The 72,089-nt window shown below is 47.0% G+C and overlaps 3 protein-coding genes and 1 pseudogene across 3 annotated transcripts; 1 reads left to right on the plus strand and 3 right to left on the minus strand.

Annotated features, from left to right (window-relative positions):
• Nucleotides 1-8,472: 8,472 nt before the first annotated feature.
• On the minus strand, nucleotides 8,473-10,773 carry LOC142432565 (ubiquitin carboxyl-terminal hydrolase 29-like). Its single transcript, XM_075537792.1, has one exon. It carries the CDS (start codon nucleotides 10,771-10,773, stop codon nucleotides 8,473-8,475), a length of 2,301 nt encoding a protein of 766 aa, XP_075393907.1.
• A 19,743-nt stretch (nucleotides 10,774-30,516) lies between these two features.
• Nucleotides 30,517-31,301, minus strand: LOC142432566 (RNA transcription, translation and transport factor protein pseudogene; annotated as a pseudogene).
• An 11,608-nt stretch (nucleotides 31,302-42,909) lies between these two features.
• LOC142432567 (ubiquitin carboxyl-terminal hydrolase 29-like) lies at nucleotides 42,910-44,715 on the minus strand. The gene has a single exon (XM_075537793.1). It carries the CDS (start codon nucleotides 44,713-44,715, stop codon nucleotides 42,910-42,912), a length of 1,806 nt encoding a protein of 601 aa, XP_075393908.1.
• A 6,611-nt stretch (nucleotides 44,716-51,326) lies between these two features.
• Nucleotides 51,327-52,751, plus strand: LOC142432568 (ubiquitin carboxyl-terminal hydrolase 29-like). Its single transcript, XM_075537794.1, has one exon. The coding sequence runs from the start codon at nucleotides 51,327-51,329 to the stop codon at nucleotides 52,749-52,751; it is 1,425 nt and encodes a 474-aa protein (XP_075393909.1).
• The last annotated feature ends 19,338 nt before the right edge of the window (nucleotides 52,752-72,089 follow it).

A 72,089-nucleotide genomic window follows, 5' to 3' on the forward strand; every position in this document is an offset into this window, starting at 1 on the left:
GGAAGATTGAAAAACACACAACAAAAAAATCCCATAGATCCAGGAATGGGTTTTGGAGTCGCACTAAATCTTAGCTCCAACTTAAGAGCAGTTAGTTCTTCCATCATGGCCCCCCTGCTCGATGCTCTCCCTCAGGGAGGAAACACTGAAGATACGGGCGCTATCGCAAAACGTGGCGAAGAAATTAGACGGCGCCCAGCTATCAGAGAAAATAGTGTTTTGGGTCTCAGAGGCAGGAATGAGCTTGGCTTGGTGAATTCAAGCAAGGGGAGGAATCCCAGGGCATCTGGAGTTAGTGGTCACAGTGATCCAGAAGAAGGTGTAGTGGGGAAGTCAGAGAGCCTGACTGGGGCACGATCAGGTAAGTCTTAGTAGGCAGTCAATTTGATTTTCTTCCACCTGATGTGAAGCTCTGCTGGTTGTTCTTATAAGCTGTCTTTGAGTTGATTCTCATGCACATTAACCCTATAAGACAGACTTGTGCATATGGCTTTTCAGACTGTTATATATATATTTGCAGGGGGAAGTATGGGTGTGGTTTATATATTTATTGTGGTTATATTTTTCTGCTCAATTGACTATCTAATCATTATATAATATCCCTCTTTGTCTCTCATGCTAGTGTCTGCCTTTCGGTTTTTTGTTGTTTTTTTCCCCAAAAATCACTGTGGTCACTCCGGCTCATTTTTAGGGTAATTAGTTTGGTATATCATTTTTTTTCATTCTTTGACTTTTAGTTCATGCTTGTCTTTGGGTATAAGGTATGTCTCTTGTAGACAGCTTATTGACAGTCCTCTTTTCTAATCCCGCTACTCTTTGTCTCTTGCCTGGTGTCTCTAATCCGTTCACATTCTGTGTCATTGAAGATAGTTTTGTGTATTATGTATTTATTGTTGTCACTTTGTTATCCATCCTTCCTTCCTTCCTTGTCTTGTGCTGCTGATTCCTTTTCCCACGTAATTTTCTCGGCTGAGCTCATTTTTATTTGTGGTGCTTCTTACCATGTTCTTTGTTGCAGTGTTTTAGCAATTATTAGGCCTTTACGGTGTTGTGGTGGGGCTGCTAAGTGCAAGGTCAGTAGTTTAAAACCACCAGCCACCCCACAGGGAAAAGATGACGCTTTCTACTCTCTTAAGCAGTTACCCACAGGGGCAGCTCTACGCTGTCCTATGGGTTCGCTGTGTGTCACCATTGACTAGACAGAAGTAAGGGAGGGATCTTGTTTATTTATTTTAAAAAATCATTTTATTGGGGCTCTTACTGCTCTTATCACAATCCATCCATCCATCCATTGTACATAGGTTGCCATCATCAGTTTTCTTTCTACTTGAGCCCTTGGTATCAGCTCCTGGTTTTATTCCCTCCCTCCCACACCCTTTCTCCCTCATGAACCCTTGATAAATTATTACTTTCATATCTCACATTGTCCGCTGTTCCCATTCACCCACTTTTCTGTTGTTCATGCCCCTGAGGGGGTTATATGTCTATCGTTGTGTTGATCTCCCACAACCCCCACCCCACCCCACCCTACCACATTCCCCTTCCCCTCCTGATCCTGAGGGGTTGATTTGTCCTGGATATTCCCTGTGTTTCCAGCTCTTATCTGTACAAGTCTATATCTTCTGGTCTAGCCGGATTTGTAAGGTGGAATTGGGCTCATGATGGGACAGGGGGTGGGTGGGGGGAGGGAAGAAGCATTAGAGATCTAGAGGAAAGTTGTATGTTCAGTCAAATGCTATACTGCACCCTGACTGGCTCGTCTCTTCCTTGTGACCCTTCTATAAGGGATGTCCAACTGTCTACAAATGGGCTTTGGGTCTCCACTCTGCCCTCCCTCTCATTCACCTCAATTTAGTTTTTTGTTCTGGGTCTTTGGTGCCTGATCGCAGGTGCCACTGAAAACTCATGATCACACAGGCTGGGGCTCTGTAAAGAAAGCTGTCAGAGTCAGGGCACTCATCTTGAGAGAGAGCCCAGTCCTAACCACTAGACCTCCAGGGAGAGGGCACCCCTTATGAGATGGGGAGCCCTCTGATAGCAAGGAGCTCATGGGGTATGTGTCGGGATCTGCCCAGATGTAGATGTGGCTCTTGCCATTGGAGATGGTGTCTGGGGTCAGAAAACATGATCTGGACTCATTTTCCTTTCTTTTTTTTTGTTACCATTTTATTGGGGGTTCATACAGCTCTTATCACGGATGTCCATTGTGTCAAGCACATTTGTACCTAAGTTGCCATCATCATTTTCAAAACATTTTCTTTCTACTTGAGCCCTTGGTATCAGCTCCTCATATTTCCCCCCTCCCTCCCCTACCATTCCTCCATCATGAACACTTGATAATTTATAAATTATTATTTTTTCATGTCTTACACTGCCTCCCTTCACCCACTTTTCTATTGTTCATCCCCCTGGTAGGGGGTTATATGTAGATCAATGTGACTGTTTCCCCCTTTCTCCCTCACCTTCACATTCCCTTACCCTCCTGGAATGGCTTTTCTCGTGATTGGCTGGACTCATTTTCTTCTGGCTCAGAGGTCACCTGGTCAGGGTGCTTGTTTGCAAGAGGAATGCTTTCAGGCCCTGGGGGCAGTAGGGGTGTGGGGCAGGGTGTCTGGCTTTGGAAGGAATTCTAGCCTGGTCCATGGTGGCCAGGGAGCCAGCATTTCGTGTTCTTCTGGTTGACCGAGGTGGAGCTGAGGAGCCTCCAGATGTCAGCAGGCTCACAGGAGCCCTATCCACTGAGGCCTGGCCCTCACCTCAGGCAGAGCAGGGATGCATGTCTATGTGAAGGGTTTTATTTTGTTTGGGGGGAAAGGGGCTTCCTCACAAAGTGGCTGATTCAGAGTGCTGGCCAACTCTCTTGTGTGCAGAACAAGGGTAGGGTCCCCCTTGTGTTACCAACCACTGGTGTGGGCGCTTATGCTGTCAGGCCACTTCCCCAGTGAAAGACCCCTTCCAGATGATCCCAATGGCCTAGCTGTGTTAGGTCAGCTGGAGGTTCAGCCCCTCCAACTGTCTCCTCTCGGTCTGCTTTTGTTCGGTTTATTCTCCCAGTAGATGTAGAACAGTGTCTTTATGAGGCTACCTTATGGCGCCATCGAATCCATTCTTCATGCTGTGCCAACTTTGCCACTCGCTTTTCCCCAACCAGTTCCACCATCCGTGACAGAATCACTGTGTCTTAGTCTTGCAGGTTCAAGAGGCCAGTCTACAGGGGGACAGAAATCACGATGGAACACCTTCTTCTACAGGCAGTGACATCTTTGATGTACTGCTGAGAAAGGCAGAGACTTCTCAGACACCTCACACACAACATCGATTTGGGGGGGTGGGGTGTCCTTCAAGGGATAAAAGGATGGTCTCTCTTTGCACAGATCTTTAGGAGAGTTTCACTCACGGCCACGTCCTCTGTGGAAAGAAAATTCTGGACTCTACCCAGAGTTACTGAGACAATCAACCCTGGATGAAAACTCATACGCATTTAGGATGGGGAAAATATTTTAATCCTGATTCAGACACCTCGTTTCCAACACTTGTGCTGATAAGCATCCTTCGTACTAAGGTGGTGGTTTTTGATGAGTGCGTCTGTGTTCTCTTTTTCTGAACGTGCCACGCCATTATGGCTTGGTGTTATGGGATGGATTGTGTTGTGGATTGAATTGCGCCCCTGATGCAAATAAATGCCTCTTTGCCTGAGGCACGGTTCTCATATGACCTAACGCTCATTCCCTATTTTGTGATCTGATTCAATCAACCTGCTTTGACAAGCCTAACCTCTAAAATGTTATTGAGGCTGGGACTGGTGGCAGTTACGTTAACCAGGTAGGATACATTCTTCAGGTTTAGATTGCATTTTTAGTTCATTGCTTTTGAGATCTCAGAAAAGCCTGGCCTACAGATGTTGAAAGGAGACAGGGGCTGGGAATTCCCTCTGAACTGAAACACAGAGAAAACTTTGCCCCTGAGCTGCAACTCCGAGTTCACCACTACTCTGGAAAGGAAATGGGCTTTGAGCACTTCACATGCCCAGTACATATGCAGCTGTTAATGGTGGATCGATAGGGTGGCTAGAGTTGGTTCTGCTTCCCAGCTGTGCCAGATTATCATGAATGCTAGATGTGGTATGCCAAGGTGGGGCCTGGAGACTTCATATCTTAGAGCTTTGTTCTTGTTGTTGTGTTGTGTGTTATAGATTTGATTCTGACTCATGGCCATGCCTATAGGACAGGGGAGAGGAGTTCCCACCTAGTTTCCTGGTTTGTGATTATATATATATATATATATATATATATATATATATATATATATATATATATATATATACACACATACACACACATACATGAATCTATATATACACACACATATATATATACACATCTCTATATATCTATACACATCTCTCTCTATATATATATACATCTCTCTCTCTATATATACATATATATATCAATTCATCTCATTGAGGGGTTCCCTCGTTTTTGATGATCTTCAACTTTAGCAAACAGAAGACCATTGGCCTTTCCTGATGATGTGTCCAAAATAAGTGAGCTTCCCCATGGAAGAAGCACAGCAGCCTGTGTGATCCAAGGATTGTAAATAATATAATCCAAATCTAAAGGAGGGAATGGTATGAAAGCTTAAATTGTGAACCTCTGTTTGCATGGCCCACACATGGACTGAACCTCCTAATTGAGGGATGTGGATAGTCCCGTTACCAGTAAGTGCGCATTGTAAGTCGATTATAGCAGAATTGTTAGATCAAAATGTAACATAATTTGATCTCCTCTTTGACCCATTTTAAAGCTGTTTCCATTTTAAAAAAAGGTGAAGGGGAATTTATGGCGTCAGGTTGTGTATAGCCTTACTATGCAGAATGCATTAGGAAGTGGATTGTTGGAAGACGCAGTTAGGTTAAAATTTAACACACCATCAATGGATCTCTGTTATCCACTTAACTTTAGTCTAGTTTTTAATATTTACTGCTTTCTTTTCAATTAAGGTTTTGATCTGTTTTTACTTTGGCATTGTAGTTAGTTTTTGCTCTTTGAAGAATGTTTTTCTGTATAGGTAGCCCAGGATAGGTAGATCTATAGAGGCAGTAACTGGGTTCATGTTTCTTCTGGGGCATGGCACGTGGGAGGGAAATGGGGAGCTAATAAATATGCGTATAAAGACGAAGGAAATATTCGAACTCTGATGGTGCGTGATGATTGTCTGACTCTTCTTGACGTGCTTGGACTATTGAGCCGCATGCTCTGCAAATCGTATGAATCACATAACAATAAAATTGTTTGAAAAATAAGCAAGTTGGTGTGTTCCCATCCTTTCTCAGCAGGAGCCTCGCAGTCATGTTTCCTTCGAGCCTGATTTGTTTGCTTCTCTAGGAGTCCACGGTGCATTCAATTTTCTTCACTGACACCACGATTCAAATTTTCACTCTAAACACACGGGGTTTGCATTTTCTGTTTCTAGGAGAGGGAAAGGAAACTGCTCAGCGTCCCTGCGTACATTTTATTTTGTTTGCTGCTTATGGTTTTGTCTTCTCTAAAACGATCATTCCACTCTCTTTTTGTTTAAAAAGAATGTTGCTGCTGTTACTACGGCAGAAGCTAGCACTCTGCTTCACAGGTACGGTAGCAAAATGAACCCCAGAAACGCTCTACGTGAGAGCAGTGGGTCTCAGCGTTCTCAGCATGATGATTTTTCTGCACTTAAAGCTGAATAATACCAGTTTATTTCACCTGCTTTGGGATCATGAGCTATGCATCCAATGACATAAAGTAAGCACAATCTTCTGGGTTCCAAGCAGTGGTAGGATTAAGATAATTTAACAACCGGTTCGCTGCCCTAATGACAGTTTTAAGTCTTCAATGGCCAGAATACCAGGAGGTAGATTGTTATTTTATGCAGTTCACACTTAAAAAAGTACAATAAGAGAGATATACAAACTAGATTATGTTATAAAACTGAGTATTAAAATATTAATGAAAAGTTAAACAATACCTGGCAAAAAAGCAATGAAATAGTAATTTAAGATAGTCCCGTGTTGCCTCTTGATTCGTGTCCTCACCTTGCAATATTCTTCGCTTGTAATCGAGCACGGTCGCCTGTGTGATTTATCCGTAACCATCGTTTTACTTTAGGAGGAGGGTTCCATTCCAATTAGACGATAGTCAGGGGGTTTGAGATATTAGAGACAGGCAACTTCTCTTCTCTGAACCTACTACGTTCATCTCTGAAAAAGTCCCTTCCGCTTCTGCCGAACGGACATCAATTGTTGTAATAATATTTCTAGCGCTTTGAACACTTTCAGAAATTTCAAATGTCACTCATCATATCTCCTGGGAATTTGGGGGCGTAACACAAAGCTGAAACAAATGACAGCGTGCCATCCTCTGATTCTTTGGCATTTTTATGTTCTATGCTTGTTTACATGGGGCTAAAAATGTCATATTTCACCAAAAGTATTAGAAGCTTGATGAAATAAATAAATAACGATCACAAGAACAGTTCTGTCTGATTTTTGTATAGCTATGGACCGAATGAACATCACTGTGTAAATTTATGATTGAGATATTGAGCAGTTGTCCGTTCACCCACCTCGCCGAGAACGTTAGTTACCAGTTGCATTTTAACAACTCATTTGCCGACTCAGCGAAAATTTCACACCAACCCTGTGTGAACTGACTGGATTCCACCTGGCTGCAGGTCTTGCTCTCCAGAATGTCCATCTGTACATTCGTCTCCACGCCAACACAAGAAGCTTGTTTAGTATTTCTTATGTTCTAAAACCTGTGGTGATAAGATCTACAGCATCTTCACCAATTTAACAATTTCTACATGTCCACTTCAGTGACTCTGATGACACTTTTTTTTCCATTCTTATTGGGAATTAGGTAGTATTTCCAGACCACATCATCAGTTTTACAGACAGCAGTGAATACACATTGCCATTTCATGTATGCCACCATCAGTTGCTACGGTTAATTCTGACTCATGACAGCCCTGGGCTGTGCTCCACAGGTTGTCCCTGTTTCTTAGGATGTTTTCTTGTAAACACCAATATATTCACCAGCACAATAATATTGACGTCTACAATTCAATGAGACTCATTTTTCATGTCCTGCCATCATTATCTCTACCCTTTTGCAAGATAGCCCCCGTCATCTAGATGAATCCAGTGTCCCTCCCCTGACCCTCCCAAGTCTCTTTCTTTGGAGACCCAGTGCTGTGGTTGTTAACGAGTCGGGCTGCGAATGTCAAAGTCAGCGTTTGAAATCACGGGACACTCCATGAAAGATGCAGACGTCTGTTCCCATTATGGTTTTCAGACTTGGGTACCCACAGGGGCAGGTCTGCTTTGTCTGTAGGGTTCTGCTGAGTTGGGGTGAATTCAACGGCAGTGGGGTTTCTTCTTTCCCTTTTCTTACCTTATTTCGTCTTTGTGTGTGTGTGTGTGTGTGTATACATATATATCTCCATTGGTCTCTATAAACTTGCTTATTTCATAACTGAGTGTACACTATTATCTGTCCTTTAGCTTTCATAGAATGTAAACTGTAAAAGAAATGGTTGTTGGGAAGGGCATGCCCAGATCTTCCATCTTTGGTTACTTGGTGAGAAGTTTCATGTGTGCCACAGAGGGACCCTAACCCAGCAGCAAAATGGACCAAGATGCTGTACACGGGAGAACAGGGCCTCTCGCAGTGTAGGCTGCATCACCACGTCCATCACACTGCTCCCTCATGCCCAACTGTTTTTGCTTCACCAGGTTTGAAGTGGGAACCACCCATGAATGTGCGTTTCTAATGGGTTCCCCAGTGGGTTAGCTCCCTAGTGTTGCAAGGCTCGAAGCAGCCAAAGTGGGTAACATTCATGAACAGAACATTATTTTTCCATGTTGTGTGTGGGTAGAGATGTGAATTTGGCGTTCCATCTCAAGGGCAAGGTTTTATAAGCTCCCAAATGTCCTTGACCCCTTTCAGCAATGTGGTCCAGGCTTTCTTTGATCCTAAAAGCGTGTATTTAATAATAATCTAATTCTGTTACAATACTCGGTACTAGATTAATATAACTGACATCAACCCCCCTCCCCTTGGTCACATTATAGAGGGCAGGATGTACAACACAGATTAATAGCATGAAAACACGAAATGAGGGATAATTACATAATATGATAACCGTGCCTTAGTCAAATTGACATGCACATCGGAGGAACATGCTTGAATCCCTAAACCAATTCAAATTATTACACCAAGTAAGGATGAGCATTTCCAAACCTCTCCCTGAAGAGGGAAGAATGCTTGTTATGCAGAGTTTTGGAAAGCATTTTCCCAGACTGCATGTGCATGAGCAACGAGGCCCGTGGCCTCATTGTCTCCATATCTGTGGGCAGAGTTGAATTGTTTCTTCCCAAGAGAGTGGTTGTGAAGGCATCCTATGAGCCGCGGAAAAGGAGTTCATCGACAATTATTCTGTGTTCAGGGTCAGGGAGTTCCCTGCCTTGGTGACAAGCATGTCAAAGATGTCATTGTGCATGTAGAAGAAGATGTAGCCATCCTCACGCCTGTCCTCCTGCACACCGGCCTCTTGGAGCTGAGAGACCCGCAGATCATCGTACGTGAACCAGGCCTGCTTTGTAAAGTCATAGAGGTCACTGACATAGTGGCCTGACTGTGTGCAGCTCCCTAGATGGCTGACAGCACTGATGAGCCTGTAGGCATGCAGAGGCTGCCCCACGGCCCCATTCCCCTTGGCTTCCACTTGGGGCATCGCCGTCTCTAAGTTGTCCTTGTTTCCAGGGGTCTCCCCAGACGCCAATGTTCTGGAGGAGGTCGGGCTGTCCTCTTGCAGATGGAACCCTGTAGAGCTCATTGGTTTGTCCTCTGGGTGTTTGAAGGCGTCTGACTCCGTGAGGCTTTGGGGACCAGGCTGGTGACAGGCTTCCAAGTCTCCATGTCTTTGAGGAAACGCCTGCTCAATGTCCTCATAACCACTCATCCTATCACTGGGCTGGAGCTGCCCAGCCGCTCTTTCAGATCCTTTTGAGGACTCCATTTTCGTGTCTGTCTCCAAACCGTCTTGTGAACTGAGGGCTCCAGAGCTCCTGTCTTGAGAAACTTTCAGATTTTGAGTTTTTCCACTTGGGGCCTGGCTGTCCAAGGGGAGAGGCCCTGTGCAGTCTTCGTTGCAGTAAGATGATAAGATTAGATATTTGGGAATGCTAACCGACTGGTTATCCTTCACTAGCAAGTGGCATGCATCCAAAACGTAGCGTTTCAGGTGGACAATCAGGACCCTGGGGAGCCTGCTGACATTTTGGATCGCCACAGAAAGGTCATGCTCACACTTCCCACACTTGTACTCAAGTTCCTCAGCTCTGAAGAAGAAGTCCAGAGAATCTTGGAGAGACCCCGCTCCTGGGTGTTGATCTTGGGGCAGGCTGATGGAGAGGTAGTTGCTCAGTTCTGTCTTGCAAACCACCTCACCACAGGCTTTACAGAAGATGGAATGCTGCAGCTCCACCTCAAAGTTGGCCCTCACAGGACAAGCACAGTCTCTCGGGGCAGCCTGAGCAGCCAGCACCTGAGGCTCTGAGTGCGCACCAGCCGTCTCCCTGACTCCCTGGCCAGTGCTCTTCAGCTTTTCCATGTCTTCCGTCAGCTGGCTCAAACAGTGTCCTAGAAACTCCTGTGCATCATTCTGTGTGTTGCTGGAGTAGATGTCAGACACCAGAGAAAGGGCCCCTTTTATATTCGTCAGTAACTCTTTCTTGGTCTCCACATCACATACATCTTTGAACACAAGCAGCTGACGCAAGCACAGGATAAGGGTTCCGGCGGGAAACATCTCCCATGGGATTCCTTGGTGGATTAAATCCCCAGCAAACGATGGCACTGCAAACAACGACTGTAGAATGGCGTTCATGTAGCAGGTGTTCCCCATATTGGGGAAACCTTTCCCTGATTGCTCCGGGGGAGTCGCGTGAGGTAGCTGGGACTCATTCCATGGGGGCTCATTCTGGGCACCGCTGGGCTCGGACATGAATACCAAAGGGCTTTGTGCAGAGACCCTCTGGGTGTCATGAACATTGTCATGGGGATGAGGGCTTCCAGCAGAGGTGGTGTCAAATGAAGGTCTATGTTCGGATGTCATATTATCGACTCTATTTTCTAAGGTGCACAGCTTCTTCCTGTTGCTTGGCATGCATGTTAAGTCATCTCCCTCAAGTTTCTTGTGTCGGTCAGAGCCATCCTCTCTCACAAAGTCCTCACCCACTTCTAGGTTTGATGTCGCCATTTCTTTTAGTTCATCGCATGGGTTTTCTAATGGTCTTTTCTCACCAGGTCTTGGTGCCTTGGAGGGGAATGGGGGCATTTCCTCCAGGACTGAGGCTCCACTTGTGGGGTCTGGCTGACTGAAGGACTCGGGCCTTGGCTTGCCACGCGCGTTATGCCAGGGGACCGGGTTGCTTTTCTCCTGTGTTGTCTCCCTGCTAAGGACACCGCAATCATGGTCAGGGCTGGCGGTTGTTTTAGCTGCCTTTTGGCAGTGTTTGTCCAGAAACATCTTCAACTTCCCAGCATCTCTGCAGGATAATTCCTCCAGGTGAACGGAAAAATCATTTTGGAATGATAAACGGAGATTAATTCGTCCTGCTCTGGAGTAGCGATGCACCGTTATTGTAATATCACTTAGCTCGAAAACCCCTACACATGAATTCGAGTCGAAAACAATGACCAGTCTGCTTTCCTCCTCTCCTTCCACCATTTCAATGCAAGCTCCTCCCAGTTTAGTCATCCCCTTTCTTCGGCTCCATATTTGGATGACACAGCGTATGTCTGGAGGACTCATCGTTTTCTGAGGGAAAATATTCACGTTACCTTCAGAGAGCAGAGACATACTTTAGTCCAGAATGTATTATCAGTATCCCCTCCACCCGGCACTACTACAGCCATGTCCAAAGCCGAGATCACAGCAAATCCCGGTGAAGGTGGGAAGGGACTGCAGTGGTCACGTACAGGTTGGAGAGCTGTACTTGCTCAACAGTGTGAGGAAAGACATACATGGGAGGAGGTGAAAGAATGGCATTCCCCAGGCAAATACGCTAAGTACCCTCTCTGAACAAGGTTTAGCAAGAAAAATGAGAGGATAAATAAACAAGCCTGACCCTCCGCAGCAGAGCAGACAGCTGAGCAGCCCAGCCTGACAATTCACAGGGAGGACGCAGTCTTGAAAAGTCCTGCCAAGCTAGAGGCCGCTTGACTCAATGGACCCGGGGCTCTGCTGGACAACCACCCTCCAGTGATTCCGCATCGAGGAGAGGAGACGGTGATGCCATAAATCAGTGCAGAGAAGGCATCTGATAACACTCACTGTCTATTGTTTTAAAAGGCTCCGTAAAATAGGATTGGAAGGGAAATTCTTTAAGATGTTAACATGTTAGCCATCAGTGATAAATGAGTGACCCGCTTCTATTCCTTGGAGAAAACCTGAAAACCTTCGGATGCTCCACATGGCAACCAGACAGGGTGCCCTTCACCAGCGCACATCTATCACACAATCCCGGCAGCCTGAGCTGCTGGACTTCAAAAGATGTCAAAGGCATCCAAATCGGCAAAGATGTGGCCAAGTCTATGGATGTGCAGATAACAGGATCTTAGAGGTAGAAAATTCTGATTCTCAATAAAGAAATTTGTCAAAGTCATTAAAAAATTTGGCATGGCAGTGGACAACGAGATCAATTTACAAAACTCAGTAGAGTTCTTATATATTCAGGAAGGGGAATCTGAGAAGGAGGTTTTTAAAAAGTAAACAACTACTATTTAAAATAACCATCTAAAGATAAAGAAAACTTAAAATAAGTCTGACTTTTGTACAGAGAAACAAAAGACTTACATAATAAAAACTATAAACAAAGCACAACAGAAATAATATGATTCTGCAATCTCTCTTTTCAACATTAAACCCAAAGAAGTCTAGAACAAAATCCAATAAGGTATATGCACACCCATGTTGGCCGTATCTATATCTACAGAGCAGAGATGGAAGCAACCACAGATCCCACCTGTGGAGGGACGTATAAGTAAGTCCTGGTGCATGCATACAGTGGAATATTATGAATCCCTCAATAACACAAAAAGAGATTGTCAACCACCTCACCGCTTGGACAGATTTGGAAGACATGAAACTCAGCAAAATCAAGTCCATCTCATAAAGATAAGTACTGCATGACATTATAGCGTCTGTAAACTATTATAAAAGGGGAAAAAAGAACTAAGCAAACTGGTTTTTAACTCAAAGCAGGAGACTCTAGAGGCGAATGTTAAGTTAGTGGGGAGGAGGCGGGGACAGGGAAGGGCAGGAAGGAAACTGGAGGGGCAGCGAAGAAATGAAACAGCGTAGACTGATGGCTCGGGGGCTGGAGTGCTTTTCATGTGACACTGTTAGTGTTCAGTTGAGCAAATCTAACGCCCCTGTGTCTGTTCCACTCCAACAAGAGACTGGGTGGTGCAGTGGGTTAGGAACTGAACTGCTAAGCCCAAGGTTGGCAGTTCCAAGTCAGAGGTCAGTCCATGTGAGGAAGATGAGCCTTTCTATTCTTGCAATAGGCTGGGAACCAACGGGGGCAGTGCTGCCGTGTAGCTGCAGGTCCTGTGGGTTTGCTTTGAGTTGGAACGGACGGAAAGGCTGCGGATGCAGCGAAGAGAAATAGGGATCACAGCCATGGACATTCTATTCTATGAGACTGTTTCTTTCATCATCCGACCTCAACACCTGAACTGGCCTGAGTGGCTCCAAAAGGAGGGAAAGTCACACCAAAATGGACTTCATTGGTTTTGTGGTGCAGTGACTACTTTCAAATAAATTATATAAAAAAGGAAGAAATATGGAACTCCCTTTTAAAAACTGGAATAGTTCAGTGGCAGACATCATGTAGACCAATGGACATCCCCTCACAGAAGGGTCACAAGGAAGAGACGAGCCAGTCAGTATAGTACCGGCGAAACACACAGCATTCCTCTAGTTCTGTAATGCGTCCTCCCCCCACTACCATGATCCCAATTCTACCTGACAAATCTGACTAGACCTGAACTAGATAAACCCTTCAGGACCAACAAGGAGAATAGCGGTACCAGGAGGATAAGGGGAAGGTGGGGGAGAAAAGGGAAATTGATCACAAGGATCGACATATAACCCCCCTCCCAGGGGGGAAAACAACAGAAAAGTGGGTGACCGGTGACAGAGGATGATGTAAGATATGAAAATAATAATCTATAATTTATCAAGGGTTCATGAGGGAGGGGGAGAATGAGGAGCTGATAGCAAGGACTCAAGTAGAAAGAAAATGCTTTGTAAATGATGATGGCAACATATGTGCAAACGTGCTTGACACAATGGATGAATGTATGGATTGTGATAGGAGATGTAAGAGCCCCCAATAAAAGTACTTTAAAAATATAAAGAGATGCAAGGGTAAGGTTGCTTAGAGAAGAGGTATACTCTAGCCCAGGTGGCAACGAAGCATGGTAGTAGGGCAGGAGGAAAGTCAAGGGAGATGGAGGAAAGAGCTAGGAGTCAAAGGGCATTCATGGAGGTCTAGACAAAGACATGTACATGCAAATATATATAGGAGGATGGGGAAATAGATCTATGTGTCTATATTTATAGGTCAAGTATTAAGGTGGCGGAAGGACCTTGGGCCTCTACTCAAACACTCCCTCAATGCATGAATACCTTCTTTTATTAAATTGGAACTCTATGATGCTCACTCTCCCGACACAACGGCTGGAGCCAAAGTGGGTGAACAAGTAAATGTGGTGAAGAAAGCTGATGGTGCCCGGCTATCAAAAGAGATAGTGACTAGGGTCTTAAATGCTTGAAGATAAACAAGCGGCCATCTAGCTCAGAAGCAACAAAGTCCACATGGAAGAACACACCAGCCTGTGTGATCAAGTGGTCCCGAAGGGATCAGTTACCAGGCATCAAAGAACAAAAAATCATATCATTGACTGCACACCTCCATGATAGGATCGCTGAAGACAAATGGGTGCATAAGCAAATGTGGTGAAGAAAGCTGATGGTGCTCGGCTATCAAAAGAGATAGTGTCTGGGGTCTTAAAGGCTTGAAGGTGAACAAGCGGCCATCTACCTCAGAAGCAAAAAAGTCCACATGGAAGAAGCACACCGGCCAGTGCGATCACGTGGTGCCAAGGTACCAGGTATAAGGCATCATGCAAAAAAAAAAAAGATATAAGTGTGTGTATGTATGTGTATATGTGTGTATATGTATATATGTATATATATACCATATTAAATGAAGGGGGAAGTGCAGAGTGGAGACCCAAGGCCCAAGTGTAGGCCAATGGAGATCCCCTCATAGAGGGATTTAGGAGAGGAGATGGGTTAATTAGGATGCGAGGTAGTACTGATGAAGAACACAGCTTTCCCCCAGATCTTGGATGCTTCCTCCCCCCAACTACCATGATCCGAATTCTCGTTTGCAGGGCTGGATAGGACAGAGGCTGTACACTGGTACATATGAGGGCTGGAGGTACAGGGAATCCAGGGTGGATGATACCTTCAGGACCAAGGGTGTGAGGGACGATGCTGGGAGAGTGGAGGGTGAGTGGGTTGGAAAGGGGGAACTGATTACAAGGATCCACATGTGACCTCTTCCCTGGGAGAGGGACAGCAGAGAAGGGGGGAAGGGAGACTCCGGATAGGGTAAGATATGACAAAATAACGATGTATAAATTACCAAGGGCACATGAGGGAGGGGGGAAAGGGGAGGGAGGGGGAAAAAAAAAGAGGACCTGATGCAAGGGGCTTAAGTGGAGAGCAAATGCTTTGAGTGAGAATGATTGGGGCAGGGAATGTATGGATGTGCTTTATACAATTGATGTATGTATATGTATGGATTGTGATAAGAGTTGTATGAGTCCCTAATAAAATGTAAAAAAAGAAAAGAGGAGAAAAAAATGATTAGGGCAAAGACTGTACAGAGTGCTTTATACAATTGATGTATGTATATGTATGAACTGTGTTAAGAATTATATGAGCCCCAATAAATTGTTTCTCATATATATATAAAGAGATGAACTCTCACTCCCTCACCCTCCCCAAACCCCAAGAATAAAAATATCACAGGATTGAACATTTCCTCCCTTTGGCATGCATTAGGGATAATGATGGGGCAGGAATGGATACGGGCATCCCACGTTCATCACAATGGCAAAAAGATGGTGTCACAGGTTGGATTCTGTAGAGAAACAAAACCAGCGGCACTTCTACGTAAGGGTGTGCAGAGAGGTGTTTACATCAGGAAACGTCTACAACTTACCAGGTGTAGGAAGCTAGCGTCCAGTTAGTGTCTGTGAGTTAGAAGGGACACCCAGGCTCTTCCTGGTTTGTGCAGCGGAGGCGGGTTAACTGGTCAGGAAGCAGGAAGCACACAAGCCGATGGCTGAAAGGATGAATGAATTCAAGGTTGACAGTTCCTTGATGCGTCCTAGGGTCAGGAGGCAAGGTGGCAGGAGGACAATGAATGATTTGCAGCACAGAGATGGCACAGAAGTGACACATTTTCCCAATGAGTTCAATAAAAAAGGGGCAGGCCACACCCTTACAATTTCATAAATGTTTTTATCTAATTACTGGGCTTCAGAGTTAATTATATTATGGAAGATTCTGTCATGGGTTCCTACTGAAAAACTATTATCTCCTGTAACCTAGGATGTCTCTCTTACACATACATGCAGAAACACAGAAATATATCTGTATTCCATTTCCACCTATATACCGCATATGTATATATATGTGTGTGTGAAGAGGGGCTGATACCAAGGGTTCAAGCAGAAAGCAAATGTTTTGAAACAGGATAGGAGCATATGCACAAATGTGTTTGATACAATTGATGTACGGATTGTTATGAGTTGTATGAGCCCCAAATAAAATGATTTCTTAATAATAAGAAGAAAGAAATAAAATGGACCTCATTTCCCAGAAGAACCCATTTTTAGTTTTTAATGAACTTGTAAAGCCCTAAGGTCTCGCTTCAAAATAAAAACAAAACCCTAGCTCATCTAAAAAATATGTATGTATGTGTGTGTGCAATGTACACACATGTATATACGCACATATACACGTCTCCCAATATCCCAACACATATAATGTTATTCTTATCAATTGTCACTAGACTGTAATTCACGGTGACCATACTACAGGGCATAGTCGTGGCTGTGCAACATTTTAAAATTTTAGACGGAGAAACATGGGTTTCACAAGTACAGGAAGAGGTTTTCCAGGATGCGGCAAGGTCTTGGGGGAGGGCGGGATGTCCGGTTGGAGAGAAGTTACCACGACTTATCTGTCAGTTTGTCTTACGGCAGTGACTTGTGAGTTGCTGTGATTCTGGAAGCTGCTACACCACTGGTATTTCAGATGCCGGCACGGTCCCAAAGTGAAGCGACAATGAAAATGGAATCAGCTGCCCACTTCAGATCAACCTTGTGCAAATTTCGAAGGACATGACAAGGCCCTGTGGGTAGAAGGCCAGCACTGGAGGGACTGGATGGAAGTCTGAAAAGGAAGGGAAAAATTCAGTGGAAGGGCGCTTACTGGGATTCCTCGCTGTCCCGACGATTCGGGCTGTATGTTTGTGTTACACATCAAGAGCACGGGGGGGGGGGGGGGGGGGGCTAGTTGGGCTGCTAACCTCAAGGTCAACCGTTCCAAACCACCAGCTACTCCATGTGGGAAAGGTGAGACTTTCTGTTCCTGCAAAGAGTCATGGTCTCAGGAACCTCCCAGCTCCGTGTTGCCCTGTCCGTTAGGGCGAGAACACTGCATGGTTTAAAATCAGCAAAGTTATGGGACAATCTCGCTGGTGATTCCGATTCAAACTGCATGTGGAGCAAATACTCAGAGAAGACAGCTTAGCTGGGGAAGAATGTGGTATCCCTTTCGGAGGAAGGCTTAGGAGCAACCGTTGATATGCAGATGACACAACCTTGCTTACTGAAAGTGAGAAAGACATGAAGTACTTGCTGATGGAAATCAAGGACTTGTCTGCAGTGTGGGCTAATTCTCACAATCAAGAAGGCCAAATGATCACAACTGAACAAATATCAGGTAACCTCATGATAAGTGGAGCAAAGGCTGACATTTTCAAGGATTTTGTCTCGTTGGACCCACAATCAATGCTAATCAAATCAATGCTAATCCTCAATCAAAGCAGCAGCGAAGACATCGGAAGAGTTGTGGTAGGTAAATTAGCAGCACGAGACAGCTTTTAAATATTGAAAAGCAAGGAGGTTACTTTGAGGACTAAGGCCGGCCTGATCCAAACCATGGTACTTTCATATGCTTGTGAAAGTTAGGCATTGAATAAAGAGAACCAAAAAAGAAGCGATGCATTTTGAACTGTAGTGCTGGAGAAGAATACTGAAAATACCGTGCACGGATCAATCTATTTTGGAAGAAGAAAGGCCAAGGGACTCCTCAGAAGGAAGGGTGGGGAGATTTCATTACGGACTTTGGACATGTCAGGAGACGCCAGTCCCTGGAGAAGGACGTCAGGTTTGGTAAAGAGGAGGGGCAGCAAAGAGATGGGCTGACACCCTGGCTGCAACAATGGGCTCAAGCATAGGGCCAGTTGTGAGGGTGGTCCATGACCGGGCAGTGTTTCATTCTCTGGTGCATGAGGTCATTATGGGCTGAAACCAACCCGAGGGCACCTAAGCGCAACACGGAGCTGCTATCAGACGGAATCCACCCCCGAGAAAGATGGGGCATGAGTAGACTGGAACACATCTAGGTTCATCCCAATGATACAAGGTGGTGCCTTAGTCAGGTTTCTGCAGAGAAACGATGCAGTGACACTTCTCCGTGCACAGATACAGAAAGGTATTTAATAAAAAAATGACTCACTTTGTCCTAGAAACCAGTAAGTCCACGCTGATTCAATTCTGTAGCTCAGCCAGCTGCAGTCTTCATCCGACTTGTGTCAGTGGGGCTGCTGGTCTAGCCCAAAGCAGGAAGACCACAGGCTGGTGGATGGAAAGTGGAAGGAACCCAAGGCTTGCAGGCTGGTGATGGCTCCCAGGGTTCGCAGGATACGGTAGCAGGTCCCTCAACCGGGTGCAGGGCACTCATCCAATAGAGTGGAGGCGCCTTCCCTGAGTCTGCTGAAAGAAGGGCAGCCACACCCTCGAGTAGCCTTTTCTGTAACTGCACTCTGGTGGCTATCTGCTAAACGGGTCCCACGACTGCTGGTTTCTTACAGAGTTGACTGTGTCATGGTAAACCCCATCACAGAGCTTTGACGATAACATACTTCCCGCAACATAACTTGCCTCTCTTAAACAAATTCATGCACACATACGGTTAAAGATCCCATTTTCACCTCTATAGGACATGTGTGAATGCATGTGAAATGTATGTGAAATGCTTGTATGGACACACATGTACAAATCAACAGTGTTATTTCCGATCACTGACACTAGGTAAGTTTGGGCTCACCTTGTCTGTGGAAACAGCTGACGGAGAAGCTCAACGTCAGCAGCTAAGACCAGGCCAAGGTCTGACTGTGGAACAGGCCATCCACGGCTCACACATACGTTCAGGCTGAAGTTGAAGAAAATTAAAATGAGACCATGAGCGCCCAAATACTATCAGAGTATATCCCCCCTGAATTTAAAGAAGATTTTCTGCGTTGAACAATAAGGACAGAAGACCCCGACGAACCGTGTGGGACATTGAGAACATTATCCACGAGGAATGCAAAAAGTCATTCAAAAAGACAAGTAATATACCGGGAAGGTAGAGGGAGGGTGGGCTGGAAAGGAGAAACCGATGACAAGGATCTACATGCGACCTCCTCCCTGGGGGATGGACAACAGAAAAGTGGGTGAAGGAAGATGTGCAAGATATGACAAAATAATAATTTATAAATTATCAAGGGTTCATGAGAGAGCGGGGAGCAGGGAGGGAGGGGGGGAAATTAGGAGTTGATGCCAGAGGTTTCAGTGGAGAGCAAATGTTTTGAGAATGAAGAGGGCAATGAATGTACAAATGTGCTTACACAATTGATGTATGTATGGATGGTGATAAGAGTTGTATGAGCCCCTAATAAAATGATGGTTAAGATACATAAAGATTATAATAAAGTCAAAGAGAGCATGAGAGATAGAAGAGAGATTGAAATAATGGAGTCAGATAAAATAATAATTATTTATAAATTATCAAGGGGGAGGGGGGAGGGGGGAGCGGGGAGGGAGGAGAAAATGAGGAGCTGATGCCAGGGGCTCAGGTGGAGAGTGGGCGTTTTGAGAATGATGATGGCAACGTATGTACAAATGTGCTGGACACAAATGATGTATGTACGGATTGTAAGAAGAGTTGTATGAGTCCCTAATAAATTTTTTTTAAAGAGAAAAGGGCAAGTAAAGAATAAACAAAACATCAAAGTGGATGTCAGAAGAGACTCTAGAGTGGCCAAGGCAAATAGAAGAAATGATGTCAAGAGCTGAACAGAAAGCTTCCCCCCAGGGCAGCTCAAGAACACAAGGGAAGATATTAGCACGAGATGGGCAAAGACCCGGCGTTAGGAGCCCCCAAAGGAAGAACGTACTCAGCGTATCTTAAACAGGAAGGGGTGAGGAAAAATTCACACCTCGAGTTGCAAAACGGAAAGATTCCACGGGCAAAGATCGAATGGTTCTGGAAACATCAGAGAAGCTGGAAAGCTTACACAGAGTAACTGACAAAAAGGAGCAGCCAACATTCCATCACTTCAGGAGGCAGCCGATGAGCAATAACCAGTGTTACGGAATGAAGTCACTCATGCCGCACTGAAAGCATTAGCCGACGCTTTATGTTGGGTAGCTCTGCTGCACAACACATCTTACAAGTGTCGAGAAGCAAGGAGGCTGCTTGAGGGCTACAGTGTGCCTGCCGCCACCATCGTATTTTCAATCACCTCATGCGCCTATGCAAGCCGGACAGCGAAGCAGGAAGACTGAAGAAGAATCCGTGTGTTTGAACGGCGGCGCTGGAGAAGAATGCCAAGTGTGCCACAGACTTCTTTAAGGACAAGCAAATCTGTCTTGGAAGAAGTGCAGACAGGCTGCTCCTCGGAGGCGATGAAGGCAAGACTTCATCTTACATGCTTTGCACATGTTATAGGTGAGACCGAGAAGCCCCTGTGGAGTACAGGCTATTGGGTTGGGCTGCTAATCACAAGTCAGCAGATCAAAACCACCAATGGCTCCACGGTTCTTTCAACTGCTGTAACGATTTATGATCTCCGAAAGTCACAGGGGCAGCTCTGCCGTGTCCTACACAGTAGCTTGGAGTTGGCATCAAGTCAATAGCAGGTAGTTTTTGTTTTTAATCAGGAGAGTCCAGTCCAGGGAGAATGACATCATGTACTGACAAGGTGGTTTTAACAATGGTCTCAAGCACAGGAACAATTGGATGATGGTGCAGGGCCAGGCAGGGTTTCATTCAGTTGCGCATCGGGGTGTGATGGGTCAGGATGGACTCGATTGTACCAAACAACAGCCATCACTCCTTATGTGATGTATGAAAATTCGGGGGCTCTTATGCCCAGTGGATATAGTTCCATTTGGGGGAGCATTTCCCCTTATACCAAGGGAGAGGATTATGGTGGGTTTAACACCTGCCTTGGGTAAAGGTTGTGGACTGTGATGTGCTCTTGTTCCTTGAGAGAATCTCTAAGATCCCATTCCTATGGAGAATGTGAACCAAACCAAATCTTTTGTTACCTGGAGGGCAACTTTAAGCTCCCACTTTATGACCTCTCTGACAGAGCCTTGTTATCAGAAAGAGAGTATCGTAAAGTAGATTACAGCAGACAGGTTCTAATGTAACATCTTATCATCTGATCTCCCTTTTGACCCATTTTAAAGTTGTTCCAGCTTTGTTTTGTTTTTTAAGTGTAGGAATCCCTTCTGACCATACACTAGAGATGTGCGTAGACTTGCTATCATAAAGAATGCACTGGAAAGTAGAGTATTACGGTTAAACTATAAGATCTGATCATTTTAAAAAAAGACCTGATAATTTCACAGTCAGTCCATTCGATTCATTTTAAATTTGTTCTACTTTGTAATATTTTCTATGTTCTTTTAAAATGAGGCGATCTGTTTAATTTCATTATTGTTAGTTTGTGTTTGTTGTTGTTTTAGTGTTTTTCTGCATATGAAATCCAGGATAGTTTGATCTACCGAGACAGTAACTGCTTGGGGGTATGACAGGGGAGGTTGTGGAAAATCGGGAGCTATTAGCAAAGAGTACAAGAACAAAAAATGTTCTAAAATGGATTGTGATTGAACGATTGAATTGCATATGAATAATATACCAATAAAACTGTTTAAAAAGAAATTAATGCTAAAAAAAGAAGCAAGTTAAAAAAAAAAAGAAAATGTATGTAATGTCCTCAAAAACATGGGAACAGAAATACCATAGAGTCTAGAATTTCCTCTTCTCTGTGTGTGCTATAGAGAAAGATGGGGGCACAAATAGGTATGAGCACACCCATGTTCATCACAATGGCAAAGAGTCGTCTTGGACTAAATTCTACAGAGAAACAATACAGTGACGCATCTATGGTACGTATATAGAAAGGAATTTATACCGAAAGTGGCTCACCTAGTTGTAGAAGCCGGGAAATCCGTCCGATTACAGTCTGTGGGTTCATGAGATGCTCCAGGAAGCTCCTGGCTTGTGTAGTGGGGGCTGCTTTTCTAGCCAGGAAGCAGGACAGCCACCGTCGGTGAGCGTAAGTCCACTGAATGCAAGGCTGGCGGTCACATGGTGGCTCCAGGTAGCAGCAGGCGATCGCGCAGCAGGTCCATGAACCAGTTGCAGGATCCCAAGTCAGCAGGAGGCAGGAGCTTTCCCACTGCATCTGCTTAAATCCGGACAGCCACGCCCTTGAGACATCTTTCCTCCACTTACACCGTATCTGTGATCTTATCAAGGGGTCGAACAACTGCTGCCGGCTGACAGAGTCGCTTGTGCTCTGAAAACTCACGTATTTCCCATGCCATAACTTGTCTCTTTTCAGCCTGGCCTGGGAGAAGGGCAGGAGCCAAGCCACAGGTTTTGGTTTGGTTTTGTATTTCCCCCTTGGAGTCATGGTTAAGACTCCACCTTAGTAGAGCGTGTTAACTAAGCCAGAGCCAGCGTGGCCTTGTGGTCAACTTAACATCCCTGCTTTGGTACAGGGTGTGAAGCAAAGCCACACTCTCTGTTGATAGTTCTGGGTTCCCAGCCGAGGTGACACGAAGGGGATGGGCCATTGAGAAGGTATAGATCTAGCAGAAATGACAAGTTTTCCCACAAAGTCTTGGAAAAGGGTGGAGTTTTTCCTTCCAACTCCCTCAAAGCTGTCTTCTAATCAAAGGACCGCACTGCGGTACAATTGAGGGCGCCTCCCAGGGTTGAGTCTGTTACGGTAGATGCCGTCATGGGGTTCTCCAGGCAGCAGGTGTCCTTGAGCAAAGCATATGGTTCTTGTTCACGTGCACACCTGCAAACAGCCATCTATACCCCACTTCCACCTGCATATGCATGCATCTCCCTTGTCCACAAGATATAATCACTGTCCTGTTCTGGTAGAGACCACTAAGTTCTGATTCATGGCGACCCTGTGAACAACAGAACCAGGCTTTGTCCAGGCCTGCGATGTCTTCATCTTCATCATCTTCATCCTCCTCCTCCTCACTGGCGTGCTCAGTCCATTGCTTTGGCCTCGGTTATTTGAGTGCCTGACATCCCAGTGGACTCTACTTCCAGCAGCACATCTGCTAAGACCCCACCTGGTTTACTTGCTGCCCTTTGAGCAGTGAACCTGCAGGCCTCTCTTCAGAGTCTGGCCTGGTCTGGAGCCTCCATGGAAACCTGCTGCCCTGCCTTATCCTGTTCTGTTTGAAAGACCCGTGATGTTCATTCTAGCCTGGAGACCACACAAACGCCACCAGGCGTGACAAATTGAGCACGCACTGTATGCCGGCTGTAAGCCATTTGTGAAAGATGGCTATGTTTTGAAAGGCTGGTAGGTAACCTGAGAGTGTGTTGTTTTCTGGTCTGGCATGGTTTAGAACCGGATGCGGACGGCTCAGGAACAAGGTACCTTAGAATTGTGGTGCCGGTGAAAATATGGAAAGCATCTCACCTGGCAACATACAATGGCGTCTCTGCTGGATTTGGCAGAGACGCAAATTCAGCCATGATGCCATGTGTATTTGTAGAAAGACCTCTCTCTCTCTCTCTAGTCCAAGGACTGTTTGTTGGCCTTTAGGAGTATTTTCCATTCCAGTCTGTTGGGGCACCACACCCTGGCCCCAAAGTCCACCTTCAGCATTCCCTGAGGACCTCGCTGCTCCATTCCCTTGCTGTTCTGTTGCACCCCCTTAGTGTTTTGCCTTGGTGTGGCAGGATCTTGGGCACAATTCCCACACTGTGTCTCCGGTGTTGTCCCCTGTAGGGCTATGGGTCGGTGAGGGACATCATGTCTCATAGTGGGGCCAGCCATGTGGTCCTCTCTGTGGACTGGCTGCTCTGAGCGGGAACATTGTCCTCAAGGCCTGGTGGGCCAGGATGTGCTCCACTCTCTCCTCCTCCCCCTTCATCTGCTCCCGTGTGTGCCGATCAGGTATGTCCCTCTCCCGGAGCTGCAGATTCAGTGCCATCCTTTGAAATAAATTCTTCTCTGGGGAGGGACAGGTGTCCACGTAGTTGGGATTGGGGTCGGCTGTAGAAAGACATTTCTATCAAAAAATGGTTCACCGGGTCAAAGCTCTGTGTTGGATGAGAAGCTCCATGCTGGCCCTGACTGCGGCAGCTGGGCGGGTGGACGGGTCCGGGTGCCATGAGACCCCAGGATGGGGGGTGGAAAAGTGCAATGAAGCCACCCTTGGCGGTCTGTAGACGGCTTCTAGAATCAGCAGGGCTTGCGTCAGGGGTAAATGCAGCAAATGCTGGTTATAGACCTGACAGAAGTGGTCAGCTGTCCAACTGAGTCTTTCTTTCAATTTCCTCAAGGCGGTATCTGACCAAGGGACAGAGTGGATGGTGTGGTGGCAGATCCCGCCATGGGTCACTACTCCAGCACTGCAATTCTGGTCACCTAACCTCTCTTACACACACACACACACACACAAACTCCATCTCCACCTAGGTACCATATGTGTAAGTACGTGTACCATTCCCACATGAGTCTACACCCACATGCATATCTCCCAACATCCCCACCCCTAAAAACAGGGTCATTCTAATTCCTCGCCACTGAATACACCGATTCGCGATGACCCAATGTACAAATGCTACACGACCTCACAGTGGCTGTGCACGATGATAAAATTTAGAAACTAAGAGACATGGTTTTGTCACCAAATGGAGCAGATGTTGAAGGCTACAGTGAGGCCCTGGGGGTAGTACGTGGGGACAGGAAGGGACAGGGTGAAAGGCCAGATGGGGGATAGGGGGAACAGGGATAGACCCACACACAAGACACAAAGGGCTTCCTGGGATATCTCACTCTGCTGCAGGGCTGGGTTGTGCCAGTGTGCTGTGCCCTGAGAAAGGGGAGCATCAGGAGCTCTGGTGGCTGAGTTGGTCATGAGTTGGGCTGATAACCTCAAAGTCGGCTGTTCCAGACCACCGGTGACCGCATGGGCCACAGATGAGCCTTTCCACTCTCCTAAAGAGTTACACTCTATCTATGTGAATGATGGGGAGTGCAGAGTGGGGACCCAAAGCCCATCTGTAGACCATTGGGCATCCCCTTACAGAAGGGTCACCAGGGGAAGACGAGCCAGTCAGGGTGCAGTGTAGCACTGATAAAACTTCCAACTTTCCTCTAGTTCCTTAATGCTTCTCCCACCCCCCACTGTCACGACCCCAATTCTACCTTACAAATCTGGCTAGACCAGAGCATGTACACTGGTACAGATCAGAGCTGGAAACACAGGGAATCCAGGACAGATAAACTCCTCAAGACCATTAATGAGAGTAGCCATACCAGGAGGGGAAAGGAAAGGTTGGGGGACAAAGGGGGAAGCAATTACAATGATCTATATATAACCCCCTCCCAGAGGGACGGGCAATAGAAAAGTGGGTGAAGGGAGACATTGGTCAGTGTAAGACATGAAAAAATAATAATAATCTGTAAAATATAAAGAGTTCATGAGGGAGGGTGGGGAGAGAGGGAAAAATGAGGGGCTGATACCAAGGGCTCAAGTAGAAAGAGAATGTTTTGAAAATGATGATGGCAACAAATGTACAAATGTGCTTGACACAATGGATGGATGGATGGATTGTGATAAGAGCTGTACAAGCCCCCAATAAAATGATGAAAATAGAAAAAAAAGAGTTACAGTTTTACCCACCACAAGGTTGGATAGATACCGCCCCCGCAGGGGGATGAAGAACAGAAATGTGGGTGGAGAAAGACAACGTACAGTGTCAGCCATGAAATAACTATAATGTAGCGTAGATCAAGGATTCACAAGGAGCGGAGCTGATACCAAGGGCTTGAGTAGAAAGGACATGTTTTGGAAATGTGGATGGCAACCAATGGGCAAGTGTGCTCAATAGCATCGAAGATGGATGGTTATCAGATGTGAAAGAGCCCCAATCAAACGATTAATTTTTTAAAAAAGTGACATCCTTGCAAAACCACCAGTTCAGTTTTCCCTGTCCCTGAGGGTCCCTGTGAGTTAGAACCCCGAGTAGAGAAAGACGGGACGAGAACGGATCTGAGCACACGCATGTTCGTCAATTAAGATGGCATGTTGCACTGGGTTCCACAGAGACACGAGACAGCCGCTCTTCTGTGGATTTGCATACAGAAAATAGCAACCACAACAACCACAACGGAGGGAAAAAAATGGCTCCCTTAGTTGTAGCAGCTGGCAAGTCCCCTCTAGGTCAAGTCTCAGGTTCAGCTCCGGACTTCTCCTGACTTGCGTCACTGGGGCCGGTTGACCAGCCAGGAAGCAGAACAAGCACACAGGCTGGTGGATGGAAAATGGGCCCATCCAAGGTTGGCAGTTGGTTGATGGCTCCTAGGAGCGGCGGGTCATAGGGCAGCAGGGCCAACCAACCTGTGGCCAGAAACTGAGAGTCTTTAAGACCCCACCTCAGTCAGGAGTGTTCACCCAACTAAAACCTTTGTTTCATTAAGGGCAATTTAAAACAATTCGGGGATGTGGCATGCCCCGACCCTCCCTTCCCACAGACGCCTTAGTTAACTGATCCCTATTTCGAGCTCTGTTTCTTGCACGTGGTTCATCCCTTCCCTGCTGATTGCCGTCTGAACCCAGGAACCACCGAGGGATGCTTCCCACCCTGCACTCAGGTGGGGCTTTCATGCTGCCCTGGGGGGGGGATAAGGTGGAGGGAGGGGGGAAACAAGGGTTTTTGTTTGGCCAACATGCTCCTCTGAGGCAAGGTCTGAGAAATTCCCTTGAGGGAAAAAGGGTGTGCAGGGGTCATGCCCTTTACTAAGGTCAGGTGTGAACCCCAACCCAACCCTGCCCATAGTAGAGCAGCCCTTGTTTCCACCATGAGACTACAGCAGAGCTGTAAAGACCCAGCATTTACAACGTTTCATGAGAAGTTCTGGCTTTAGGAGCCCTCCAAACACAGCCTGTCCTGGGCCACCCACCCACTTCCTCTTAAGCTTCAGGCCACTGGGCCAGCCATGTGTCCGTCCATCTCTTTTTCACTGTCCCTCTAATTTACCGGGCACGATGTCCTTCTGCAGGGACATGTCTTTCCCGATAACAAGCCCAGCCTATGGGAGATGAAGCCTCATGTTCTTGCCTCTAAGGAGCACTCTGCCTGCACTTCTTCCAAGATGGATTGGCTTGTCCTTTTGGACGTCCACGGGGCTTTCCATGCTCCGAGCCACACAATACAGACACGCAGATTCTTCTCCGACCTTCCTTATCCAACGTGAATGGAAATACAAGGGTCCGGGGTCAGACACACTTTAGTCTCCAGAGGAGCCACTTTACTGTTTAACATTGAAAAGGGTCTTCTCAGCAGATTCACCCAGTGTAGCCTGTGTGTCATTGGATCTCGGGACTTCTGCTTCCACGAGCATCGTTGGTCAGTACAAGCTGGAGAAATGCCTTGACCACTTCTATTTCTTCTCCATTCATCATAATGCTACCTCTTGGTCTGGTTGTGAGGATTGGGGCCAACTTCATGTTGAGTGTCTATCAAAGCAAAGGGCGCACTTCTTTCTCTTCATCAGCAAGCGGCCGGAGTCTTCCTCACTCCCAGCAAGCAAGGTTGTGCCATTGGCACGTCCAGGGGTTCATAGGCCTGCCTCCAATCCTGAGGCTGCACTCTCTTCATATAAGCCAGCTTCTCCGAGCCAGCTTCTTCCTACTCAGCGTACACATTGAGTAAGTCTGGTGAGAGGATACAACCCCAACGCAGGCTTTTCCTGGTTTTACATCATGCATAGCCCTTCTTTCTATCTGCCGCTTGATCCATGTAACAGTTCTGCCTGAGCACAGGAAGTGTTATGGAATTCCCATTCCTCCCAAGGTTATCCATCATTTGTTACAGATTTTTCCAACAACCTGAAGTATTGGAAGCGCTTAGTTCTCTGAGCCAGGAAATTGGGAAGAGTTTCCTGGCCAATTAACTGGAAGAGATTCATATTTGTATCCATTCCAGCGAATCCCCGCAGAGTGCTGAAACTGTAGAACAAGCACATTGATATCACCTGCTAATAAAATTACGCAAACAACCTGAAATCAAGCAGCCATCCCCTCTGGAAACTCACAAGAAAACATACACTTTAGGCAAACCACAAATGACTAAGCTGCTCCCTCTTCGGGTCAGTATGAGTAACTGAGGCTTCTTGCTCTTCTTGCTCGGCTCTAATGAGCCCTGGTGGTAGAGAGGTCAAGAGTTGGCTGCCACCTTCGTGGTAAACGGTTCGAACCCACCAGCATCTCAATGGGAGGTAGTCTGAGTGCTCTATTCCATTCCAATAAACAGTTAAAGTCTCGGACACCCACGGGGGGTGCAGTCAGCATCGATTCAAAGGCAGCAAGTTTGGTTGTTCTCAATGACCAGGGGCAGATTACCAATGATTGCAAGGGAAGCGAAGGTTTCCTTGCACTTGACCAATGTGTAGTCAGTCCTTTCACACGGACATGCTGAAATCCCCCTGACTATAAGTAAGCGCAACAAGCCTGTGCTCACCCGGCTCACTGGGCGCCCCCTTTCTCTCTGTAATTGTCCATTGGAAGGTGCTGTGACTCGAACGGATGGTGCTATAAGTTTGGGAGCGAGACTGCTGCTGGCCAGCTCCAGATGCAGATGTTGTGATGTGTTGGAAAACGGTGAAGATTCACTAGGGATTGGGAACTAAGCACCAGAGACGCCTGGATGAGCGGGGCTCTTGGAAGACCTGACACTGCCAGCTGAACTTCTAAGAAGCACAGACAAGATCCAGTTATTCAAACACTGGGCTCCACAGCCAGATGTCAGGGTTTGAACCCGCTGACTCAGGACAGTGGTGACAGTCTTGGGGACCCCGTGGGGACAGATCTCCTGTGTGCTGTCAGAGTGTGCTGTCAGGTTCCTAAAAGTCAGAATTGTCATGACGGCAGTGGATTTCTTGGGGTTCTGTCTTGCTTTTGGGGTGCAGCCTGCCAGGGAAAACCTATCAAGCTATACTCCATCAGAGAATGGCCCTCGGTTGCTTACCCACCTATTCACCAACACCTGGCACAAATCCAAGTCCTTCGTCCATTCTTCCCGACACCTGTGAGGGAGGAGGCCGCCTGCCCCTGGCCGTCTTCATTTCCGGAGGAAGCAGCCGGGGTGCTCAGCCGCTGTTGGGTTCCAGGTAGTCTCTGGCTGGAAGGCACTGGCCCTCCTGGACGCTCACAGGAACACACTGTGTGACTTACCTCTTTATCCAACGTAAGGCAAAGTCCTCAAAGACAAGTTCTCCATCCTCTGCGCGGTGTGTGCCCCTGCCTGGAACAGCGCAGCTGCACGAACATTTTGAGGACTGAACTTGTCAATGAAGTCCTGAGGCTTAGAGGTAGGACGGAGTAAGGAGGCAGTGAGAGTCATTGAACCCTTCCCTCTCCCCGATCTGCCTCCTGGGCTGGGAGCAACGGACTGGAAAAACTGGGGACCCCCCCACTTCCCATCACCAGGAACTCTAAACCAGTGGTCCTCAACCTTCCTCATGCTGTGACCCTTTAATAGAGTTCATGTTGTGCTGATCCCCCAACCATAAAATTATTTTCACTGCTACTTCATCACTCATTTTGCTATTGTTATGAACCCCTTGAAAAGGTCCTTCGGCCTCCCCGAAGGGGTCGCGACCCACAGGTTGAGAATCCATGCTCTAAGCTCTTCTCCAGCTGGGGGTACTTTCAGCCCCCGCTCCAGCAGCGCCATCTTCTGACGACTCACGACATTCCTTGCGAGCGTTTTTGCCTGGGTTTGCAGCATCTCACACTAAAGCACAGCCAGCCCCAGCCCCTTAGAGGAGGGGAAGGCAGGTCTTGGGTCTGACAGATGCAGGGATTGAGATGGAGTTCCTGGCTTCCTGTGCTCAGGGCACAGGTGAAGGGCAATCCCCTGCCCCGCCGCCCCCCTCCTCTTCTCCTGGCTGCACCAGCTGTCCAAGAGGCCTTCCCACTGGAGGCTCCCGAGCAGGTCCTGAAGAGCTCACTTCTGGACTCTGCGCTTGTCAGCTGCTCTCCCATGGGTCCTTGACCAGCGATCCCACAGCCCTTCCCTCTTTCAAAGTACGTTCCTGGGCAGATCCATCCTTTCCATGAGACTTGTTACAGACGTGCTCTTCTTTCTTCCTGCCTCCTCCCTCCATATCCCCTCTCTCCTCTCCCTGTACCCACCCCTGTCCCAGGACTCCTCTTCGTCACCAAAGTCTTGTGTTTTGTGTAGGAACCACTCGCCTTTCCCCCTGTTTTTCTTTATAATACTGGTGTCGTCAACCATGTACCTTCGTACGCTTGGCTAGGTTTGCTAAGCATAGTGTCCTTGAGTTTCGTCCATGTCTTCCAGAGATTGAGAGTTGTCATGGTTTTTTATGGATGCATAATGTTCCCTTGTATGGCGATACCAGAGTACGTTCACCCTTCTTCGACAGGAGGGGGCTTCTGTTTGTTTCTCGTTTGGGCTACTCTGGAAATCACTGCAGTAACCATAGTGTGCGTGTGTCTGTCCCTGCTGTAGTCGTGATGGTTTAGGGGATCACAGTAGAGAGATGGCTGGATGATAAGGGACTGTATTTGCATGCGTTGAAGGAAACGCCATGCGGATTTCAAGAGGTTGTACCAATCCCACCAGCCATGTGGCAGCTCTCTGATCTCTCCCCATCCTCGCCAGCATTGATTATTTTCTTCTCCCCACCACAATTTTCCAAACGTTATTATAGAAAAAAACAGCAATGGTGGTAAATATCTAGAACACAGTCTATTTTCTGGGATTCTTCCCTCGAAAATTAGACATGTGATTTCCAAACACACGCCAAAAGTGTACCGCAGTCCCCAACTGTACTAAGTAGGTGAGAAGCTGAAATCCTAATGTGTTCATCTTCCAACTTTGGACTGTCTTTGGACCCCCAATAATTGACTGACCAGCGATGGTGGCTTCATTGAATTTTGTGTGTAGTTGAGTTCTTCTATATGCAACAACAGCTTCGTTAAGAACTGCATCCGCTATGCCTAAACCAAGACTGTGCTGGTAGCCCTCTTTGGTTTGATGAGCTTTAGTAACCACATCCTGTGTCATGGCTCCTGGACCAAAATTCTAATTGCCTTTAGCATTGCCAGGTAATCATCATGGTGCGGCACCTGGAGACAGTTAGCTAAAGCGTGACAGCAGCCTGGAAGTCAGGGTTACTGCTTCCTATGTTTAGCTGCATTACCAGCACCTTTTTGCATTACCAGGTACAGTGCCCTTGTATTTTTTTTCAGCATCATCTCCATAATCCAGTCTAACAACTAAGCCAAGAAGCCAGTCAATTGCTTTGCTGTTGATCGTGAATCTTAAATAATTAATATCTCCGAGATACTTTTTAAAGAACTTGGGCCAATCACTGTTGGGAATGTTTCTTAAATTCCCTCTGTGTTCAGTCTTGTACTGTCTGATTTTCTGGTTTTCCAGCCAAACAATAACATTTCTAAATTCCGTTTCTCTTTGCAGTTGAAGCCAGCAGGATTGCGGTAGTCGAGGGCCCTCAGCTTGTGTGGAAACATCCCCTCAATGTCGCCCGCACTGCAGCTAGGAGAGAGAGCTAGGTGAGAGCTGATTATTATCTTCTTCACTGAATTTCCTAAAATGTTGGTGTCAGGGCGTCTCTCCTTGTGGTTCTCTGTCAATGAACACAAACATTTTTCTATATGGTTGTTGGTCTCCTGGATGTTGTTCTTTGGTAAATGGTTTATTCATGTCTGGTGCACATTTTTGGACTGGGTTATTTGTATTTTTCTCGATAAGATGTTGTTATATAAAAAATAGATCTTAGTTATTAGCCCGTTATCTGGTTTATTATTCTTGAACGTTTCGCTCCAAGCTGTGGGTTCTCTGTTGGTTCTTTGATGAAGTCTTGTGGTGTGCATAAATGTCGTCTTGTTAGCAGATGACAGATTTAACATTGTGAACATTTGACATTGTGTTTAATAATATGATTATGTCTCCTTTAGGGGCCATGAGTTTGTGCATGAGTTCTATTTTCTTATTATTGATCCTTTTATCGGGAGCTCTTACAGATATAACAGTCCATAATTCAATTAGATTGAGCATAATCATACAATTTTGTTACCACCATCAAAACATTTTGTTTCTTCTTGAACTCTGATATCAGATCCCCTTGATCCCCTCCCTCCCCTCACAAGCCCTTGCTATTATATATTAGTAGCAGTAGTACTCTATTTTTTGCTGTATCTTACACCATCCAATGGGTCTGTTCACCTGCAATTGTGTTATTTGTTCCCCTCCAGGTGGGTTATAGTTATCATTGCAATCAGCTGCCCCTGACCACCTCCCCGGACTACTTCCCACACCCCCAGGGAATCCTTACTTCCATTACTGTTTCTGCAGTGTTGTGTATCTTGACTTTCATGTAAATATTTTTTCATGGTCTTAATAATTGTGTGGTTTACAATTAGAACTTTGGTTCATCTTGAGTTGCCTTTGTACAGTGTGAGGTAGGGTTCCTTATCCATTCTTTTTCAGGTGACAATCCGGTACTTCCAGCTCCCTTTGTTGAGAAGAGTATCCCTTTCCCTTTATTCCTTCATCACCTTAACCATGGGGGGTGGGGGGGGTGAGGGGGTGGGAAGCAAGCCACATTCCTCTGTTGACACTTCCTGGGTCCAACTGCAGTGTGGTGGGAAAGGGATGAAGCAGGTACAGGGGGCAGACGTAGCAGAACTGACAAGTTTTCCAGGGAGTCTGCTCAAAAGAGGAGTTTTTCTTCAACTTGCCTCAGGATAGTCATCTCATCCAGGAATGGAATGCTGGCACCATTTTTGGCTGCTCAGTATGGATTATGGTTTGTTGTTGTTTTGTTCTTTGTTTGTTTTACTTGAGATGAACTAGTTTTATCAGTAAGGACTCCAAGTGCATTTCCATTTTACTTTCCAGCTTTTACTTGTGTTTTTGTTTGTTTGTTTTGTCTTAAACAATGTTTTCAGTGTGAGCAATAAAGAACATACAGATCATATATTTGTACACAGCCCATCTCAAAAGAAAGACATCAACAGCAATATTCAATTAAACTAGCCATTGATTTGGTTTATTTTAATGTCCACCCACCACCTGCATACCACAACTTCCCTCTCCCTGGCCCCACCCTGTCCCTGGCCTCCTGGTCCTCATCAAAGACTTGAAGCAAGGAAGGCCGGACCAGGTTTCTAGCAACATGGTTTCTGAGTTGGGCTGCAAATTCAAGGTCAGCATTGGAAACCAAAGGCCCCTCCAAAGAGGGAGATGAGGATTTCTGCTCCTGCCAAGCATCGCAGCCTTGAGCACCCCCAGGGGCTGTCCCCCTGTGCCCTGGTTGACTGCAGCCAGGTGCTTTGAGTCCTGGACACGAGGAGACATGCTCACTTACTAGTGAGCTGGCTGTCTCCCCTAATCTGTACCCTCTTGATCCTGCACCTGATGTGAGTCCGTCAGCCCCCCAGCAGCCTTGGGGAGATGGTGCCACAGTCCAAAGCACATGCTGGGAGTCAATTCTCTTCAGACCCAACTCTCCCCAGTCCTGCCAGCATGCATGGAGTGAGTGGAGACCCTCCCATTCAAAGGGAATCATCTGGGCAAGGTCGAGTTCAACAACTCCTCAGTGTTATTCAGTGACAGGAGAGAGGGCAGGGGATTGTAGCTGCCGTGTTAGGCCAGGTGGACTACAGAAAGAAATCCAGAGACACTCATATATGTGTAAGAAAGAGCTTGATACCAAGAAGTAATTGCACGGGGAGAAAACGTCTTAGTGCGATCCAATTCAAGTCCCAAAGTCCTTCACTACGACATCAATCTCTCTTCAGCTCATGCAACGATGCAGAATGCAGGAAGATCACCAGCCAGCGGATGCAAAGTCTGTGGATCCAGTGGCAGCGGAAGCATCTCCAGGACTCTCAAAGGTCTCAGCGTGCCTCCACCTGGCTTGTCAAAGGGAAGGTGAAGACAGAGAGAGGGGAAGGTTTGCAGATCCTCCTGAGGAAGAGCTAATGCCCACAAGGAGGGGTCATCAGGCTATGAACTGATTGACAGACTAAGCTCCACCCCTTCACTCTTCATACCTTCAAGGTGGCAAGGGCTTGTGTAAGGACCACAGACCACCCCGTGTGAACTTGACACTTCCACAGAACTCCGTTAGCCAGCCATGACTTTAGAGGCAAAGGTAATAGTAAAATCATATTTGTTCCTAACAGGATCAGACTAAAATGCATACAACTCAGAAAGTGCCACCAAAGGACCCGTGCAGCATGAGTACACTGAGGTAAGTTCAAACAGCAGACCGGGCATAGGGGAAGTGCGCACATCACACAGCCCCCGGGCTGAGAACCAGATACTCTGGCAAGAGCCAGACTAAACACAGGATGCATACGGCATCAAAAGAGAGAAAAGAAAAAAGATGCAGATACCACCTGTTCTGAAAGACACCCCTCTGCCCCCTTCTCACAAGCCTTTACTGCCCACAGAGGGTAGGGGGAGAGAAAAGACAGCAGTGGGTGAACAGGGCACTAATCCACCTGAGGGGAGGGTATTGTTTCTGTCTCCACAGGAGAGGGAGAGAGGGGAGACCTCATCCTGGTGAGCCAAGCTGAGGATGCCCCTCCTGCTCCCAGCAGCTTGTTTACAGAGAGGACTGCAGGCCTGGGCCCATCCTGAAACATGACTTCCCCTCCCAAGAGGACAGCCCTGAGATGCAGTTCAGGGAGTGTGGTCAGTCTGCCTGGCCCAGATGGGCCTGACCAAGAAAGAAGTGCAGTGGACTAGCAACGGAACCAAAGCCAGGAAGTCCCCGAGGAATCCTGATTGTAGACTTCTGACTCAGGGGCAGCACTTATCCCCTCATCTAAACTGGTTGGTGAATATTCACAACAGGGCCACACTTAAAGGCTAAAGGTGTAACAGGGGTGGTGGTGGTGGGGGGGGCACTATACCGCTCCATCCTTGACTGCAGGAGGAGAAATGGGGTCTTGCCAAAGGCCCGCCCCTCGGTCACTGAGGACTCAAAGGGTCTAAGTGCTGTTAGGGAAGCAGACTTGGAGATGGATCCCTGAAAGCAGAGGGGATTGGACCCATGGGTGATAGCAGGGCCTGCTCTCTATGTGACAGGGAGACGCTCACCTAATCTGCGTCAGGACAACAGTTAGACTTGGCACTCTTTGTATGGGGTCTCTCTCTCTTTCTTTTGGTGTCTATGTAAGATGGGCAGGATAAGCAATCCCAAGGAGACACAAACAGGACCAATGGTTCCAGGTGAGCATGAGAGAGGAGGGGTTGGGGGAGGAGAGTGGTGAGCTAATAACGACAGGGACAGGGAATAGCAAGGGATCTAAATTTCCCGGTGAGGAGGGTGGAGCATTCCTGGTCATGTTTGTTCAATGTAAATGTATCCAACAGGAATTACTGAAATGGGAATAATGGGTAAACACGATAGAAGGATAGGAGGAAAGAAGAAAAAAAGAGAGGAAAAAACAAGAAAGAAAAAATATAGGTATATAGATATGTATATATGTAAATATAAAAAGATAAGTATATTTATGTATATTTGTAAATACAATAAGGAGGCAGATGGATTTTTTACCTCTACTTAAATCTAATTTCAATTCAAGAATGGTTTCTTTGAATAATGTGGCAATGTATTAAATTCACCTTCCCAAAATGATCACTGAAGACAAAATGGGTGCATAACCAAATGTGACGAAGAAAGCTGATGGTGCCCAGCTATTAAAAGATATAGTGTATGGGTATTACAGGCTTGAAGTTAAAGAAGTGGCCATATGATCATGAACTTATTGATGGGAATAGGTATCTGAAGTTCAAAAACAAGCAAATTGACATAAAGGAGCGCAGACAAAGTGGAGACCTAAAACCCACCTGCAATTGGACAGTCCTTCACAGAAGGGATGTACAAAAAGGATTTTATATCCAGGGTGCAGCAGAGCACTGTTAAAACACATAACTCTCTTCTAGTTCTTTAATATTACCTCCCCTTACGATTATGGTCTTAGTTGTATCGCATTGACCTTGTTAGACCTGCATATGTTCATTGATATAATTAAGGTCATTCCTTGCATGGAATCCAAGATAGATAAACTCTTCAGAAACAGGAATGGAGGTAACGATTCCTTGGGAGTATGGAAGAGGGTGTGGGCAGAACCTATAACAATGATGACTGTATAGCCCCACCTGAGAAAAACAAAACAAAACAGAATTTTAGGTGAACAGATACATTGGATGGTGCAAGAGATGGCAATAAGTAAATAAACATAATATCATAAGGGTATCTGGGGTGTAGGGTAGGGGAGAGAGGGGATAAAGAGGAGCTGATATCCAAGAATTCAAGAAAGAAAATGTTTTGAAACTTATGGTGGCATTAATTGTGCAATTATGCTTGAGCTAATTGAAGTATGGATTGTTATATCTGTAAGAGCTCCCAATAAAATGATTTTTTCCATAAACTTTTTAATGGTGATTTAGGTGAAAATGTATAGATCTTCAGTTTTACATGAAAAATACACATTTTGTTTAACTCCATTTTAATTCCTTCTATGTACATCCTACTCCCAGTGTTCCCACTTTCCACTTCTGCTTCCCTAATCACCTGTCCTTAGGTCAACACTGCCCAGTTAAAGTTAAATGGTTAAGTATTCTAACACAGGTAACATTCAATTTTAGACCTAAAGGGTAAATAAGGGTCTGTGTATGTGTGTGTGTGTCCCACTCATCTGCATCCAACCAATAAACCTGGTCTCTTTTAGGATTCTGAGTTCAGTTTCATATTTTTCTCCTATTCTATTACTTTCTTCCTCTTTTGTTTCCTCCCAAAACCATTTTATTGGGAATTCATACAGATATTATATCATTTCATAGTTCAATCATATCAAGCAGTGTCAGTGTACAATTGCTACCATAATCAGTTTCAAAACTTTCTCTTCCTTCTTGAACTCCTTGATGTCAGCCTTCCTTTACCCCCTCGCCCCTACAGTACCCGTCGGAACCCCTCATTCTACTTGTGGTCTCTATAGGTTTAACCATCCTGCCTTTCATATACCGGAAACCAGAAAAATACAAAACAAAAATTCAAGAGGGCTACCCACAATAATAGAATACATCAGAGATAACCCCCAATATAAAACACACACCACACACTCACACACAGATCAGGCCCAATGTGTATCCCAGGGGGTGATACTCCCAAGATTTTAGCCATTCAGGTCGGGTTTTTCATAAAATGATTTTTTAAAAGCTGCAACCTTATTTAAACATAACACTGTATAAGTGAACAAAACAAAAAATATTCTATACTTAACAATTGCAGTTATGTGAACACCTACACCATAATCCTATCAACATATCCCCCTACCCATGAAAGTTCGTAAGCCAGCCACTTATGCCTTTATCCCCCCATCTTTGGGGTATCCAAGATCTAGACTGCCCATGCTCTGAGGAGACAAGCATGTGCTTTGCTGTGAAGAATCTTCATTCCAGTTGGAAGCTTGAAAGTCAGCATCCATAAGCAGTGTCAAACCAGGACAGACCGTCCATAAAGTCAGTAGCAATATGCACCAGTTCACAGGCTCAAAAATCGTCTTTTCATCTGGCTGGGTTCTGGTCAGCTCAATGTGGGCCCCCTCACTTAGCCTCACCAGGGTGTCTATTGGCTACCTTGCCTTTCGAACAAGGGCCCTATCACAAATTCTCAACAACCTGGCCATCTTGGGTTAGGTCATGAACTTCAGACCAGCCAACCCACTCCAATCTTCTCTAGTCTCTGTGAACCTGGTCTAAAGATGTCAGTGGCCAGACTCAACCCATGTTTTATCACTGAGTTTCTCCCACTTCAACTCAACAGGTGGATCCAGGGGGTCACCTAGCAAGCATTTCAGGCTGCCACCCGGTTCCCGTTAATGTTCAGTCCTAGAGAGGACAGTGCCTTCACAGCTCCAGACTTTTCCAGCTTCAGGAACAAACCAGTAGGTCAAAATTTAAAAAGTCAAAGGGTTCCTGTCTTTCCTCCAGGCTCTCAACAGTCCCCGAGACAAGTCTTTCAAAGGCAAAAGTTCTGAGTGCTCGAGACCCTTGGGTGGGGCTTATCTTCTCAGAGCCTTCTTTGCAGCCTTGTCCTGCATTCATTCAAAAATCTAACTTTAATGGCTGAAGGCAGTGAACTTACAAGCTCTCTATTTTCATACTTCCCAATAATAATTTCTCATACACATGATATCAATACGTAGAAGAAATCAGTTTATACCTAGTACAACCAAATCCTAAACTCAATTCTTAAATCAGTCAAGTTCAATTCTTTTCTACTGTATCCTAATCATTATCTGAACTATATCATTGATAGGAAATATGGCCTTAGACCTTTGACTGCATAAGCCAGGTCCTGGCTTTCTGTCAGCCATGTTGACCTTCTGTCAGTCATTTTGACTACGTAGTATGGTCTCAGAGGAGACCTTCAAGAAGCCATTTTGCCCCCTGACCTCAAAATTTACATTAATCACCTTCATTTTCACCATTTCAGACAGGAAAAACCAAAGACAATACTCAAAGAAAAGAATCAAAACCATAACTACCCATGTTCTTTCCAGAAAACAAGTAAACAGTGTGGACCTATCTGACCGACTTAGCCAATGAAGATGAAAAATTACCATGAGGCAGAGGTCAGATAAGCATCCACTCTCCATCTTCATGATTTGTTTCTCCAGCATCCCACTCCCAAGGTACCATCATGTGTTAGGATGGATAGAGTAGCAAACAAATTCCACGATACAAATGTGTGAGAGCTTATATCAAGAAGTAATTATGCGTGGAGAAAACATCTTAGCCCAGTCCAATTCAAATCCATAAGTCCGATGCTACTACAGAAATCCCTCATCAGACTCACTTAACACATGCAATGATACAAAACGCAGAAAGATCACAAGCCAGTGGATGCAAAGTCTTGTGGATCCAGTGGTGGTAGAAGCAACTCCAAAGCTCTCACAGGTCTCGGTGTGGCTCCATGCGCCTTGTCAACAGCAAGGTGAAGGCAGCTAGAGGGCAGCTTTTCAGGACCCTCCTTATGAGGAGGTGATGCCCACAAGGAGGGATTGACCTGATTGACAGGCTAACCTCCACCCCTTCACTCTTCATACCTTCCAGTTAACACAAGATTATGTAGCGACCCAGCTCCCCATGTTGGTCTCACCATTATGGTGGCTGGGACCTCTGGTGGATGGATGGGGTAGAGCTGAATCCAAAACTGGCCTTTTTTGCTGGGAATCTGTTTGTCAGTCAGTCCTACCTACAGGGCTACCTTACAGAATAGTGTGTTTACTACCTGTGAAGGAAGCTGGAACACTGACCGCTGCAATCTCCCCACAATTCCGATTGTTGCTCTTGACAGAAAGATGGAAACCAACTCCAAGTCCGTGATCCTGTTGTTCGGGTCTCCCAGGCACATCAGTGTTAGAGATCGGAATTCCACCCAATCACATCTTAGAGGTCAGAATGAGGACCTGAGCTAGTCTCTCACTGACATTGGAGACGGAATATGGGACCGATGCCCTTGTGGCGGCTGTGGGAGTTACCTGCTCAAGTGAGCCCCCAGCTTCTTCACAAAACAATTGATGGCATTGGTGGTGGGGTTGATCCTCTCTACCACGATTAACAGAGCGTTTGGGATTTCACAGACGGATAATCGTTCTAGAAGATAGTACTGCATTTTCCAATGCTATCAAGGGTAAAAATTTATCTGACCAAGAGCTATCTCAGCAGTGGAAATTGGTTGAATTCTTTGCATCAGGAAGCAGTCATGGAATGCTTGAAAAGCAGCAAAGATGAAATCAAGCAGTCTGTGCTGAGAAAATTCGTGGGTGTTTCCTCTGCCCAGCTCCGGATTTGGATTGGCAGCTAAAGCTTGCCCTTTCTAGTGACAAGGTTAGGAAGAGCTGCAGAGAGCAAGAGAGTCTTGGAGGCCGCGAACAAGGAGGGCCTGCAGGTGCAGTAATGCCACGTGATGACCGACAGCCTTCAGTTTTCACTGCTCAAAGCGGTACAACCGAGCAAACACTGTGCATTTAGAAAACCTGCAGTGTCCACCAACCCCGCTGAGGAAGAAGAGATTCCAAAGAGACGGTTCTTCACTTCCCTGAAGATCACGAAATTACACAGTGAGCACAAATGCACAAAAATGAACAAGACAACACTATAGGAGCTGTTTATGCATGTCTGGTGACTATTTTGCTCCATTTAACCAACACTTGACAAATCTTTACAATATGCTGTTTACTATAACAAGCTAAAGGCAAGTTTGAACATAATGTCAACATACAATGCACAAATATACTTGGATGTTTAAAGGAAGTCTAAGTAGTAAGGGCATGCATTGTGTAGATATTGATGGTACTTTTAAAAACATTTCTAAATGCTTAAACTGTATATATTTTCCTCATATTTCAAAGGAAAGATTATAAAACACCAAATTTGAGAAAGGAGCCTTCAGGTGTGAACATGGACAAATGCTCTAAATTTGTATAACAATTCTGTCGATAAATTCTAGAAGCCAAAATCTCTGACTGGAACACAGTAATCCTGAAAGTAACAGTCACTTCGGCATTTCTGTGTCTGACCAGAGAATGTGTTTTGATCAAAGAAGACAAGCTATTAGACTGTGTGTCAGTCTGGGTCACCCAGAGAAACAAATTCATGGAGACTTATATGTGAATAAGAAGATTGTATACAAGAGCAATTGAATATTGAGAAAATGCCCCAACCCAGTCCAGATCAAGCCCACAAGTCTGATATCAGCCCATATGCCTGATACCAATCTATAAAGTCCTCTTCAGAGTCACAAAACACATGCAATGGTGTCGAATGCAGGACGATCGCAGGCCAGTGGGTAGACAGTCTTTGGATCCAGTGGCATTATAAACATTTCAGCTCTGGCAAGGGATTCCACGTGGCTTCTCCAGTTCCCAGAGCACGGGGTCTATCAGTGCAGTTCCATGTGTCTTGTCAGTAGAGGTCTCCAGGGGAGTGAGTCTTGTCTGTAGAGGATATCCAAGGGAGTGAACCTAAAAAAGAAAAGTGTCTTCCCGCCACCAAGGAGGAACACACAGCAGTTCCCAGAATTCTTAGAGAAGGCCATGCCCACACAGAGGCCACGTTGATTAGATCTTGATGGATAGGCCAGACTCCACCCCTTCACTCATAATCTTCTCAAATTGACACCAGCTTAGGTAACCACCAGACAGTGTACATATCACTATCAAATATCACCTAACAACTCCAGGTTCATTTTTGTTATAAACTAATAATTCTGGATGGGAACAGCTTCATGGGAAACAGACCATATTTAACTTCATCGAACATGACAGTCATTCTGAACAGGCAATGTCATACTTAAAAAACATTGAAGCAGAGTTTAATGACATGACCTAGGAAAATGAGGAATAATCACATAATAAGAGAATCATGTCTTAAGATAGCTGGCACAACATCAGGGGAAACACTTCTATTTCAGCCCAGTCCATCTACAACACTGAGGAATGATGAACGGTAACAAACCATTGTCGAAGGCGGGAACAGAGCTTGCCAAGCTGGGTTTTGGAAAGTATTGTCTCATGCTCGGTGTGCGTGACCTTTTGTCAGGCCTCCTTGTCTCAGTATCTGTGGGGGAAGCCAGCCCCTCACACTATCACGGGTTCAGTAAGCGCAAGTGTAGGGTTAAGAGATATAAAGATTATACTCAAGTCATAGAGAATAAGGAGAGAGTAACATAAAGTCAGACACATTTCATAGTAGCATGCTCACCTCAGCTCCTCTGGCTGATACATGTGGAGGTAGGAGAGGAGAGGTCAGGAGTGAGGGAGATTTATTACTAACCAAGGATTATGTATCTTTTGGGGTGTGCAAGCCCCCTGAACACAGGGAAAGACATACATCACAGGAAGGGGTTGTACTATAGGTGTGGGATACAAAAAGACTTTTCCTTCCTGGTTTGTCTTCCCAAAGATAAGCCAAACATTAGAGGCTGTTTGCCAGCACATGGTGGGAGGTCAGAGGCTTAGAGATATTCTCCCTCCAGGCATCTGGTCCACTGCAGGTGGGGATCACATCCTACTGATAATGTTTCCATGGAGACCCAGACAACAGGTCAAACCTGCTCCCTGACATCCAAAGTTAGGCCTCCATCATGAGCCTAGGATCTGCCCATCTTGTCACATGTGACCCCCATCCCTCCCTTCCTTTTGCGTGATCCCCCTAGAACCTCCCCCTCTCATTACTGTAGCAGCTATAGTGCAACCCCTCCCTGCGAAGTATGTCCACCTGTAATTAGGGGGCTTGCATGGCCCCCAAAGATATATAAGCCTTGGTTAGCAATAAAGAGCTCTCTCCCCTGATTCCCCAGCCCTCTCTCCCTGGCTCTCTTCCCCAGTCCTTGCTCCGCTGTCCCCTCTCCCCTGTCCTCATTTCCCTCCCTCTCTCTCCTGCCCTGTACCACCAAGAGGAGCTGAGGTGAGCTTGCTACTATGAAATGTGTCTGACTCCATTATTTCAATCTCTCCTTATTCTCTATGACTTTATAATCTCTCAATATATACATATGTAGCCACACAATTGCACCTATCGAACCCGCAATTAGTTGTGGGGCATGGCCTTCCTCCACATACAGGCATACACATCACAGGAGGGGATGAGCTAGGGGTATACATGTGACAAGGGCAGACCCTAGACTCAATATGGAAGCCTAACCTTGGTCTTCCATGGGTGGGCTTGACCTCTCTGGGGTCTCCTTCAAGGAAACAATCTACTACTCTCCTTATCAGAAGGGAGTGGGCCCTACTTGTTGTGGGATAAACAGTGGAATCTGCTTGTTCTGGATGGCTGATAACCTTGAGGGAGAATAACCACTGACCTGTGTCTGTGGACCTCCAAGTGTATCCTCATTTACCATGTGTAGCAAGCAGCTAGGTTTGGCATATATTTGGGGGAGACAACATGGGAGAAATCTTTCTGTATCCCACAAGCATCTGCAGGTAGAGTCCAGGGCTTTCATTCCACAGAAGAATGGTTGTCAGGGAAACTGTCCATCATGAAGATCTGTGAAGAAAAGGCTTATCTCCAGTGCTTCTGTGTTCAGGGTCACGAGTTCCCTGCCTTGGTCACAAGCATGTCAAAGATGTCCTTGTGCATGTAGAAGAAGATGTAGCCATCCTGACACCTGTCCCCCCGCACCCAGTCTTCTTGGATCTGAGAGACCCGCAGATCATCGTACGTGAACCAGGCCTGCTTTGTAAAGTCATAGAGGTCACTGACATAGTGGCCTGACTGTGTGCAGCTCCCTAGATGGCTGACAGCACTGATGAGCCTGTAGGCATGCAGAGGCTGCCCCACGGCCCCATTCCCCTTGGCTTCCACTTGGGGCATCGCCGTCTCTAAGTTGTCCTTGTTTCCAGGGGTCTCCCCAGACGCCAATGCTCTAGAGGAAGTCGGGCTGTCCTCTTGCAGATGGAACCCTGTAGAGCTCATTGGTTTGCCCTCTGAGTGTTTGAAGGCGTCTGACTCCGTGAGGCTTTGGGGACCAGGCTGGTGACAGGCTTCCAAGTCTCCATGTCTTTGAGGAAACGCCTGTTCAATGTCCTCATAACCACTCATCCTATCACCGGGCTGAAGCTGCCCAGCCGCTCTTTCAGATCCTTCTGAGGACTCCATTTTCGTGTCTGTCTCCAAACCTTCTTGTGAGCTGAGGGCTCCAGAGCTCCTGTCTTGAGAAACTTTCAGGTTTTGAGTTTCTTCACTTGGGGCCTGGCTGTCCAAGGGGAAAGGCCCTTTGCAGTCTTCCTTGCAGTGAGGTGATAAGATTAGATATTTGGGAATGCCAACGACCTGGTTATCCTTCACCTGCAACTCTGGTGCATCCAAAAGGTAGCGTTTCAGGTGGACAATCAGGACCCTGGGGAGCCTACTGACTTCTTGGATCACAACGGAACGGCCATACTTGCACTTCGCACACTTGTACTCAAGTTCCTCAGGTCTAAAGAAGAAGTCCACAGAATCTTGGAGAGACCACACTCCTGGTTGTTCTTGGGACAGGCTGATGGAGAGGTAATTGCTAAGTTCTGTCTTGCACACGACCGCACCACATGCTTTACAGATGAGGGAACACTGCAGCTCCACCTCAAAGTTGGCCCTCACAGGACAAGCACAGTCTCTCGAGGCAGCCTGAGCAGCCAGCACCTGAGGCTCTGAGTGTTCACCAGCCGTCTCCCTGACTCCCTGGCCAGTGCTCTTCAGCTTTTTCATGTCCTCCTTCAGCTGATCCAAGCAGTGTCCTAGAAACTCTTGAGCATCATTCTGTGTGTTGCTGGAGTAGATGTCAGACACCAGAGAAAGGGCCCCTTTTATATTGGTCAGTAACTCTTCCTTGGTCTCCACATCACATACATCTTTGAGCACCAGCAGCTGGCTCAAGTACAGGATGAAGGCATCTAAGGGAAACATCTCCCACGGGATTCCTTGGCACAGTAAGTCGTCAGCAAACGATGGCACTGCAAACAACGACTGTAGAATGGCGTTCATGTAACAGGTGTTCCCCATATTGGGGAAACCTTGCCCTGATTGCTCTGGGGGAGTCTCCCAAGGTAGCTGGGACTCATTCCATGGGGGCTCATTCTGGGCATCGCTGGGCTCGGACGTCGATGCCAAAGGGCTTTGTGCAGAGAGCATCTGGGGAGAAACAACCCACTCATCTGGACCAGGGTTGCCAGCGGAGGCGCTGCTGAATGCGCTACCTTCTGACTCCACACACTTTCCTCCTGGTTCTGAACAAAGCGGTTTCTTCTCACTGCTCCCCAGACACTGCAGGCCATCGCTCTTGAGCTTCTTCCTGGGGACCAGGTGACTGTCTGTCAACCTGCGCTCCCCGCTGTCTCCATCCCACGGCTGCATCCTTCTCCTCGTGCCACGTGGGGTTCCAGAGAAGCCTTCTGATTCTGACGGGAATGAAGGCATTTCCTGGGGAACTATGTCTCCTTCTCTTAGGGTCTCATGTAGTTCAGAAGAACACCCTGCGTAACAAACAACAAGAAAACAAGAGGACCATTTCCTTCCCCGCTGTGAGGAGCTGGGCTGTCCCGGTGTGATTCTCCCTGTGTGCGTCACACACCAGGAGCCCTGGTGGCCGAGTTGGTGACAAGTTTGGCTGGTGATCACGAGGTCAGCTGTTCTACACTACCAGTGACCCCGTGTGAGAAAGAAGACACTTCCTACTCCCGGGATAGTTGAAAGGCCTTGAGCCCCCAACATCTCTTTGACCCAGTTCTATTGGGCTCGTATGGGTGGAGATGTGGGCACACTGTGCGCACCCCAGTGGTGGAAAGAGGATGTCTCAGGCTGAGTTCTGTGGGCGCACAACCGCCTACAGCTGTGGTTCTCAACCTTCCGCATGCTGAGACCCTTATGTGGTGGTGACCCCCAATCATAAAATTATTTTCGTTGCTACTTCATCACTGTCATTTTGCTCCTGTTATAAATCATAATGTAAACATCTGAGATGCAGGTGCCTTTTCATTGTTAGACATTGAACCCAATTAAAGCAGAGTGATGAGTCACAAAGCAGTATGTAAATATGCATTGTGAAATAGTTCCTTCTAATGACAAATGAAATTTTGTCTTGAAGCATGGTGCAACAAGGCTAACAGTCTGAAGACAACAGTAACATACATTGCAACATTTTGCCACAGTCTGGGTAAAAAGGCAACGTCAGTGGGAAGGTTGAGACAGCTCTTTCTCACCAGATCACCATATCTGCATGTGGGAGGTGTCTCGATTCCTAAGACCACCAGAAATCTGTATTTTCCAATTGTCTTAGGTGACTCCTGTGAAAAGGTCGTTTGATCCCCCAAGGGGTCGCAACCCACAGGTTGAGAACCGCTGGCCTACAGGGAACTTCTATCTGTATGTAGATTGAAAGATATTGATACGAAGAAATGGCTGACCTGGTTGCAGAAGCTGGTAAGTCCATTGTCTCTCAATTGTATGGGGCCGCAGGGAAGTTCCAGGCTTCTCCCGCCTGGAGTAGCTTGAGCTGGTTGAAGGGCAGGGAGGCAGGACCACCACAGGCTGGTGATCGGAAGTTGGTTGAATGTAAGGTTGACAGGCTGATGATGACTTCTAAGGTCAGCAGACTATACATATGGCAGTCAGCCGAGGACGCAGCCACAGAATCCGAATGCAATCGAAGGCAAGAGCTTCCCAGCACCATCTCCTCAAATAGGAACCCTGAACCAATCTGCCACACCCTTTCCTCTCATCCCACTCTATCTGTGATCTGATTTAAAGCAGGGGTTTCTAAGAGTCCTCTGTGGTTTGTTCAGTCCTCCAGTAGGTTTAAAACCATCACAAATGTCCTAAAAAAAAACCTGTCTCTCTTCAACATACAAACATGTAGAGGTACATATTCCATTTTGACCTGTGTATCATATGCATCAGCTTGTGCAATGTTTGCATGTACATGCACATACAAAGATCTCCTAAGTTCCCAACACATGCAATCTCTTAATATTTTGAATGGACCCCGAGTCAGTTTTAGGGTGCCATTGTCACCTGGGTTTGCCGCCTTAGCAGAGAGTTCACCCAAGCAAAACCCATTTCCTAGAGGGCACCTTTTAACCTCCCCCTGAGCAAGGAGTGTGAAGCAGGCCTCACTGTCCCCTTAGTGGTTCCCGGTTTAACCCAGTGTGACAGAAAAGGGGTGAAGTTACGAGGCAGAAGGGACCAGCCTCGTTAGTAGCAACTCCTGAGTCTATTTCTGCTTTCCATTCCTTTTTGTTTGTTTGTTTGTTTGGAGGTAGGTGGGAGGGGTAGTAAGCCATTGTAACCATGGATTTAGTTTGACCGATAAGGAAATCTGGATATATGTAGATGACATACTACATATTTTAACACAGGCCATCTCAATAAATGGAATCAGCAACAATATTCAATTCAACCCTCCATATATGGCTTATTATGTTTGGCAGGGTTCTCTAGCAAAATGAGACCAGGACACTTATGATTTTATATACATACACATATACATACATATATAGGGATACGTTTATACAGTGAGAAGAAATTTTACAGCTAATTAAGTCCACACAGCAGTATCAAGGGCTCAGTTCAACTTACCTCTGTGGAAGTGGAACAGTGAATATTCTGGAAGTCCAACTCATGTGAGATGCAGGGTCCAAGGTCATGGGAGTAGACAGAAGTCTTCCCTGGGGCAAGGCAAGGCAGCAAGCAGCAGGGCGGGTCACCAACAGTCAGCAGCTCTGGAGCTTAGTGAAGCAGGCCCTGATGTGGTGTAGAACCTGAGCAATGCAAGGCAACAGGATTCACCAGCCTCAAGCTCAAACAATGTACCTACCAGCACAGTGCTGAAGCAGGTCTCAAAGGAGCCTCAAGCTCTTGTGGGACTTCCACGCACTGGCCTGGCCCACAGGTGGTGTAGCTCAGAGGCTGAAGCAGCAGCACTCTCCAGCGCGTTCTGATCGCCAGAGAGCAAGAGAGACGAGGGCGGGCCTTGCAGAGCCAGTTATCTCTTTGCCCTTCAATCAAAATGCGACCTGATTAAGCCCACAAGTTCCTATTGGCCAGGTTGGCACAATAAACCAATCACACTTAATTTGACACCCACCACCACCACCTGAATTTCCCTCTCTCTGTTCCCACCTTGGCCCTGACCTCCTGGTAGTCATCAAAGTTGAGCCGACAAGCATTGTGAGACCAGGTTTCTAGGAAGGTTGCTTCTGACTTGCGCTGCAAACTCAAGGTCAGCCTTGGAAATCATGAGAGGGAGATGGAGCTTTCTCCTCCTGTCAAGACTTAGAGTCTTGAAGACCCACACAAATTTCCTGGAACATAACATGCCTCTCTTCAACAGACGAGGCACAGACATAGAGTTGCATATTCCGTTTGGACCCGTACATCTACCGTATGTGTCAGTGTATGTGAGTCACGTGTGTTCCATACGGAGACAAAGATCTCCTAATGTCCCAGCACATACAGTCAGTGTTATTCTTTTGAACTGACCTCAGGTCCCTTACCGTTGGCCTCATCTGTGGGAACAGACAATGGGGGAGATCAGCTGCAGCAGTCTAAAACAGGCCAGCCCAGGCGTGCTTACTTCCACGGCGCAGAGCTTTGCCGTGAGCAGATGAGACAGGGAAGCGGAGGCTCCTAATAACAGCGGCCACAACTCTTCAGGTAATGTGCTGCAACGTCAGGCCCGTACAGCTAGGACGGCCCTTTTTGGAGAGCAGGCTCCGCTATCCTAATGGGCAGGCTTGGGTTGGGGGTTCTACCTGACCTTGGCAATGGGTATGAACCACAGCATATCCTGTTTATCCTTGAGGGCATTTCGAAGGCCCCCACCTGACAGGGGAGTCTCAACCAAACAATACCTGTGTTTCCTGGATGTCAGCCCTAAAGCCCCACCTTAGTACAGGGTGTGTCACTGCCTCTGGGTCCATAGGCCTTAGAGCAAGGGCGTTATGAACCACATGAAAGAAACAGATCTCAAAGAAGGGTCCTGTCTACTACTGAGTCTGCTGAAAAGGGATCAGGCCAGATCCCTGAGGAGTTTAAAATTGCCCTCAGGGTTTGGTGAACACTCTCTACTGAACTGGAGTTTAAAGACACCCAGGAGTGGAACAATCTCCCAACAGAGGGGCCACGGGGAAGGGATGAGTCACCAGGGTGCGGTAAAGCATCAGTGACGCACACTATATTCCTCTGGTTCCTTGAGGTTTCCTCACCCCCCACTACCATGACCCCAGTGCTGCTTCTCCATTCAGACTGGACCAGAACATGTGCATAGGAACAGAAAGGGATGTGAGCTCACGACACACAGAATCCAGGAACAGGAGAGGGACTGGTGATACCAGAAGGGTTAGGGAACGAGGGGGAGAGGAAGCGAGAAAGGGGGAACCAGTCACAATGACTGACGCATAACCACACACGCCTCTGCAGGGGGAAGAACAACAGAAAACATGGGGGAAGGGAGACAGCGGTCGGTGTGAGAGATGAAAAAATAACAGTGTACAATCTATCAGGGGGTTATGAGGGTGGGGGAGGGAGGGGGAAAGAGCTGGTACCAAGGACGCAATAGAAAGTTAAATGTCTAGAAAAGAATGAAGGCAGCATATGTGCAAACATGCCTGATTCAATTGATGTATGGATTGTGATAAGAGTTGTAGGAGCCCCAAGTAAAATGATTTAAAAATATATATATAATGGTTGTACAACAACAACAACAAAGCAAAGACACCCAGAAGGAAGGGAGGAAGGGTGCGGTGCCATTCAGGTGTTAATCCCATCCTAATGTTGCTCTTCAACAGAGAGTCCGCTCCAAAATGGGACGACAGCCACAGGGGTATAGCGCCCAGGTAGGCAGACCTCCCATAAGGAGCCAGGGCTGTTAGGTGCGATCTCCTTGGTCGGACCCATGGTGAACCTGTGCATAACAGAGGGAAACGCTGCCTGTCCTGGGACATCGCACCATGGATCCCTAAGGGAGCAGAACAGGAACCAGGGGCTGCCCCTCAGCGTGCTAAGACCTCCCTACCCCCTTTATAGGAAGTTGGAAGCTGATCAAGGCTAGGGGGCGTGCACAAATTCAGGCCCCAATCTAGGCCAGGTAGACTTAATTTAGCCAATGGGGTAACCATTACCTTCAACCACGCCTCCCAGCTCTTTTCCAGCTGCTCCTGGGCCTTGCTGTGGGTTCTCTGGCCTCAGGACTGCACGCGTGGGTGTGGAGTGCCCTGCGTGTGCCCGTGTTCAAACTTGAAACTTCCTACAGACTTTCTAAAACTCGCTTGGATCACAAACCGGGCTTCTTCATGAATTCTTTCTCGCGGAAAACCAAGCACCATGGTATTTCTCACCCAAGAGACCTAACAGATCCTGGCCTTGAGCCCATGGTGGCAGCCTGGAGGGCCTGCCTCTGTTCCCTGGGCATCTGCTCTATTGAACAGGACGTCCTTCTCCAGGACCCGGTCCCTCCGGAGCACACGTCCAAAGCAGGCGAGATGAAGTCTGACCCTCCTTGCCTCTAAGGAAGCACTCTGCCTGGACTTCTTCCAAGACAGAATGATTTGTCCTGTGAGCAGGCCATGGTCTCCTCAATATTCTTTCACAGGACCACACTTCAAAGGCGTCCAGTGTTCTTCATCCCTTTGAGTGGGGCACCGGCCTTGGAGGGACGATCTCTCTGCTATGTGGCTGCTGATATTGAGACACAGTGTGAAAGCATCCACTTGTGTTGCAGTACCCCGCAACAGGCTCCTGGACCTGCTGCGGTATTTCCTGCCACTCCTAGAAGCCATCTGCAAACCTGGAACCCCGAATCAATGCCCTGTCCAACCACTGGCCCGTGGGATTGTTTTGCTCCCTGACGAGTCAAACAGCTCCAACTACACCCGTTGAGGGAAATCGCAGTTGGCCCACAACTCTTAGAAACCAGCTGTGGCGGGCCTCCAGCTGTAGCAGGATCTGTTCCATCAGATCACCGATAGAGCGGGATTAGAGGAAAGGGTGCAGCAGAATGATTGGCTCAGGGCCGCTATTTGAGGAGCCACTGCTGGGCAGCTCCTGCCTTCAGTTGCTTCCGGATTCTGTGGCTGGTTCCTCCGCCGCCTGCCATATGTCCTGCTGACCTTAGGAGCCATCATGAGGCTGTCAGCCTTGCATTCAACCAACTTTCTTTTTAAAATCATTTTATTGGGGCTCATACAACTCTTATCACAAGCCATACATACATCAATTGAATGAAGCACCCTTAAACATTCGTTGCCCTCATCATTCTCAAAATTCGCCCTCCGCTTGGGTTCCTGGAATCAGCTTCAAACGACTTTCTGTTGCCAGCCTGCGGTGGTCCTCCCTCCCTGAGATTCAACCAGCTCACGCTAGCCAGGCGGGAGAATCCTGGAACTTCCCAGCGGCCCCATACCTTTGAGTGGCACTGGACTTACCAGCTTCTGCAACCAGATCAGCCATTTTTTCATATCAATAGCTTTCAATCTACGTACACACAGACATGTCCCTGTAGGCGGTTGTGTGTCCACAGAACTCAGCCTGAGACATCCTCTTTTCACCACTGGGGTGCGCACAGTGTGCCCACATCTCCACCCATACCAGCCCAATAGAACTGGTTCAAAGAAATGTTGGGGGCTCAAGGCCTTTCAACTATCCCGGGAGTAGGAAGTGTCTTCTTTCTCACACGGGGTCACTGGTGGTATAGAACAGCTGACCTCGTGATCACCAGCCAAACTTGTCACCAACTCGGCCACCAGGGCTCCTGGTGTGTGACGCACACAGGGAGAATCACACCGGGACAGCCCAGCTCCTCACAGCGGGGAAGGAAATGGTCCTCTTGTTTTCTTGTTGTTTGTTACGCAGGGTGTTCTTCTGAACTACATGAGACCCTAAGAGAAGGGGACATAGTTCCCCAGGAAATGCCTTCATTCCCGTCAGAATCAGAAGGCTTCTCTGGAACCCCACGTGGCACGAGGAGAAGGATGCAGCCGTGGGATGGAGACAGCGGGGAGCGCAGGTTGACAGACAGTCACCTGGTCCCCAGGAAGAAGCTCAAGAGCGATGGCCTGCAGTGTCTGGGGAGCAGTGAGAAGAAACCGCTTTGTTCAGAACCAGGAGGAAAGTGTGTGGAGTCAGAAGGTAGCGCATTCAGCAGCCCCTCCGCTGGCAACCCTGGTCCAGATGAGTGGGTTGATGGACCCCAGACATTCTCTGCACACAGCCCTTTGGCATCGACGTCCGAGCCCGGCAGTGCCCAGAATGAACCCCCATGGAATGAGTCCCAGCTACCTTGGGAGACTCCCCCAGAGCAATCAGGGCAAGGTTTCCCCAATATGGGGAACACCTGTTACATGAACGCCATTCTACAGTCCTTGTTTGCAGTGCCATCGTTTGCCCAGGACTTAACCCAGCAAGGAATCCCATGGGAGATGTCTCCCGCAGGAGCCTTCAGCCTGCGCTTGAGCCAGCTGCTGGTGTTCAAAGATCTATGTGACGCACAGACGAAGGCCGAGTTTCTGGTGGATATTCAAAAGTCCATTTCTCTGGTGTCTGACATCTACTCCAGCAACCGGCAGAATGATGCGCAGGAGTTTCTAGGACACTGTTTGAGCCAGCTGAAGGAGGACATGGCAAAGCTGAAGAGCACTGGCCAGAGAGTCAGGAAGACGGCTGGTGCGCACTCTTTAGAGCCTCAGGTGCTGGCTGCTCAGGCTGCCCCGAGAGACTGTGCTTGTCCTGTGAGGGCCAACTTTGAGGTGGAGCTGCAGCATTCCATTGTCTGCCAAGCGTGTGGTGCGGTCGTGTGCAACACAGAACCGAACAACTACCTCTCCATCAGCCTGCCCCAAGCACACCCAGGAGCGTGGTCTCTCCAAGATTCTCTGGACTTCTTCTTCAGACCTGAGGAACTTGAGTACAAGTGTGGGAACTGCAAGTATGGCCGTTCCGTTGTGATCCACGAAGTCAGTAGGCTCCCCAGGGTCCTGATTGTCCACCTGAAACGCTACACGTTAAGTGCTTCAGAGTCCCTGGTGAAGGACAAGCAGGCCGTTGGTATTCCCAAATATTTGAGCTTATCACCTCACTGCAAGGACGATGCCAAAGTGCCTCTCATCTTGGACAGCCATGCACACGCTGAGGAACATCAACACCTGAACGTTTCTCAAGACAGAATTTCTGGAGCTACCAACTCCTCGGGTGGCTGTGAAAAGTATATGGAAAACAAGTTCTCCGGTGGATCTCAAAGAGCAGTTGAGCTTCTCCAGCCTGCTGACAGGATGAGACACTATGAGGACTTTCAACCATCACGTCCTAAAGATCTTGGGCAAGCAGAAGTCTGTCCCCAGCTTCTGCCTCAAAGCCTCAACAAGGCAGACACCGGAAACACTCAGAGGAGGAGCCAATGAGATGTTCAGGCTTCCCTTGGCAAGACGTCAACCTGAATCCCTCCAGAGCATTGGCTACTGCTGAGAACCCTGGAAGAAAAGGCAACGTAGAAATGGTGAACCCCAAAGTGGAAGCCAAGGATGCCAAGAGGAAGACAAGGAAGCGAAGGAGAAATTGAAGGAAGCCAAGAAATGGCGATCCCCAGAGTGGCAGCCAAGAGGACTCCCCAGAGTGGAAGCCAAGAGGAACGGGACAGCCTCAGCGTTCCTACAGGCTCATCAGTATTGTCAGCCATCTAGGGAGCTGCACACAGTCAGGCCACTATGTCAGTGACCTCTATGACTTTACAAAGCAGGCCTGGTTCACGTACAATGATCTGCGGGTCTCTCAGATCCAAGAAGACTGGGTGCGGGGAGACAGGTCTCAGGATGGCTACATCTTTTTTCACATGCACAAGGACATCTTTGACATGCTTGTGACCAAGGCAGGGATCTCCGTGACCCTGAACACAGAAGCACTGGAGATAAGCCTTTTCTTCACAGATCTTCATGATGGACAGTTTCCCTGACAGCGCTTCTGTGGAATGAAAACCCTGGACTCTACCTGCAGATGCTTGTGGGATACAGAAAGATTTCTCCCATGTTGTCTCCCCCAAATATATGCCCAACCTAGCTGCCCACTACACATGGTAAATGACTATACACTTGGAGGTCTACAGACACAGGTCCGCGGTTATTCTCCCTAAAGGTTATCAGCCATCCAGAACAAGCAGATTCCACTGTTTATCCCACAACAAGTAGGGCCCACTGCCTTCTGATAAGGAGAGTCATAGATTGTTTCCCTGAAAGAAAGCCCAGAGAGGTCAAGCCCACCCATGGAAGACCAAGGTTAGGCTTCCATATTGAGTCTAGGGTCTGCCCTTCTTGTCACATGTATACCCCTAGCTCATCCCCTCCTGTGATGTGTATGCATGCATGTGGTAGCAAGCTCACCTCTGCTCCTCTTGGTGGTAGAGGGTAGGAGAGAGAGCGAGGGAAATGAGGACAGGGGAGAGGGGACAGCGGAGCAAGGACTGGGGGAGAGAGCCAGGGAGAGAGGGCTGGGGAATCAGGGGAGAGAGCTCTTTATTGCTAACCAAGGCTTATATATCTTTGGGGGCCATGCAAGCCCCCTAATTACAGGTGGACATACTTCGCAGGGAGGGGTTGCACTATAGCTGCTACAGTAATGAGAGGGGGAGGTTCTAGGGGGATCACGCAAAAGGAAGGGAGGGATGGGGGTCACATGTGACAAGATGGGCGGTTCCTAGGTTCATGATGGAGGCCTAACTTTGGATGTCAGGGAGCAGGTTTGACCTGTTGTCTGGCTCTCCATGGAAACCATTATCAGTAGGGTGTGAGCCCCACCTGCAGTGGACCAGATGTCTGGAGGGAGAATATCTCTAAGCCTCTGACCTCCCACCATGTGCTGGCAAACAGCCTGTAATGTTTGGCATATCTTTGGGGAGACAAAGCGGGAAGGAAAAGTGTTTTTGTATCCCACACCTATAGTACAATCCCTTCCTGTGATATATGTCTTTCCCTGTGTTCAGGGGGCTTGCACACCCCAAAAAATACATAAGCCTTGGTTAGTAATAAATCTCCCTCACTCCTGACCTCTCTTCTCCCACCTCCACATGTATCAGCCAGAGGAGCTGAGGTGAGCATGCTACCATGAAATGTGTCTGACTTTATGTTACTCTCTCTCTCTTTATTCTCTATGACTTTACTATAATCTTTATATCTCTTAACCCTACACTTGCGCTTACTGAACCCGTGATAGTGTGAGGGGCTGGCTTCCCCCACAGATACTGAGACAAGGAGGCCTGACAAAAGGTCACGCACACCGAGCATGAGACAATACTTTCCAAAACCCAGCTTGGCAAGCTCTGTTCCCGCCTTCGACAATGGTTTGTTACCGTTCATCATTCCTCAGTGTTGTAGATGGACTGGGCTGAAATAGAAGTGTTTCCCCTGATGTTGTGCCAGCTATCTTAAGACATGATTCTCTTATTATGTGATTATTCCTCATTTTCCTAGGTCATGTCATTAAACTCTGCTTCAATGTTTTTTAAGTATGACATTGTCTGTTCAGAATGACTGTCATGTTCGATGAAGTTAAACATGGTCTGTTTCCCATGAAGCTGTTCCCATCCAGAATTGTTAGTTTATAACAAAAATGAACCTGGAGTTGTTAGGTGATATTTGATAGTGATATGTACACTCTGTGGTGGTTACCCAAGCTGGTGTCAATTTGAGAAGATTATGAGTGAAGGGGTGGAGTCTGGCCTATCCATCAAGATCTAATCAATGAGGCCTCTGTGTGGGCTTGGCCTTCTCTAAGAATTCTGGGAACTGCTGTGTGTTCCTCCTTGGTGGCGGGAAGACACTTTTCTCTTTTAGGTTCACTCCCTTGGAGATCCTCTACAGACAAGACTCACTCCCCTTGAGACCTGTACTGACAAGACACATGGAACTGCACTGATAGACCCCGTGCTCTGGGAACTGGAGAAGCCACGTGGAATCCCCTGCCAGCGCTGAGATGTTTATAATGCCACTGGATCCAAAGACTGTCTACCCACTGGTCTGCATTCGACATCTTTACATGTGTTTCCTAAGTCTGAGGAGGATTTTATTGATTGGTACCACACATATGGGCTAATATCAGACTCATGGGCTTGATCTGTACTGGGGTAGGACATTTTCTCAATATTCAATTTATTCTTGTATATACACCTCTTTCTTATTCACCTAGGAGTCTCCATTAATTGGTGTCTCTAACACACTGTCTAATAGCATCGATTCTTTGATCAAAACAGATTCTTCTGGCCAGACAGAAATGCAGAAGGGACTGTTACTTTCAGGATTACTGGTGCTTTAGTCAGAGATGTTGGTCTTTAGAATTTATAGACAGAATTATTGTATAAATTTAGAGTGTAAATCGATCCTCATATCTGAAGGGCTTCTTTCTCAAATTTAGTGTTTTATAATCGTTCCTTTGAAATATGGGAACACTATATACAGTTTAAGCATTTTAAAAATACCATCCATGTCTACATAATACATGCCCTTACTACTTACAGATTTCTTTTAAGCATTCAAGTATATTTTTGCTTTGCATATTAACATTAAGGTCACACTTGCCTTTAGCTTTTCGTACTAAACTGTCTATCTGTAAAGATTTGTCAAGTGCTAGTTAAATAGAGTGAAACAGTCACTAGGCGCGAATAAGCAGCTTCTACAGTTTTCTCATCTTGGGTTCCGTGCATTTCTGCCCACCATGTAATTTCATCATCGTCGGGGAAGCTAATAACGTGTTGTCTTGGCAATCGCCTCTTGCAGTGTGGTTTGCATGCACTGCAGGTTTGCTGAGTGCAATGCTCACTCCGCTTGGAGCAGTGAAAACTGAAGGCTGTCGGTCATCACGTGGCATTACTGCACCTGCAGGCCCTCCTTGTTCGCGGCTTCCAAGACTCTCTTGCCCTCTGCAGCTCGTCTTCACTCCTCTCAGCAGCACGGGGTTGCACGTCACCGTCTTCTGTTATATCTGGGCGAGGGGCTGAAAGTGGCATCCGTAGCCTTGTCATTAGAAAGGGCAAGCTGAAGCTGCCAATCAAAATCCCGGAGCTGGGCAGAGGAAACACCCACGAATTTTCTCAGCACAGACAGCTTGATTCCGTGACTGCTTCCCGATGCAAAGAATTCAACTGATTTCCACTGCTGAGATAGCTCATGGTCAGATAAATCTTTACCCATGACAGCTTTGAAAAATGTGATACTATATTCTAGAATGAGTATCCATCTGTGGAATCCTGCATGCTCTGATAATCCTGGTAGAGAGGATAAGCCCACCACAAATGCCATCAATTATTTTGTAAGGAAGCTGCAGGTCCACCTCAGCCGGCATCTTCTGCAGTCACTAAAGGGGTCCCTATATCGACTCCATCCTGAGTTCTCAATTCTGACCTCTCAAATGTGGTTGCGTAGAATCCCGATCTCGAGCGCTGATGTGTTTGGGAGACCTGACCAACAGGACTACGGACTTGGAGCCTGTGTCTGTCTTTCTGTCAAGAACAAAGATGGGAATTGTGCGGAGATTGCAGCAGAGTACCAGCTTCCTTCAGAGGTAAACACACTATTCTCTAAGGGGCCTCTCAGACAGGATAGACTGACAGACAGAATTCCAGGAAAAAGGCCAAAGAGATACCTGCCGCCACAGTGGTGAGACCACAGTGGGGAGACCACAGTGGGGAGACCACAGTGGGGGTTGTGGTATTGCATAATCTTGTGTCAACTTGAAGGTACGAAGAGTGAAGGGGTGGTGTTTAGTCTGTCATCAGATCACAGGCTGATGATCCCTCCTTGTGAGCATCACCTCCTCATAAGTGGGGTTCTGGACACCTGCCCCTCTCTGTCTCCCTTTACCTGGCTGTTGACAGCCACCTGGAGCCACCTTGGGAGGTGCTTCTACCACCACTGGATCCACAAGACTCGGCATCACTGGCCTGTGATCATTGCATGTGCTGTGTGAGTCTGAAGAGGGATTCATGTAGTAGTAAAGGTGTTTTGGACTTGAATTGGACTGGGCTAAGTGGTTTTCTCCATGTACAATTACTTCTTGATATAAAGCTCTTTCTTACCCATATGTGCTTGTCTCTGGATTTGTTTCTCTAGTCCACCCTGACTAACACATTAGGAACCTTGTGAGTGGGCTCCTAGAGAAACAAATCATAACTATGGGGAGTGGATGCTTGTGTGACCTGTCATATGGGAATTCTTCTTCTTTGATGAGCGAGAGGTCATATAGGTCCACACTGTTTACTCCATTGTTTTCTGGAAAGAACATGGGAAGTTAAGGTTTTGATTCTTTGCTTTGGGTATTGTCTTTGGTTATTCCTCTTGGAGATGGTAAAAATGAACGCAATTAATGTAACTTTTGCCTCAGGGGGAAAAATGGCCCCTTGAAGTGCTCCCTGAGACCCTGCTGCTTAGTCAGAATGGCTGACAGAAAACCACGGTCTGTCTTGATGTGGTCAGAGCCTAAGGCCATACTTCTTATCAATGTTTAGCTAAGGACTAAGGTGAAGTAGATCAGGATTGAACTTGACTGTTTTAAGAATTGAGTTTAGGGATATACTGATCTCTTCTACTTATTGTTATTGATATTGTGTGTATTAGAAATTATTATTGGGAAGTATAAAATAGAGTTGATAAGCTCACTGCCTTAATCCATTAAAATCGGATCTTTAAATGGATTTAGGACAAGTCTGCAAGGAAGGCTCTGAGAAGATAAGCCACACCCAAGGGTCTCAAGTGCTTAGGACTTTTGTTTTTTAAGAGACTTGTCTCGGGGACTGTTGAGAGCCTGGAGGAAAGACAGAAACCCTTTGACTTTTTAAATTTTGACCTACTGGTTTGTTCCTGAAGCTGGAAAAGTCTAGAGCCGTGAAGGCACTGTCCTCTCTAGGACTAAACATTAACGGGAACTGGGTGGCAGCCTGAAATGCTTGCTAGGTGACCCCCTGGATCCACCTGTTGAGTGGAAGTGGGAGAAACTCAGCGATAAAAGATGGGTTGAGTCTGGTCACTGACATCTTTAGACCAGGTTCACAGAGACTAGAGAAGACTGGAGTGGGTTGGCTGGTCTGAAGTTCATGACCTAGCCCAAGATGGCAGAATTTGTGATGAGCCCTTATTCAAAAGGTGAGGCAGCCAATGGGCACCCTGGTGAGGCTAAGTGAGGCAGCCCACATCGAGTTGAGGAGAACATGACCAGATGAAGACGAGACTTTTGAACCTGTGAATTGGTGCATCTTGCTGCTGACCTTATGGATGGCCTGTCCTGATTTGACTTTGCTTATGGATACTTCCAACTGAAATGAAGATTCTCCACATCAAAAAAATTCCTGTCTCCTCAGGGCACTGCTGGGTTGATATAAGTGGGCAGTATAGATATTGGACACCCAAAGGGGGGAGGGATAAAGGCATAAGTGGCTGGCTGGCTTACAGACTTTCATGGGTGGGGGGGTATGTTGATAGGATTAAGGTATAGGTGTTCCTATAACTAGAATTGTTAAGTATAGAATATTTTTTTTGTTTCGTTCACTTATACAGTATTATGTTTAAATGAGATTGCACCTTTAAAAAATCATTCTATCGGGAGTACTTACAGATATTATAACAAACCATAATTCAATTAGATCTAGCATAATTGTACAATTTGTGTGACCTTCAGTTTCAAAACATATTCTTTTTTCCTTGAACTCTTTGATATCAGCTCCTCACTCACTCACTCACTCACTCACCTCACTCACTCACTCACTCACTATCTCACTGACTCTCACTCACTCCCTCACTCACTGACTCACTCACTGACTCCCTCACTCCCTCACTCACTGACTCACAAAAAAAGATTAAAATAAATAAATAAATAAAGATATCAGCTCCTCTTTATCCCCTCCCTCCCCCAACCTACCCTATATTATTACATTATATATTATTATTTTCCATATCTTACACAATCCAATATATCCACTCACCTACAATTCTGTTATTGGTTCCCCTCGAGTGAGGTTATGCAGTCACCATTGCTAGCAATTCCTCCTTTATCCCCTTCTCACCCTCTCTTCCCGTACCCTCAGGGAACCATTACTCCCATTCCTATTTCTAAAGGGTTCATCTATCATGGATTTCATGCATCGAACGATCTTCATTATACAAATGAACATATGCAGGTCTTACACGATTAATGAGGTAAAGCTAAGGCCATATTAGTAAGGGGAGGAAATTTTTTTTCTTTTTTACATTTTATTAGGGGCTCATACAACTCTTATCACAATCCAAACATATACATACATCAATTGTATAAAGCACATCTGTACATTCTTTGCCCTAATCACTCAAAGCATTTGCTCTCCACTTAAGCCCTCTGCATCAGGTCCTCTTCTTTCCCCCCTCCCTCCCTGCTCCCCCCTCCCTCATGAGCCCTTGATAATCCACAGATTGTTATTTTGTCATATCTTGCCCTATCCGGAGTCTCCCTTCCCCCCCACCCCCTTCTCTGCCTTCCATCTCCCAGGGAGGAGGTCACATGTGGATCCTTTTAATCAGTTCCCCCTTTCCGACCCACTCACCCTCCACTCTCCCAGCCTCGCCCCTGACACCCCTGGTCCTGAAGGTATCATCCACCCTGGATTCCCTGTGCCTCCAGCTCCCATATGCACCAGTGTACCTCTACCCTATCCAGTCATGCAAGGTAAAATTCGGATCATGGTAGTTGAGGAATCATCCAGGATCTGGGGGAAAGCTGTGTTCTTCATCAGTACTACATCGCACCCTGACTGACCCATCTCCTCTCCTAAACCCCTCTATGAGGGGATCTCCAGTGGTTGACACTTGGGCCTCGGGTCTCCACTCTGCACTTCCCCCTTCATTCACTATGGTATATATATATATACATACCCACACATACCCACACACATATATATACATATATATACACACACACATATATATATATATATTTTTTTGCATGATGCCTTATACCTGGTCCCTTTGGCACTCGTGATTGCACCGGCTGGTGTGCTTCTTCCATGTGGGCTTTATTGCTTCTGAGCTAGATGGCCGCTTGTTCACCTTCAAGCCTTTAAGACCCCAGACACTATCTCTTTCAATAGCCGGGCACCATCAGCTTTCTTCACCACATTTGCTTATGCACCTGTTTGTCTTCAGCGATCGTATCATGGAGGTGTGCAGCCAATGATATGATTTTTTGTTCTCTGATGCCTGATAACTGATCCCTTTGGGACCACGCGATCACACAGGTTGATGTGTTCTTCCATGTGGGCTTTGTTGCTTCTGAGCTAGATGGCTGCTTGTTTATCTTCAAGCATTTAAGACCCCAGTCACTATCTCTTTTGATAGCTGGGCACCATCAGCTTTTTTCATCACATTTACTTGTTCACCCACTTTGGCTTCAGCAGTTGTATCGGGAGCGTGAGCATCATAGAGTGAAAATTTAATAAAAGAAAGTATTCATGCATTGAGGGAGTGCTTGATTAGAGGCCCAAGGTCCTTCCGCCACCTTAATACTAAACCTATAAATATAGACACATAGATCTATTTCTCCATCCTCCTATATATATTTGCATGTACATGTCTTTGTCTAGACCTCCATAAATGCCCTTTGACTTCCAGCTCCTTCCTCCTTCTCCCTTGACTTTCCTCCTGCCCTACTACCATGCTCCGTCCCCACCTGGGCTACAGCTATACCTCTTCTCTAAGCAACCTTACCCTTGATCATTTCCCACCAGGCCTGCCACTCCCCCCTCACTACCGTTTTGGGTCCCATGTTGTTCCCTTGTCCTGTGTTTGTTAACACCACTTCCTTAACCCCCCCACCCCCCTACCCCATGTCCCCCTAGAACTGTCAGTCCCGTTGTTTTCCTCCAGATAGTTCATCCAGCCTGTCCTATTCAGACAGACCTGTGGAGACACTAACATGCACGAAAACAAGACAGAGGAACACAAAGCAACAGTATACAACCAGACAACAAAACAACAAAAACAAACCACTGACAAAGAACAAAACAAAACACTTCACAAAAGAAAAGCTTGTAGTTAGTGCAAGGATCATTTGCTGGCCCTTAGGAGCGTTTTCCAGTCCAGTCTGTTGGGGCACCACGCCCTGGCCCCAAAGTCCACTTTCAGCATTCCCTGGGGACCTTGCCACTCCATTCCCTTGCTGTTCCGCTGCACTCCCCCAGTGCTTTGCCTCGGTGTGGTGGGATCAGGTCAGGTGCAATTCCCACACTGTGTCTCCGGTGCTGTCCCCTGTATCGCCCTTAGTCACTGATTGGCATCATTTCTCATAGTGGGGCCAGCCATGTTGTTCTCTCTGTGGACTGGCTGCTCTACTCTGGAACATCATCATCACGGACTGGTGGGCCAGGCTGTGCTCCACTCTCTCCTCCTGCTCCTTCATCTTCTCCCGTGTGCTCTGATCAGATATGTTCATCTCCCGGAACTGCAGAATCAATGTCGTCTTTTGAAACAAATTCTTTTCGGGGGAGGGGCAGGAATCCACTTAACTTTTGGTGCTAGGGCCAGCCTAAGGGGAGGAAATATTAAAGAACTAGAAGACAGTTATATGTTTCATCAGTGCTTTACTGTACCCTCGATATATAATCTCTTCTGAGTGGGGCTTCTGTGAGGGACTGTCCAATTATCTGAGAGGTGAATTTTGGTTTCCAATTTGTCTACGCTCCTTCACATCAATTTGATCGCTTGTTTTCCAACTTCTGATGCCTATTGCTGTGTGCATACCTCGTGATCCCACAGGCTGGTGGGCTTCTTCCATGTGGGATTTGTTGCTTCCCTGCTAGATGGCCGCTTGTTTAACATCAACCCTTTAAGAACCCAAATGCTTTATCTTTTAGTAGCTGGGTACCATCAGCTTTCTTCACCATATTTGGTTATGCACACATCTGTCTTCAGTGATTGTGTCAGGAAGGTGAGTATCATAGAATGCTACATTATTACAATAAGCCGTTCTTGTACTGAGGTAAGCTTTAAGTAGAGGCCCAAAGTGCACCTGCTTCCTTGTTGTACACACACACACACACACACAGACACACACACACAGACACACACACACAGACACACAGACACACACACAGACACAGACACACACAGACACACACAGACACACACACACAGACACACACACACAGACACAGACACACACACACAGACACACACATACAGACACACACACACAGACACACACACACAGACACACACACACACAGACACACACACACAGACACAGACACACACACACACACACAGACACACACACACACTTATCTATCTATACACATACACTTATCTGTTTATATTTATGTATTATATTTATACCTAGATATATAACTGTTACTTTCTTGATCTTTCCTATTTTTCTTTTTCCTTCCTTCCCCACTATCATGTTTACCCATCATTCACCTCTCAGTAATTCCTCTCACATATATTTCAATTGATCTAACATGACCAGGAACACTACACCCTCCCCACCAGCAAGTTTAGATCCCCTGCTATCTCCCTGTCTCTGTCGTTATTAGCTCCCTCCCCTGCCTCCTCCTCTCCCATGCCCTCTCCCCACTACCCGCCCCCCAAACCGTTGGTCCCATTGTTGTCTCCTTGGGATTGCTTCTCCTGCCTATCTCACATAGATAGACATCAAAAAAAAGTGAAAAAAGAAAGAGAGAGACCCCATACAAAGAGCGCCAAGTCTAACTGTTTTCCTGACGCAGAGTAGGTGAGCGTCTCCCTGTCACATAGAGAGAAGGCCCTGCTATCACCCATGGGTCCAATCCCCTCTGCTTTCAGGGATCCATCTCCAGGTCTGCTTCCCTAATAGCACTTAGACCCTTTGAGTCTTCAGTGACTGAGGGGCGGGCCTTTGGCAAGACCCCATTTCTCCTTCTGCAGTCAAGGATGGTAAGGTCTAGTGTGCCCCCCCACCCCTGTTACACCTTTAGACTTTCAGTGTGGCCCTGTTGTGAATATTCCCCAACCAGTTTAGATGAGGGGACAAGTGCTGCCCCTGAGTCAGAAGTCTACAATCAGGATTCCTCGGGGACTTCCTGGCTTTGGTTCCGTTGCTAGTCCACTGCACTTCCTTCTTGGTCAGGCCCATCTGGGCCAGGCAGACTGACCACACTCCCTGAACTGCATCTCAGGGCTGTCCTCTTGGGAGGGGAAGTCATGTTTCAGGATGGGCCCAGGCCTTCAGTCCTCTCTGTAAACACGCTGCTGGGAGCAGGAGGGGCGTCCTCAGCTTGGCTCACCAGGATGAGGTCTCCCCTCTCTCCCTCTCCTGTGGAGACAGAAACAATACCCTCCCCTCAGGTGGATTAGTGCCCTGTTCACCCACTGCTGTCTTTTCTCTCCCCCTATCCTCTGTGGGCGGTAAAGGCTTGTGAGAAGGGGGCAGAGGGGTGTCTTTCAGAACAGGTGGTATCTGCATCTTTTTTCTTTTTCTTTTCTGTTTCTCAGCCTGGGGGCTGTGTGATGTGTGCACGTCCCCTATGCCCGGTCTGCTGTTTGAACTTACCTCAGTGCACTCATGCTGCACGGGTCCTTTGGTGGCACTTTCTGCGTTGTATGCATTTTAGTCTGATCCTGTTAGGAACAAATATGATTTTACTATTACCTTTGCCTCTAAAGTCATGGCTGGCTAATGGAGTCGTGTGGAAGTTCCAAGTTCACACGGGGTAGTCTGTGGCCCTTACACAAGCCCCTGCCACCTTGAAGGTATGAAGAGTGAAGGGGTGGAGCTTAGTCTGTCAATCAGTTCATAGCCTGATGACCCCTCCTTGTGGGCATTAGCTCTTCCTCAGGAGGATCTGCAAACCTTCCCCTCTCTCTGTCTTCACCTTCCCTTTGACAAGCCAGGTGGAGGCACGCTGAGACCCTTGAGAGTCCTGGAGATGCTTCCGCTGCCACTGGATCCACAGACTTTGCATCCGCTGGCTGGTGATCTTCCTGCATTCTGCATCGTTGCATGAGCTGAAGAGAGATTGATGTCATAGTAAAGGACTTTGGGACTTGAATTGGACCGCACTAAGACGTTTTCTCCCCGTGCAATTACTTCTCGGTATCAAGCTCTTTCTTACACATATATGAGTGTCTCTGGATTTCTTTCTGTAGTCCACCTGGCCTAACATGGCAGCTACAATCCCCTGCCCTCTCTCCTGTCACTGAATAACACTGAGGAGTTGTTGAACTCGACCTTGCCCAGATGATTCCCTTTAATGGGAGGGGCTCCACTCACCCCATGCATGCCTGCAGGACTGGGGAGAGTTGGGTCTGAAGAGAATTGACTCCCAGCATGTGCTTTGGACTGTGGCACCATCTCCCCAAGGCTGCTGGGAGGCTGATGGACTCACATCAGATGCAGGATCAAGAGGGTACAGATTAGGGGAGACAGCCAGCTCACTAGTGAGTGAGCATGTCTCCTCGTGTCCAGGACTCAAAGCACCTGGCTGCAGTCAACCAGGGCACAGGGGGACAGCCCCTGGGGGTGCTCAAGGCTGTGATACTTGGCAGGAGCAGAAATCCTCATCTCCCTCTTTGGAGGGGCTTTTGGTTTCCAATGCTGACCTTGAATTTGTAGCCCAACTCAGAAATCGTGTTGCTAGAAACCTGGTCCGGCCTTCCTTGCTTCAAGTCTTTGATGAGGACCAGGAGGCCAGGGACAGGGTGGGGCCAGGGAGAGGGAAGTTGTCCTATGGGAGGTGGTGGATGGGCATTAAAATAAACCACATCGATGGCTAGTTTAGTTGAATATTGTTGTTGATGTCTTTCTGTTGAGCTGGGCTGTGTGTTCGCCTGGGCAGATTAGAGAAACAAGTTCATAGAGACACTTGTGTGTGTAAGAGAGACTTCACATATAAGAGCAATTGTACATTAAAAAAAATCCCAGCCCAGTCTAGATCAAGTCCATAAGTCCAATATTAGCCCACACATCCAATGCCAGTCTATAAATTCCTTATGAGACTCATATAACACCTGCAATGACTCAGAATGCAGGAAAATCACAGGCCCGTGGGTGGAGAGTCTGGTGGATCCAGTGATGGTGGAAGCATCTCGGGGCTGGCTGGCATCTCCATGTGGCTTCTCCAGCTCAGGGCTCTAGCCTAGCTCTGTGTCTTGTCTGCAAGAATGTCTCTGGGGCATGAGCCTGTATCCTGCCTCCAGTGAGCTATTTATCTCCTTAGCACCTCCAAATGAGGTCATCAAGCTGCAACCTGATTGACAGGCTAAACTCCACCCCTTCACTCCTGTCTCAGATTGACAACGGATTATGTAACTACCACAGGCTGTCTGAAAATACATGTTTCATAAAAACCCAAATCTCCAGATTCTTTTTCCCCCCCACCCCCCAGTGAAAACCTGGGTTGAGTGGCCCTATAACAAAAAAAGAGGAGGGAAAGTAACATGGAAGTGGACTTGGAATTCTTGAGGACAAAACAAGACCATTCCCCCAAAGACAACATCCAGGCAGCCTGCAACCACGTGGAACAGCGTGCGTGCTCATTGGCAATTCGAGAACACCCAGGAGCTAATGACCCGACAGCAATGTTTCAGCCAAATTCAGTGCCAGAGAACGTGATCACTGCTGGCGGGGATGGGGAGGGATGAGAAGGCTGTCCCGTGGCTGGTGGGATTGGAGAATGAATGGCACAGCCTCTGTGGAAATTCCTTTGGTGTTTCTTTAACACGTGCAAATACAAGTCCCTCGTGATCCAGCCATCTCTCTACTGTGATCCCCTAAACCATCACGACTACAGCAGGGACAGACACACGCACACTATGGTTACTGCAGTGATTTCCAGAGTAGCCCAAACGAGAAACAAACAGAAGCCCCCTCCTATCGAGGAAGGGTGAACGTACTCTGGTATCTCCATGCAAGGGAACATTATGCATCCATAAAAAACCATGACAACTCTCAATCTCTGGAAGACATGGACGAAACTCAAGGACACTATGCTTAGCAAACCTAGCCAAGCGTACGAAGGTACATGGTTGATGACACCAGTATTATAAAGAAAAACAGGGGGAAAGGCGAGTGGTTCCTACACAAAAGACAAGACTTTGGTGATGAAGAGGAGTCCTAGGACAGGGGTGGGTACAGGGAGAGGAGAGAGGGGATATGGAGGGAGGAGGCAGGAAGAAAGAAGAGCACGTCTGTAACAAGTCTCATGGAAAGGATGGATCTGCCCAGGAACGTACTTTGAAAGAGGGAAGGGCTGTGGGATCGCTGGTCAAGGACCCATGGGAGAGCAGCTGACAAGCGCAGAGTCCAGAAGGGAGCTCTTCAGGACCTGCGCAGGAGCCTCCAGTGGGAAGGCCTCTTGGACAGCAGGTGCAGCCAGGAGAAGAGGAGGGGGGCGGTGAGGCAGGGGGAATTGCCCTTCACCTGTGACCTGAGCACAGGAAGCCAGAAACTCCATCTCAATCCCCGCATCTGTCAGACCCAAGACCTGCCTTCCCCTCCTCTAAGGGGCTGGGGCTGGCTGTGCTTTAGTGGGAGATGCTGCAAATCCAGGCAAAACGTTCGCAAGGAATGCCATGAGTCGTCAGAAGAGGGCGCTGCTGGAGCGGGGGCTGAAAGTACCCCCAGCTGGAGAAGCGCTTCTGGGGATGGAAGGAGGGGTCCCCAGTTTTTCCAGTCCGTTGCTCCCAGCCCAGGAGGCAGATGGGGGAGAGGGAAGGGTTCAATGACTCTCACTGCCTCCTTACTCCGTCCTACCTCTAAACCTCAGGACTTCATTGACAAGTTCAGTCCTCAAAATGTTCGTGCAGCTGCGCTGTTCCAGGCAGGGGCACACACCGCGCAGAGGATGGAGAACTTGTCTTTGAGGACTTTGCCTTACGTTGGATAAAGAGGTAAGTCACACAGTGTGTTCCTGTGAGCGTCCAGGAGGGTCAGTGTCTTCCAGCCAGAGACCACCTGCAATCCAGCAGCGGCTGAGCTCCCGGGCTGCTTCCTCCCGGAAATGAAGACGGCCCCGGGGCAGGCGGCCTCCTCCGTCACAGGTGTCGGGAAGAATGGACCAAGGACTTGATTTGTGCCAGGTGTTGGTGAATAGGTGGGTAAGCAACCGAGGGCCATTCTCTGGTGGAGTACAGGCTCTTTTGTTTATACCTGGAAGGTCGCATCCCCCAAAACCAAACATGAACAAATCCAGCATATGAGAGGGGGTTCCGACTGATAACAAACAGGCAGACCCAAGTGAACCCCCCCTGGGCGTCCAGGGCTGGGATCTGTACAGAAGCTGAAGGCCACCCGTCTCAGGAGAAGGAGGATTCTAAGCCAAAACCTTCTGGTTAATGGCGGAGCGCTTTAACCACTGCTACACCAATGCTTCTTAGCATGACCCCTGACAACAGGCAAGGTAAGCAAGATTTGTCCTGTGCGTGTTTGAAAATCTCTCGTGAAAATTTGCACATTTTTTACCCCACTCAATACATCAGAGTGCATCTAGGTGAGGCTGCTGTCTCTCAAACCTGCAGCAGTTTTGTTTGGGATTCAAAGCCTCTCCCAATGTACAGTTTCAGAAAGCAAAGTAAACTCAGGTCTCCTGTGCTTACTTATGACCTTAGTGGGGAGTTTTGCAGTTTCCCCCGCATATCCATGTGAAAGTACTTACTGCCAACCATTGATAAGCGCAAGTAGCCCCCACAGTGTCCCGCGGACTTGGGAGCAAATCGAAAGGCGGTAAAATTGGCTTTTAAAAAGCAGTAGTTACCCGCATTGGCCAGCAGAGGGGGCACTCTGGTCGTTTTTGTGGTTGGCTTCAGGTTTATGTATTCTGGAGGTTCCAAGACAAGACTGCTGATTAGTTTCAGGGGGTTGTTTGTTTGTTTTTATTTTCTTTGTTTGTAATCCGTCATGGCCACAAAGATTAATGTTCTGTGAAATGGTTCAACGCCTTCCTGTGAGATTCGTTCACTAACTTCCAGAGGTCAGGGAGGGACTGCTCTTTTCTGGGAAAATCAGCTGAAGCTGAGTTTGTCCTCATTTCCTAGGGCTGCTGGAACAGAAATGTCACAAGGGGGGAGCTTTGACAAACAGAGACTTACTTTCTCGAACACTGAGGTCCCAGTGAAAAGAAACTGGCTCTAGGCAGTGCACCCTGGTGTCCTAGTGGCTTGAGCATTGTGCTCCTCATGGCAAGGTCAGTGGTTAGAAACCACCAGCTGCTCCTTGGGAGACAGGCTGGTCTTTGTATTTCTGTTAAGAGTTACAGTGTTGGCATGGATTCCAGGAGAGATAAACTCCCCAGGAGCAATCATGGGAGTAGCTATACCAGGAGGGTAGGGGGGAGAAGGAGGAGAAAGGGGGAACTGATCACAATGATTGATATATAAATTACCACCACCACCACCACCCACCCCCATGGGGACAATGATGAGAGCATTATAGAACTTCCTTGCAAGACGTTGAACTAACTTACAAGAAGCAAACACAAGAAACTCCATTTTGGAGAAGAAATAAAATAAGACATTTAGGCCCAGCTGGAAAGTTGAGCCACTGTCAAGAGCCAATAGATGGTCTGAAGGGGCACCCCAGAAAGTCTGGGGACCCCGATAAGACTCAGTTGGATGCCGTGGGATTTCCAGAACTACACCAAAGAGCCAGCGGAACGGTCTACAGACACACAGGTAGAGACACTGACTTTTCAGAGAGCTGGGACCAAGGAAACATCTGCTCCTGCTCTCTCCACCTCTACCGGGGTGAGCACACTGATGAAGGAAATGTTCATGGGGACTCTGATGCTGAAATAATAAGGTAGTGTGTTGTCCCTATACCTGATATTTATTTGAAATATTATAGTTGAGGTAAAATTAGGATTGTTAGATTGTTTGATGTGGGTTTGCAGTGATTAACCAAGCATTCAAAAATGTCAAAGAGCATTAAGTAATTATTGATCACGTCACTCATGACATTTGAACAACAGAAACAGTGGGTGAAGGGAGACAGTGGGCGGTGTAAGATATGAAAATAAGAATTTATAATTTATCAAGAGGTCACCTGGGTGAGTAGGTGGGTGTTGGGGAGGGAGGGAAAAATCAGAGCTGATGCCAAGGGTTCAAGTAGAAAGAAAATGTTTTGAAAAAGAAGATGGCAACATATGTACATATGTGTGAATGGATTGTGATAAGAGCTGTAAGAGCCCCCAATGCAATACAATAAATGTTAGTTTTAGTAAAATAAAAGCTAAGATTGAACATAAATGAATATATACTTTGTATATATTGCAAAAATACTGTAAAAAAAGAGAATTTCTCTACATCCCCGTGTGAATGAGAATGGGAAGGTTGCTCTCTCTTGGACACAGGGCAGTCCGCTGACGACATTTGTTCAAATAATTTGGTGTGCTTCCATCTCCACGCCACTCTAAAACATCCTTGGATCAGGGGCTCGAATCATGAGCCTTTTCAATCCTCTTTGAGTTTGGGGAGCAAAAGAAGCCCGAAGGGGCCAAGTCAGGGCTGTGGGGTGAGTGGGGTCTCAGGTTTTCTGACTCACTCTTCACAGGACAGCCCTTGCTGTGCTTGCAAAATGTGCCAGCACGCTGTTGCAATAAAGGGGAAGAAAAAAAAAAGGTGGGCTGAACAATTCCCTAGCCTTTTTCTTATCGATGTAGCTTTCCGTTTTCTTCAACCGGGTGCAGTCTCAAATAGAGGTGAAGGAAACAGATGGTGGCCAGCTATTAAAACAAATGGTCTTAGTCTGGGATCTTAAAGGCTTGTCTTAAAACATCTGAATGCCATCTAAATCAGGCCTCAATTAAGCCCACTTGAAGACGCACGCCAGGCGGTGTGATCCGAAGATGTTAAGTAATAAAATCCAAATCTGAAGGAGGGAGTGGTATCAGAGGTTAATTTGTGAACACCCAGGTTGCAGAAGGCTATAGGTGACAGGGGAGCCCAAAGTCCATTTGCAGGGTCTCCACGTGGATTAAGCCACCTGTGAATCCCTTCTGACCAATTCCAGGGATGGGAATTGCCTTCCGGGCAATACTTCTCAACATACCCTCATATTGGTGAGGAAGGGGTCCCTGGGTGGTGCCAATAACTAAGGCCTGGACTATGAGCTGAAAGGTTGGCGGTTCGAACCCACTAAGACCATTCTCTGCCTCGGAGAAACTGGCCTTTGAAAACCACAGGGTCAATAGCCACTGTGGTCCTTACATCATCTGTTGTCCTCCTGAGACTCCGCGTGAAGGGGTGGAGTCTAGCCTGTCAATCTTCATGACCTCTTTTGGAGGTGCTAAGGAGATAAATAGCTTGCTGGAGGCGGGAGACAAGCTCACTCCCTGAGAGACTTTCTACTGACAAGACACCTGGAGCTTTGCTGATGGCAGCCAGAGCCCTAGAGCTGGAGGAGCCAAGTTGAGACCCAGCCAGCACTGAGATGTTGGATCCATAACACTGGATCCATAAGACTTTCCGTCCACTGGCCTGTGATCTTCCTGGACTTGGCGTTATTGCATGCCTGTGTGAATCCGAAGAGGAATGTATGGACCAGTATCGGATATCTGAGCTGATATTGGACTGATGGACTTGATCTGGACTGGGTGGGATGTTGTCTGAATATGCAGGTGCTCTGTGATATAAAGCTCTCTCTTACACATGTGAGTGTCCATGAATTTGTTTCTCTAGTCCAGGGGTGCTCACACTTTTTCAGCATGTGAGCTACTTATAAAATGATCAAGTCCAAATGATCTACCAACTGCAACAATGCAAAACATCTATTTTATTTATTTATTCATAAATGCATTGATAATTCTTTATATGTACAATGTATGTTTATGTACCTTACATAACTAAATGAGTCCATATTGCACAACACAATTCATGAGGTACATTTTTTGTCATTACCCGAGCTTACTCTGATGACTTGCGCTGAATGGAATGAGCCAGGAATGCATCGTCTGGACAGTAGCTGCTGACCGCCAGCCTCAAGCACACTTCCAAATGATCTTCAGTCATGGTGGAACAGGACTTGGACTTAATGATCTTTATGTGGGAAAAGGCTGACTCACAGAAATAAGTAGGGCTGAATAATGCAGTCAAGGAATTTAGCACGTTTTCTCATGTTTGGGTACTTTCCCTCTGTGAGTAAGTTCCAGAACTGTTCATGCACATGGACTTCAGCTGAATGTTGGCTTGTAGTGTCAACATCTCCCATTCCGTATGAAAGTGCTATGCTTTTATCTTCTTACTTGGTCCGGCTCCCCCGCTCATTTTAATACCCTTTCTTACATTTAAAAGAAAAGGCCAAGGTCTAAAAAATGGCGATAACTTAGCTTGTCAGTTTTGCCGCACTTAGCACGGTTGTTTGCGCATGCGTTTGACGCCTGAGATTGCATCTGATTGGCTGCGCTGTGTATAAGTTAAGTGATGGGATTGATGATAGGCTTACGTCTGTTTTTTTTTTTAATGCCATGCGATCTACCCACACTCCATTTGTGATCGACTAGTAGATCGCGATTGAGTAGGACGTATTGAGCACCCTGCTCCAGTCCACCCGGATGGACACAGCCACTGAAAAGGTTACGGCAGAAGCTCAGGGCCAGGTGAGCTTATGTTCCGGGGAGAGGAGCAAGTAGGTACAGCAGGGTCACTGAACGGTAGAAGTTGAAGTTGTTAGACTGGTATGTGTTTTCTTGTATTTACTTCCAACAATAATAAAAAGCGAGAAAGGCAGACTGGGGGTGACGACTAAACAGTAACTGTTTGGGTTTG

The sequence above is a fragment of the Tenrec ecaudatus genome, chromosome 18, assembly GCF_050624435.1.
Source record: "Tenrec ecaudatus isolate mTenEca1 chromosome 18, mTenEca1.hap1, whole genome shotgun sequence".
Lineage (NCBI taxonomy): Eukaryota > Metazoa > Chordata > Mammalia > Afrosoricida > Tenrecidae > Tenrec > Tenrec ecaudatus.

Excerpts from the sequence above, each read along its gene's own strand:
- LOC142432568 (XM_075537794.1), top strand. The coding sequence starts at position 51,327 with ATGCAGCCGTGGGATGGAGACAGCGGGGAGCGCAGGTTGACAGACAGT.
- LOC142432567 (XM_075537793.1), bottom strand. The coding sequence starts at position 44,715 with ATGCAGCCGTGGGATGGAGACAGCGGGGAGCGCAGGTTGACAGACAGT.
- LOC142432565 (XM_075537792.1), bottom strand. The coding sequence starts at position 10,773 with ATGGTGGAAGGAGAGGAGGAAAGCAGACTGGTCATTGTTTTCGACTCG.